Source organism: Bos javanicus, chromosome 14 (assembly GCF_032452875.1).
Source record: "Bos javanicus breed banteng chromosome 14, ARS-OSU_banteng_1.0, whole genome shotgun sequence".
Taxonomy (NCBI): domain Eukaryota; kingdom Metazoa; phylum Chordata; class Mammalia; order Artiodactyla; family Bovidae; genus Bos; species Bos javanicus.
The window spans coordinates 61,524,860-61,596,948 of record NC_083881.1 but is presented as its reverse complement, the minus strand read 5'-3'; the positions used below and the strand labels follow the sequence as shown (position 1 = coordinate 61,596,948).

The 72,089-nt window shown below is 40.1% G+C and overlaps 1 protein-coding gene across 1 annotated transcript; it reads left to right on the top strand.

Annotated features, from left to right (window-relative positions):
* The first annotated feature begins 29,529 nt into the window (after positions 1–29,529).
* Positions 29,530–71,349, top strand: ATP6V1C1 (ATPase H+ transporting V1 subunit C1). Its single transcript, XM_061439236.1, has 13 exons — positions 29,530–29,713; positions 44,760–44,926; positions 46,104–46,171; positions 52,464–52,549; positions 55,240–55,334; positions 56,874–56,965; positions 58,247–58,345; positions 60,209–60,277; positions 64,084–64,176; positions 64,268–64,361; positions 66,224–66,321; positions 69,187–69,313; positions 70,722–71,349. Exons 2-13 carry the CDS (start codon positions 44,795–44,797, stop codon positions 70,815–70,817), a joined length of 1,149 nt encoding a protein of 382 aa, XP_061295220.1. The 5' UTR covers positions 29,530–29,713; positions 44,760–44,794; the 3' UTR covers positions 70,818–71,349.
* The last annotated feature ends 740 nt before the right edge of the window (positions 71,350–72,089 follow it).

The window sequence follows — 72,089 nt, the reverse complement described above, 5'->3', positions numbered from 1 at the left end:
TTATGTTGAGCCCATCCAGATAATCCAGGATAATCCCTCATCTAAAAATCCTTAACTTAATCACACCTGCAAAATCCCTTTAGCCATATACATGGACACTCACAAGTTCCTGGACTAGGACTTAAACATTTTGGGGGAGCCATTATTCTGCCCCACAGGCTCCATCCCCCAACTTCTCCCACAAGTGATTTTTCTTTTTTCTTTTTTTGAAGATTTTTTGGCTGCGCTGAGTCTGTGTTGCTTTGTTGCTTTCTCTAGTTGTAGCAAACCAGGGCTACTCTTTGTTTCAGTGCTCGGGTTTCTCATGTTGGTGGCTTCTCTTGTTGCAGAGCGTGGGCTCTAGAGCTCGGGCTCAGTAGTTGCGGCGCCCTCAGGCTTAGTTGCTCTGCAGCATGTGGGATCTTGCCGGATCAGGAATCAAACCCATGTTCCCTGCATCTGCAGGTGGATTTGTATCCCCGGGGCTACCAGGGCAGTCCCCACAGGTGAACTGTACACTTAGCAACAGTTGATTGTGTTTGTTTTCAGACCAGTTTTTGTGCTTGTTCTTCTAACTGCCTAATTCAGTGAAAAAATTATGAAGCCAATGAAATCTGAGCATGAAAAAAACAGTTATAGTGTCTGTGGAAGACACATTAAAGTGAGTCATTTGAAAAATGTGGTCAAATTAGGTGTGGCCAGGAAATCTGTGAAAGTGAGAAAAAATATATTAAGCAACATGAAAAGGGATGGTTTATGTAAGAAAGAAGCAGAACATGTCTCAAAGGAGACCTACTTGAACAAAAGGACTAGGGTTCACATCAAAAAATTAGTCAACAAATGTGTCTTTGAAGGTTTTTATTAAACATTTAAAGTAGGTATATTTAAATTATGATATCCCCACTTCAACCAACTTTTTAGGTTATCTAACTAATCTCTCACCAGTGTTAATAAAAAGAATTTGACTAAATGTGATTCAGAGTATTAGAGATGACATTAATCATTTAGAGCTGCAAAGATTTGGGAAGAAGTTTTAATTTAAAAATGGGACTTAACACTTTGAAATTTATACAGGATTTGGATAGGTGATTGGGGATGAACAGGTGAAGGCTCATGGGATAAAGCAACATACAACTGCAGGGGTAGAAATGAGTAGGAATGGTAATTTCAAGCCATGAAATAGGATCTTGTTACCCTGAGCCTGGATCTCATTCCAGTGGTGTCAGTAACACCTGGGAGCTGGTTGGAAGCTTGGACTCTCAGGCCTGTCCCCAGATCCACTGGGTCTGAATTTTCAATTTAACAAAATCCCCAGGTAATTTATTTGCACAAGCTCTAATACTTTGGCCACCTGATGCAAAAAGCTGACTCACTGGAAAAGACACTGATGCTGAGAAAGACTGAGGGCAGGAGGAAAAGAGAGTGACAGAGGATGAGATGGTTAGATGGCATCACCAACTCAAGAGACATGAGTTTGAGCAAACTCTGGGAGACAGTGAAGGAAGAGAAGCCTGGCATGCTGCAGTCCATGGGGCTGCAAAAAGTGGGGCACAACTTAGCAACTGAATAACAGCAACCTGTGAGAAGGACTATTTTAAAGAGAGCAGGAATCTTTCTAAACTGCACTGAAGAGTAAATATGGGCCACACAAAAAAGAATGGCAACTGAGTTTATTAAGCACCTGCCGTGAGCAAGGTCATGTACCAAGGGCTTTGCAAGCCCTATCTCACTTAATTCTCAAATGTCCCAGTCTTCTAGAGTTGACCTTTATTCTCATAATGGAACAATCTTCTCTGCTCTCTGTGATCCCTCCAGTTGCAGTTGGTGTAAAGAATACATGTGTCTCAAAATCTTCAAATTATTACTTAAAGAATTCAATGTGTAAAATATTTTGACATAATATTTCTTTGTTCTCTTTATTCCCTGGGCTGCAAACTCTAACAAACTGGGATAATCTCAGACGCCTTGATAATTTCAACCAAGTGAGAAAAGAGAAGCAACTCAAAATGACTCTAGTTAGGATAGAGGTGAAAAAATAAATAAAATTACAAGAAATATATAGTTAAGTGAAATTTGGGAATGATAAATCAGATTGAGACAAATCTTGGGGAGTTGGGGGTGGATTCCGGCTACCTCCACAATGCTGCGTCCCTCAGCAGTTTATGCCCAAGGAAGCACTGAGACCGTCTTTCCTTTCCTTCCCAGACTGGAAAAGATGAGGTTCTTGCACCTTCTTGCTCCTCCCTGAGGTCGATGCCCTGCCCACACTGAACAGGGTAGAGGGAATATCAGCAGTAACCCAGGCGTTAGATGCCCTGGAGAGCCACAGACATGTGCGAGCTTCGCTCATTGGGTTGGTGTCCAGTGGACGTCCCTTTCTGATTAAACTCCGTTCCATAAGAAAAGATTCAGTGGGTCTCCACCAAGCTGTTCTCTTCCTACAATCCAGGGGTGGCAGACAGAGCATCCCTAAACCCGCCCCAGGTACCAAGAAGCAGGCTGAGTCCCAAGGCTCACTGCCACTGGGCTTAACCCCAGGGCTAACCTCACTGTGATGAGGCTGGGGAGGCGCAGTGGGGCCAGGAGGGCGGGCTGTGAGGGGCAGTCCATTCCCGCAGACTTTCTCAGTGTGCCCGTTGTATTCCAAAATCAGAAATCTGAGCATGGAAGAAGTGGGTGAGCCTTGGAGAAAGGGAAATGAGGATCCTGTGTCTCGGCAAAGAGCTGGAAGCTAAGAAAAACCAGGCTGCACATATTTACTGACCATGGGTCGATGGGATCTTTCTTTGCCAGCTACCAATAAAGGCTGAAAATGTCTTAAATCCAAGAAAATTTCCTACAAAGCAGGGGATCTTCCCTGCCTTTACTCACTATCACCTGAATCCCTTCAGGGAATATAGTGTGTATCTAATCAGCCTATTTAAAAATACTTTGAAAGTTCTATATAAGGATTAATATATAGTATTGTTTTTACATTATTTAAAAATTTATGAGACATAAAATTAATGTACAGAAATCGGTTGCACTTCTATTCACTAAAAGCAAACTATCAGAAAGAGATATTAAGAAAATAATTCTATTTATAGCTGCATCAAGAAGAATGAAATACCTAGGAATAAATTTCATCAATGAGGTAAATGACCTATACTAGGAAAACTACAAGACACTGATGAAAGAAATTGAAGATGACACAAACGGATAGAAATATATACACGCTTATGGACTGAGAGAATTAATATTGTTATGATGACTATACTATCCAAGGCAATCTATAGATTCAATGCAATTCCTATCAAAATACCAATGGCAATTTTTATAGAACTAGAACAAATAGGTCTAACATTTTTATGGGAACACAAAGCACCCCAAATAGTCAAAAACAAGCTTGAGAAGGAATAAAGCTGAAGGCATAATACTCCCTGATAAAGTTATATTACAAAGCTACAGTAATCAAAACAATATGATATTGCCACAAAAGAGGCACAGATCAATGAACAGCACAGAAAGCCCAGAAACAGAGCCACACTTGTATGGTCAATTAATCTATGACAAAGGAGACAAGAATAAACAATGGGGAAAAGATAGTCTTTTCAATAAACGGTGTTGGAAAACTGGATGGCTACATGCAAAAGAGTCAAACTGGACTACTTTCTCACACCACATACGAAAATAAGCTCAGGATGAATTAAAACTTTAAATGGAACACTTGAAACAATAACATTCCTAAAAGTAAACATAGGTGGTATAGTCCTTGACATTTATCTTGGCACTATGTATATGTATTTGGATCTGTTTCCTCAGGCAAAGGAAACAAAAGCAAAACTAAACAAATGGGACTACATCACACTAAAAAGCTCTTGCACGGTGGAGGAAACTATCAAAAAAATGAAAAGGCAGCCTACTGAATGGAAGAAGATATTTGCAAATGATATATCTGATAAGATACTAATATCCAAAATTTACAAAAGTCTCATAAAAGTCAACATCAACAAAACAAAAACAGTTTAAAAAATGAGCAGAGGGCCTGAATAGATATTTTCCCCATGAAGACATGTAGACAGCCACAGACACACGAAAGGATGTTCAGCATCACTAATCACTGGGGAAACGCAAATCAGAATCATGAAGAGGTATCACCTTACACCTATCTGAATGGCTATCATCACAAAGAGAACATATAAAGACTTCCCTGGTGGTGCAGTGGATCAAAATCCACCTGCCAATGCAGGAGACATGGTTTCTATCCCTGGCCTGGGAAGATCCCACATGCCTTGCAGCAACTAAGCCCACGCACCACAACTACTGAGCCTGCGCTCTAGAGTCCGTGAGCCACAACTACTGAGCCTATGTGCCCCAACGACGGAAGCCTATGCACCTAGAGCCCATGCTCCACAACAAGAGAAGCCGCCACGATGAGAAGCCCCAGCCCCACAAGGAAGAGTAGCCCCCACTCGCCGCCACTGGAGAAAGCCCATGTGCAGCAAGGAAGACCCAGGGCAGCCAAGAGAACAAAAAAAAGACAACAAATAACAAACACTGTCGAGGACATAGAGAAAAGGGAGTTCTTGTGCACTGTTGGAGGGAAGGTAAATTGGTGCAGTTACTATGGAAAACAGGATGGCAGTCCCTCAAAAACATAATTTGTATTAATTTATGTATTAATTGTATGGCAGAATTACCAGTCAATCCAGCAATTTCACTTCTGGGTACTTACTTGAAGAAAACACAAACACTAATATCAAAAAGTTATATGCACTCCAATTTTTGTCACAGCATTATTTACTATAGCCAAGATACAGAAGCAACCTAAGAGTCTATAGATAAATGATATATGAATGGATAAATAAGATGTGAGATATATATATATGTATATATATCTCATACATGGTGGCTTCCCTGGCAGCTCAGTCGGTAAAGAATCTGCCTGCACGGCAGGAGTCCTGGATTCAATCCCTGGGTCGGGAAAATCCCCTGGAGAAGAAAATGGCAACCCACTCCAGTATTCTTGCCTGGAAAATTCTAGGGGCAGAGGAGCCTTGCGGGCTACAGTCCATGGGGTCGCAAGAGTTGGACAGAACTTAGCAACTAAACCACCACATCATACATATATGGAATATTAGTCATAAGAAATTAGTCTTGCCATTTGCAACAAAATGGATGGATCTAGAGAATATTATACTTAGTGAAATAAATCAGACAGAGAAAGACAAATACTGCATGAGCTCACTTATATGTGGAATCTAAAAAAGCAAAACAAACAAAAAAACCCCAAAGCTAAAATAGACTCACAGATACAGAGGACAAAAGAGTGATTGCTAGAAAGGAAGGGGTTCAGAGGGTGAGTGAAATTGGTGAAAGAGATTAAAGTATAAACCTTCAGCTAAAAAAGAACACCTTCAGCTATGTAATAAATTAAGTCACAGGGATGTAATATACAGCATAAGGAATATGGTCAATAATCTTGTAATAACTTTGCATGGGAACAGATGATTACTAGACTTATGGTGATCAGTTCATAATATATGCAAATATCAGATCATTATGTTATATACCTGAAATTAACACAATATTGTATATCAATTATATTTCAATATTTTAAAATTTACCTAAGTGATATCATAGTATATATATTCTGAAACTTTCTATTCAGTGATTTGATATTATGGTTGGAGATTTGTATTGAGATCTGGTATATTTTATAAATTATATATTTCATCTGTTTTAATTAACTGTACGGTATTGTAACTATTACTATACCACAGTTTATTTATCCTCTTCTGAGGGACATTTAGTTCCAACTTTTGCTATTTCAATTTTTCACTATTAAAATTCTTTTATTTACATCTTTGTGTTTTCTTCTTGAGCACAAGTGGGAAATTTCCTCTGAGATTTATGCCTAGACATTTTGCAGTACATCTTAACTTTTTTTTCCCTAAAGAGGGAATTCAAATATCTGCCTAGTGCATGGAACAGCTGTTTGGAACAGGTAACTTCATGAATGGCATTTCCCAGGTGGCACGTGGTAAAGATCTGCCTGCCAATGCAGGAGATGCAGGAGACACGGGTTTAATTCCTGGATTGGGAGGATCGCATGCAGAAGGGCATGTGAACCCACTCCAGTATTGTTGCCTGAAAATTTTCATGGAGAGAGGAGCCTGGCGGGCTGCAGTCCATGGCGTCACAGAGAGTCGGACACACTGAGTGACTAAGGGACTGCATGCACTCATTGCAATGCATGCACGCAACCTCATAAAGATAAAAGTGTTTTGTAAATTGCTCACATTGCACAAATATACAGCATTATCTTTCACAACTTAATACACTGGTCTTTGCAATGTGGGTTACTGGAGATCTTATATTTAGAGGACTATCAGCTTTTTTCCAATGATAATATCTTTACCATCAGAGAATGAAAAATGTTAAATTACTTCTAAAATAAAATTGAGGAAATTCCCTGGTGGTTACAACTCTGTGTTCTCATTGCTGGAGGCCGGGTTCGATTCCTTGTTGGGGAACTAAAATCCTTCAAACCTTAATGTGTGACCAAAAATAAAGAAAACAAAATTGAAACATGAAGATCACACAATACTTTTAAGTCAACAAGGTCTCCAGATACGAACACATATTGTTGGAGGTCAAGTTCTCCGGAAATTGACAGTGAGATGGAATATGGGGTATAAGATGTTTACCAGGGCTTGAAATATAAGCAGAGAAGCAGGACTGGGCAGAAGGAGTTGAATTGTGATGTAGCGCCACAAAGCCTTCAACTACGTCAAGAGCCTGGACGTGCATATTGCTCATTAGTGACCTGCAACAGAGTGTCAGGGCTGGGTTTTTATTTGCCTGCCTTACTAGGTCACTAGAGAAAGGTGTGAACTCAGGCAAGGTGTCTCTCTGCAGCTGTGGCAACCCTGACAACTAGAAGCTGTTCACTGACACCTCTCCCTGCAGTGAGGTAAAGTGTCCAGCCTTTCTCGAAGGGAGGTCCTGGGTTATGCATCGTCGTGTCTACTGTAGTCCACTCCTTGTGCTATGGGATTCATTCTTCAAGGGTATTTTCTCAATAGTGGCCTCTCTTGTTAAGGCGTATTTTTGAGGGATAAATTCTGCCCCCCATCTCTGGTGTGGGTCTCCAGCTACAACTGACTCACATACCTTCCTTCCTTCACTATCTATTCTCGATCTTCCTTTCCCTTGGTCACCACCTCTTCTGGCCTTGGAGTCTTACCCAGTAGCTTGACCCAAACTCTCATCATTGAGGGGCCTGAGCCCTGCTCACCAATCCCTTCTCAGGCCAGGCTCTTGTACCTGTCCATTTACAGTCGTGATTAGGCAACGGAATGCTAAGATATATTCAAGGAGGTCATCTGAGTTCTACATCTATTTCTCCTGTCCATTGTGTAATAGTAGCCTGCTATGCTCCTTTGTCCATGGGATTCTCCAGGCAAGAATACTGGAGTGGGTTACTGTTTCCTTCTCCAGGGGATCTTCCCGACCCAGGAATCCAACCTGGGTCTCCTGCGTTGCAGGCAGATTCTTTACCGATTGAGCTATGAGGGAAGCCTAATAATAGCCTTACCCGCTCCTGATGACCAGGGTCAATTATCTCTTCCAAAATGGTGTCTTCTTGCCTGATAGTACCTGGACACAAGAAACCCAAATTGCCTGGGCAGCATCTGAAGCTTATGATTCAGTGCACTCCTGCTGGGTCCCCTAGAACAAGCAAGTGGTCTTTGGGGCCAAGGGCTTCTAACCCTGCAAAGTTTAGGGCTGTGGGGACGGGAAACACAAAGTCCCCCAGAAGCAGTCATTGAGAATGATAGTAAGTGAGGTCATCTGGACTTATTTATTTTTCCTATTGGGGTCACATAGCCATCTGAAGACTTCGGTTCAAGGTACACATATTTTTCTCTGGATGCCACATCCTCACAGAGAAAACTCTCAGAGTTGACCCTTCAGCCCTGTCTTCAGCAGGCTGTTCCAGGACCATCAGCCTGGCAGTTTCTGGGTAGTATGATCCATGGAATCCAGTCATGGCCCCTTTCCACACCTGCTTTCCTGTTGAGTCAATCTCCTGGTCTGACCGCATACTATATGGGATCTGGTGCTGGTGAGTCATACACTGTAAGTCCTCAGACAGTGGTGCTGGGTGAGACTCTGCAGGAAGGAAAGGAGAGCTTGTACCCAAACATATGGGAGCAAACTGCCCACCTTTCCAAAATGGAAGGGGCCTAATGTGGCAAACTTGCCGTTCAGGGCCAGTTGGTCTCCATGAGGAACAATGTCACATCAGGGGCTGGTGTCAGTCTCTGTTGCAGGCAAATTGGACATTGGATAGTAGCAGCTAGGTCAGTCATGGTAAGTGTTGGAAGAACAGTTAGTTCTGGCTTTGCACAGTTGCAATATACACAAACTTCCTTATCATGACTTGGTTATATCGTGTCAGTCCCCTAACAACGTGGTTCAAATTTCTTATTACAATGTATTATGTGTGTGGTGCTAAGTCAATTCAGACGTGTCCGACTCTTTGCGGCCTCATGGACTGTAGCATGCCAGACTCCTCTGTCCATGAGATTCTCCAGGCCAGAATACTCAAGCGGATTGCCATTCCCTCCTCCAGGGGATCTTCCTGACTCAGGGATCAAACCCAGGTCTCTTGCATTGCAGGCAGATTCTTTTCTGTCTGAGCCACCAGGGGAACCCATAACAGTGTATTAATCGCACATAACTGCATAGGGTACAAAGCTCCCTGTTAGCTCTTTGGTTTACGAGTCACTATGTAAACTGATGATGTGAGTCATGATCGGTAATCAATCACATTACTTCTTTCAAAGTTGGTCGGTGACTGGTCACAGCATATCTTTGTTCAGCTCACACAACATAGCCAAGCATCTAGTTGTGTTTCCTGTTTCTTTGTGAATAAATCCATGTGACAGTTTATAAGAATGAACACTAGAAAGAGGAATTGGGCAACAAAGATGAAATTGCAGCCAAAAAATCCAAAAAGGGGTAACAAACTGCAAGTGAAATTTGAATGGAATGAAGGTGTAGAGAAAGCAGTTGACTGTGGGAACTTGGACACATTGCCATTTGGAAGACCTTAGATGGGCAGCAGAGGAACTCAGTGAGGACAGAGCTAGTGACGTAACTGAGAAAGTGGTTGTAGATAAAGACGAAGATGTCACAGAGGAGGCGGACCTCCAAAAATCTCATGTTGAAGCAACTCTTGGAAAATTTTCACAGTATCGAAAGCATAAAGGATCATATATTGGAAACTGATCCAGACTTAGTAAGATACGCAATTCTCCATAGAAGCATAGACAAGACACTCTCTCCATATGAAAAATAACGTACCAAGAACACGAGAACTGTCCAAACTATTTTTTGTTAAGTTTATTTAACAAGAATTTTCAGTGTTTCTAATATTTTAAATTGTAGTGTACAAAGCAAATATTAGTTGCCCCGTTGTTCTTCATTTCCCTATAGTAAATCTGTTTTAATATTCCATCTGCAAACTAATTGAAGAACCCCAAAAAGCTAGAGAATAGGCCTAACAGCATCCATTTCATCTAAGACTGAAAAAAGTCATTTATTCATACATTTTTGGAAAAAAGCCATTCTTCTCTATTACTTAAGATGAATACTTACAAAGAGAATAGACGTTTATGTTTCCTTCTTTTGCAGTCTCCTAGTTAAAAAAAAAATCTTGAATGATTTTTTCCTTTCCAGTGTTGTTGGAAAAGCAGAATCATCCAGTAAGCCCTGTTACTAATATATAGTTAAACTGTACAAAATTAAACACATCCCACATGACTGTCAGGAGTTCCTCTGAAAAGCTGAATCATATATACAAGAGCAATCTACCTCCCCCTGCCCAGAAGAATAACAGAAACATGGAGAAGGAGAGGAAGTCTTGCTGCTAGAGACCCAGCAGGAAGGGAGCTTGGAGGCTAGCCACGACCTAGATTCCTAAGGCGCTGAAATAATAAAATGATTTCAGTCAGCCCACAAATGTTTACTTAGCATCTTCAGTGTTGTCTCTAAGGTTGCACATGGTTCCGAGGGGAAGCTGAGGTATCCATATGGAAACAAGACATAGGAAAATCCGAACTCTACCCTGTTTGCTTTAAAAGGCTTCTTCATTTTCAAGATCACCCTGGCAGATGCTGTCAGTGTGGTTCTGGGGGTGCTTCCCCCCAGCAGCCAGACCTTCTCTGCCATTGCTCTACCTGTAGCTCTTAAGAGAACCAACTTTCCCTGGTGATTCCCCACCCCCTGCGCAACCCCCAAGAGCAGCCCTTAATCAATGACTGACAGACATGGGGATACAAATGTTCCCACCTTTTTCCTCTGATGGAACAACGCTGAGCTGTGACCCAGCCCCTCTTCAAATCACCTCTGCTTTGTGTCACTTCCTTACCTGGTCCTCTTTTCTTTCCTGCCCCACTTCCTAACTCTCCTAGTGATTTTTCCTGAGAACACTCCCTAATGCATCATTTTCCAATGGATATTCCTTGTCTCAGAATCTGCTTCCAGGGAAAGCCAAAATGGAAAACCACCAATTCTGTAATAATAAGAATGATTATCATTATTTATTATTGCTATTATAATCACACGTTTTTGACCACCTTCTGATGGGCATCAGGGAAACCACAGTTAAAATCTCGGATGCACTACCAACTCGTTTGATTTCAGACATGTTTATTGAGCCTCTCTTATTTAAATTTCCTCCTTTGTAAAACATGCAAAATAACCTCTCTCTCTCTCTCTCCAGGATATGAAGTGCCTCTTTTTATATGGGTGTGGGTTGGGGGCCTGATACTCAGAGAAGCGGGGCAGGTCAGTGCTTTGGTGTCTAGTGAGGCTGCAGTCAAACGACCTGCCCACGTGCTTATCACTGATGCCGGAAACCACAGAGTGAAAAAAATTATTCCCAAACCTGGCTGATCGGTGGGACCAGAGAAATGGCATTTTTTTGGTATCTCTCATGGAACTAGGGCCTTGAGAGTTTTGTAAGCACCCGTTAACACCTTGGAGAACACAGCTAGGTCAGCTCCCAGACGGGGTGCGGGTTTTGTAAAGGACACAATGAATGAAGAGGAGAAGAAGGTGAAGGGAAGGGAGTGGAACAGGCACAAAATGGGGCATTTAAGCCTGACAGCGAGGAGGAAAGGCAGCCTGGACCCGTGGCTGAAGATGCCAGAGGAGGATGGGATGGGAGCCGGAAGGCCTGGGGCATAACTGAAATAGATGGAGCTGGATGGGAACGCAACACAGAAACACACCCAAGGTAGAGAAGCTTCCTCCGAATTTCCAATCGCTTCCTAACTGCCAGGCAATATGGTCAGAGACTTATGGCTAAAAAATTCACAACACAGCCTGTCTGTGTAGGAAGAGCCTTCCCTGGCCAGCTGCAATGACTAGAATTGCTATGATTAACCAAGTCATTTGATTAAGGCAAGATTTCTTAACCTGAACCCACATTCCAAGAACCTTGAATTCAGGGAGTGCAAGAACTTGGAGGAGGGGAAAATTGAATTTTTATTTTCACTCTTGTCTAACTGAAATTTTAATTTTGAATATAGAGAACAAAACTTAGCACTACCTAAGACTTGGTCACTGATAAAAATCATAGATCTTTTCATATAATATTACAGTTGCTGTGACTATTTCAAAACACTGTGTATACTCAACCTACTTTGAAATTAAGAATACTATTAGGACTTCCTTGATGGCACAGTGGATAAGCATTTGCCTGCCAATGAAGGGAACAGAGTTCAATCTCTGGTCTGAGAAGATTCCACATGCTGTGGAGCAACTGAGCCCGTGCACCAAACTATTGAGCCTGTGCTGGAGAGCCCATGAGCTGGGCTACTGAGGCCCACTCGCCAGAGCCTGTGCTCCACAGTAAGAGAAGCCACTGCAACGAGAAACCCAGGCAACAAAGGAAGTGTAACCTCCACTCGCCACAACCAGAGAAAGCCCGCGCAAAGCAACCACAACCCAGGACAGCCAAAAATTAAAGGAAAAAAGAACACGGCTAAACCTGCCTCTAGATCTTTTTTTCTAATGTATTAATAAAGAAGAACATGTATGTTTTATATTTCACATTTTAAAGCACAGTTTGAGAACAGTATTTCAATTGGTTTCCTTTTTATTTTATGTTCTTGAAACCATTACTCTGTTCTGAAAGGGGCTTCCCAGGCGGCGCTAGTGGTAAAGAACCTGCCTGCCAATGCAGGAGAACTAAGAGATGCCGGTTCAAACCCTGGGTGGGGAGGATCCCCTGGAAGAGGAAATGGCAACCCATTCCAGCATTCTTGCCTGGAAAATCCCATGGGTAGAGAAGCCTGGCGGGCTACATACAGTCCATGGGGTTGCAAAGAGTCAGACATGACTAAAGTGACTTACCACACTCTTCTGAAGAGGGGTCCATGGAAGGAAAAAAAAAAAATTAAGGTACTGCAAGTCACAGATAAAAGCTCTCATGAGTGATGGTTATCATTTCAACATTCATCAGATGAGCTTCATTCCCCAGTAAAGAAATGGTACAAGAGAAAAAGTGAATATTGATGAGCAAAAGAGATGAGGCAGAGATGCAGCAGAGGACGGAGCTGGGTGTTGGCCCCACATCCGGCTGTCTTCAGCATCCTGGAAGGAAGTTTTAAGAGAAAGCCAGAGGATCTGTTACCACAACAAACAGACAAATGACAACCAGCTTTCTTGCTGCCAAGTCACTTTGAATTGAGGGATGGGTCAGTCAAAATGTGGGTGTTCATTCAAAATACAGATTCTCAAACCTTGAATTGAGCATGGGGATCTGTACTTTTCTTTAAAAAAAAAAGTTTTCTTTATTTATTTGACTCTGCTGGGTGTTTGTTGCTGTGTGGACTTTTCCCTAGTTGCAGAGAGCAGGGGCTACACTCTAACTGCAGTGCACGGGCTTCTCATTGTGGTGGCTCCTCTTGTTGCAGAGCACAGGCTCTAGAGCGTTCGGGCTTCAGTAGCTGCGGTGCACAGGCTTAGTTGCCCTGTAGCATGTGGGATCTTCCTGGACTGGGGATCGAACTCATGTCTCCTGCGTTAGCAGGTGGATTCTTTACCACTGAACCAGCAAGGAAGCCCAGATCTGTACTATTTAATAATCATCCCAGGTGATCTGGGGATAAAACGTAAGTTGGGGGTCTTGCCTACATAAAAATGTTGGGACAGAAGAAAATGCTGTGACTTTCCAAGAGTAGCTCATCTGTCCTTGTCATACTAACTTATACTGAATTCCTTGAGAAATGGAGATTGCAATCCCTGTGGCTTATAATCCAGCCCCTTGCTGGGGCAGGCAGTGACTGGGGACCAGAGCTCCATCTCTAGGAATTTTAAATCCTGTGTCATTCATAAATGTGTGATGCTATATTTTTCAAAGCACCAGGTCACACTTTACTTGGATGAAATGAGCTGTTTTAAGTAGGTCTGAGTTCTAACTACTCTTCTCATCTCAGTGAAATATTTACTTATTAACAGATACTTATGTAAATTGTAACAGATACTTATGTAAATCATACTTATGTCCTAACCTTAGTGTAACTGAATGCAGTTTGGAGATTTTGAGGGAAGTGCTGAGAAATAAATCCACAGCAGGTTTCAAAGAGAGATTTCCATTGCTGATTTCCCAGAGTTGGAATGTAAGGACTGCAATGGATTCAGCTTGAAAGCCATGTATTTAACATTCCTCTGCAGTAACTGTCTCTTAAATTGCATTTTGGTTTAAGAAGCAGCAAAAACAAATACAGCATGAAGGGGGAATTTTGTTGTTTATTTTAAAGGGGATGAAAATGAATGAAGAGCTTCTAAGAGCTTTCTCTCTTTAGTCTCCCACATGATTTTGTACCTCTGGTCACATCGGAAAGTTCTTTTTTTTCCTAATGCTGTCTGAGTTCTGCATTTTGGTGCCCAGAACAAGGAAGTGTGGGATATATAAGACACACACATAATAGATACATAAAGAACAAGCGGGCTTCCCTGGTGGCTCAGTGAGTGATAAAGTCAGAGCCTGAACCAGGATAGTGGCTATAAGAACAGAAGAAAGGGGCATGTGTGAGAGAAATTACGCAAGAAGACTTGTTAGGACTTGGAGCAAGGTGAAAATCATAAAGAAAATAAAGAGGATCTCAAGGTCTTCATCTTGATAAAATTATGGTATCATTTCCAGAAGAAGAAGATGGTTTACAGACGTGAATTGGTGGATCTGACTTGGAACACATTGCTTTTGATTAGAGTGAAATATCTAGGTGAAAGTGTCTTCTAAGCAGTTGCAACATGGGAGGAGTAAATGGCTTAAACTCTAGCTGAATGGAAGAAATGGAGAATGGAGTGTTCATTCTTTGGAAAGATCTGTCTTTTGTGGGTAGAGGAGGGAAGGAACCATTGAAGGAGAGGGAGGACAAGTTGTATGAGAGAGAAGAAAAGTGATGTAATAAGCAAGTGTCAGGTAAGCCGAAAGAGGAGACAGACTGAAGCCAAGGAATGAGGGATGGTCAAAAAGGGAAAGGACAGGACTTCTCTGGCGGTCCAGTGGTTCCTCTGCACTTCCACTGCAAGAGGTGCAGGTTCAATCCCTGGTCAGGGAAGAGCCCACATGCGGCAGGGTGCGGCAGGAGAAAAAAAAAGAAGAGGACAGTGTTGGCCACCAGATATCTGTGGGGTCCACTCTCATTCTCCTTACCTTCCTGCTTCTCAATGGCTCATAAGGAGGTCATGGGGGCTTAGGAGAAAGAGGGTAGCTCTGTGGAGCGAAGACTGTAGGTCTTACACCTGTATTTTTATTCATAAATCTGATCACGGCCAGTGGCACCATCCTGGAATATAGCAAAGTCCACCATTTTGATTTTTCACATCATTGTCAATATCATCGTGAACTGACATTTTCTGAGCATCAGTGAGGATGCTTTGGCTGCAAGTTCAGAAACACATACTCAAACCAGTGTTAACAATAAATTGGAACACTGAGGTAGACAACCAACAACAAATGCATGGTTGATAGGTGGCTCAACAAAGCAAGGACCCAAGTTTTTTCCATTTCTTTTCCCTGCTATACTCAGTGGAAGCTTTTCCCTCAGGGAAGTAACAAGATAACTGTAGCAGTTCCAGCTATCACAGCAGAAGTCCATGTAACTATTTGGAGGAAAAGAGAGACCCCCCCCTTTTCTTGTTGCTTTCTTCTAACAGTGAGGAAACCTCACAGAAGCTTCCAGCCAACTTCCTCTCATGCCTCACTGGCCAGAATTAGATCACATACAAATTCACAACACGGTCATTGGTGAGGGAAATGGCATTGCCTTCAGAGGCAGGAGACCCATTTCTCACCATTTCCACTGAAACCGTTGGCTATATGGTTGGGTCCCTAAACAAAACTGCTGCTGCTGCTGCTAAGTTGCTTCAGTCGTGTCTGATTCTATGGGACCCCATAGATGGCAGCCCACCAGGCTCCCCTGTCCCTGGGATTCTCCAGGCAAGAACACGAGCGGGTTGCCATTTCCTTCTCCAATGCATGAAAGTGAAAAGTGAAAGTGAAGTCGCTCAGTCGTGTCCGACTCTTAGCGACTCCATGGATTGCAGCCTACCAGGCTCCTCCGCCCATGGGATTTTCCAGGCAAGAGTACTGGAGTGGGGTGCCACTGCCTTCTCCAAACAAAACTAGATTCTGTTAGAAAGGCAAAAGGAGTTGAATGGGGGTTACGTTATCAGCCTCTAGGAGTACATAGTACAGTGTTGGACTCATAGTAGGAACCTAAGCATATTGGTTACATAAAAATTATATAGTAGTACACCTTAAGTCTTAAATGAGTAATAGAGCCAGGCCATAGAGGTTCAGAAGGACTGCTAATGGGTTCTAGTTCAATGATTTAGTAAATACAGTATTGAAAGTGTTAGTTGCTCAGTCTGCCTGACTCTTTGCCACCACATTGTAGCCTGCCAGGATTTTCCAGTTAAGGATATTGGAGTGGCTTGCCATTTCCTTCTTCAGGGGATCTTCTCGACCCAGGGATCAAACTGGGGTCTCCTGGATTGCAGGCAGATTCCTTACTAATTGAGCTAGAGGTTCTATTAAAATGCAGATACTCGGGCCACAGCACCCAGAATTCATATTCAATGTTTTTCATGGGTCTCAGTTATTTGAATTTTCCACAAGAATCTTAGGAATTTCCAGGACAAGCTCTATTTGTGTTAGGCAGAGTAGCTCTAAGGGTGTGGTTGAGGTAGGTAGGTAAAGTTAAAAAAAAAAAAATTAATGAATCATCAAATTAAACTAGCAGTTTATTTTCTGATATTGTAAGGTGGTTGCTAGGATCCACAGTTCTTATCAAAGAGTCATATGTACAAAGGGAACTTATGCAACATTTCCCTTCTGGGCCTAAAATTGACTGATGAGGAAAAGGTGAATTATGTCTTAGCAATTAAACAGTGTTTCCAAGTTTGAAGATACCTGTTTACTTTAGAGTATAATCACAAAGAATTATCAGGGTGCATATTAATAATGAATGGAAAACATTGGGTCATGTTTATCCCTCCCCAATCCCAATTTTTCCACCCTAAATTTCTTTATAATTTATCATACCCAGCAAACTTATAGGTCCTGGGAGAGACTATTCTTTCCTCCTTGATTGAAAAATTTATGTTTATGGAAATAAAATATTCGTTTGCTATGGCTCTTATTTAACTGTCTAAAGTGAAGAAATGGAGTCTAAATTTCAACCAACAGCTTCACTCATGCTTGCTTGCATGTTGTCAATGCCATTTTCATTTATATCCCATTAATATTTATCCCTCTCTTTTAATTCACCCTCTTACTTCTGAGGTGTAGTCACTCCCTTTGCTTGGGGTGTACATGTTACATATTTTTTTTTCTTAAAGAATGCACTGGTATTGACACACCATTTTGGATTGGATATTTGTAAAGCTAGTTGGAAAATGTATATAATGATCATAATCATTACAAAATTTATATGTAGCAAGTCTAATTTCAAAATCAGGTTAGGAACTTGATTTTTTTTTTTTCCGGGATCATGAAGGTAGTGGAATCAGGAAAGAAAAACAAAGATTTGATATGCCATGGTGGAGTTGGTGGTATCATATAAACGGGATTTGATTTTTTTTAGTATTTTTTTTTAACCGGTAAGATCACCTCATATCCCTTCATACAGTATTAGCTATATCTATGTGCTCTGTAAATAAATCGATGCATTGGGTGTATTACTAATGTCAGGGATTGTTTTGATGCAATCTGGTATTTAGTGATATTTTAACTTTTTTTTCTTTTGATACTTTAACTTTTGAAGGTGAAAAGTTTTACAAGTTTTAAGTGTTTGTGTGGGTAGAAAATAGGTTATGATCATTCACTTGCTTCTTAAGACCCAGCTTGTGTTCAGCTTCTTCTTAAAGAGGGTTTTTAATGCGGACCATTTTAAAAGTCTTTATTGAATTTGTTACAATATTGCTTCTGTTGTTTATGTTCTGGTTTTTTGGCTACTGCCGCTTATGGGATCTTAGCTCTTAGATCCCTGACCAGGGATTTGAACTCTCAACCCCTGAAGTGGAAGGGGGAATCTTAACCACTGGACCATCAGTGAAGTCACATGTGCAGCTTCTGAGGCAGGTGTTTTCTGGAGTTTCAGGGCTCTGTTCTCATCTATGAGACCAACAAGCATGGGGCAGATGGGAGGCCCTCCAGCTCCCCATGCTGAGATTCATGACCGCCACCCTGTGCCTGACTGGTAACTGTTCCAGTAACTTGGCTGCAACCTTTTTGAGATTCAGTCCCCTTGTTTATGATCAAATTCTATTCATAAATAATAATGATCATTATAGCTAGCAGTTTGTGGAAAGTCACTGGATGCCAGGGACTTGCTTAAATGCATTATCTCATTTAATTCTCCTAATAAGCCCATTGAGGGGTATATAGATGAGAACACCCAGAATCATACACAATAGCGAGTGGTAGACCCAGGTCCAACGTACTCGTTACATGGAGTCCCTGCCTGATATCCAGTCCCTCTAAGACTGTACTTCACAATCCTTCTCTTTGTCCAACTCATGCTTACCCCTCACAGTCACAAAGCTTTCCAGGTCCCCAAGAGGAGCAGTTACACCAAGAATGTTTTGTCAGATGTTAATTCATATTAAAAGCATTGTGCCTCCCCACCCCAACAAAGTGATAATATGATATTAATTGTACTTTTCAAAGCCATCCCCAGCCTGCTTGAGGTTTTCTACTTTGGGATTCAGGCCTTATATCACACACGCCTTTGGGAGCTGTACAGCTCAGAAACTGAAAACCTACTGCTGAACTTAAGACCAAGAGCCAAGATATCTAAGCAGTCTAAATATCCATTGACAGAGGAATGTATAAAGAAGACGTGATTCTATTTATACAATGGAATATTACTCAGCCATAAAAAAGAATGAAATCATGCCACTTGGAGTAACATGGATGGACCTAGAGATTATCATACTAAGTGAAGTGTGAAGTAAGCCAGACAGAGAATGACAAATATCATATGACCTCACTTATATGTGGAATCCAAAAAAAAAAAAAAAAGACACAAATGAACTTACATACAATGCATCAATAGACCCACATACACAGGAAAAAAGCTTATGGTCACCAAACAGAAAAGGGAGAGGGGAGATAAATTAGAATTATGGGATTAACATATACACACTACTATACATAAAATGGCAATGGCACCCCACTCCAGTACTCTTGCCTGGAAAATCCCATGGACAGAGGAGCCTGGTGGGCTGCAGTCCATGGGGTCGCTAGGAGTCGGACACGACTGAGCGACTTCACTTTCACTTTTCACTTTCATGCATTGGAGAAGGAAATGGCAACCCGCTCCAGTGCTCTTGCCTGGAGAATCCCAGGGACGGCGGAGCCTGGTGGGCTGCCGTCTATGGGGTCGCACAGAGTCGGACACGACTGAAGCGACTTAGCAGCAGCAGCAGCATACATAAAATAAATAACTGACAAGGACCTACTATTTAGGAAGGGGACAATCCTCAAATTTTGTAATAATGTATAACGGAAAAGAATCTGAAAAAATATATACATATGTATAACTGAATCACTTTGCCATACACCTGAAACTAACACAACGCTGTAAATCAACTCTATTTCAGTAAAAATGAACACTAAAAATTACAAAAAAAAAAAAAAAAAAGCCAGGGTGCTTTTGGACTCACGGGCCCCACTGGGTGGCTCCTGGATTGCCTGTCTCTGTGCTCTGCTGAGACGGCTTGCTGTGCATTAAGCCCCCCTGATGTGCCCTCCTGACCACAGGGCAGCACTACCTGAGGGCTCTCCTTGCCTCCTCCGGACACCAGGTTCTATCAATTGGCCTACCCTCTCCTCGCACCTCAGCTCCTACCCGTTCAATTCTCCCAGCAGTCTGTTTTCTCTCCCGTTTACCCTTAGAATTGATTTACTTCTCTGGGCCTGTAGAGTATCCTCCATTTTCCTTCAATTAATAGACAAAGACTGACTGATCTGACCACGTTCTCTGCAGATACCAGCCTGACCTCTGACCGCATATGTATCTCACACAATTGTTCGAATAAATCATTAGCCCATCTTAGTTCAGCTCAACATATATTTATCAAACAGGAAGCTGTTCCACATATTCGAGGAGTTGAGTTGGTGGAGGGCAGAGGGGGTTGTCAAAAACGTGAGGGGTTTGGGATTTCACCCTGGTTTGCAAGCTAACAAGGTAGCCTGCCATATTTTCATGGATGCTGACTTAAGACACAAATCTCTTAGGTCAGTGAAAAAGGACTTTATTACTCCCCACACAGCAAGTGGCATGAGCATACTCATATGTACATCAGTTCCCCTGCCTCAGTTCCTACAGAATGGATGTGGACAGACAGAGCTGGATGCCCGAACACACAGAGGGTTCCATCACAGAGAGGATCCTGGACTTAGAGAACCCATATCTCTCAGACTAGACAGCACGAAAGCTTACCTAGACAAATGTACCAGGGAAGATCCTCTGGAGAAGGAAATGGCAACCCACTCCAGTATTCTTGCCTGGGAAATCCCATGGACAGAGGAGCCTGCCAGGATACACATGGGGTTGCAAGAGTCGGACACGACTGAGCAACTAAACCACCAATAACAGTAAAAGATGATAAGAGTGAAAATTGAATGTGGGGTTTATAGGAATTCTCTGCTATCTTTACCACCTTTCTGTCAATCTAAAACTATTCTAAAATAAATTGTTTACTTTGCCTTTGCTCTGGAGGGTGGGGGTACTATTAATATCTCTACTTTCTGACATTGTTTGTTATACAAACACTCTTGAAAAGAGAATCCAGACAAACAGCAGAAATGTGAGGAATCCATGAAGCACTGTCTTTCAGCAATACCCACCCATTGTTTCTACACCATCTTGGTTTCTGGTGAATTTTTCCCATAAATAGCCACTCCACTGGCTGCTCTGATTAACTGACAGAGACTGGGCAAAAAATCTATTCAATTTGTCTCATACAGCATCTTATTAAGGTTACTGTGATCAGGAATTTAGCATCATGAGGAGGCCTTCCTGTAGAATATACCTCAGTTATAACCCCCAGGGTCTTAGAATCAACCCATTGAACAAATCCCCCAAACTACCAGGGCCTTAGTTAAGAAAAGTCGTGGGGCTCTCTCCTTAAGTTTCTCTATTTATCTCTCCCTTTGGCCCAAGGTGTTAATATAAGCATGGCAGGATTTATTAGCAAGTCTAGAAGCAATCCTATAGACTCTGCCATGGCACAAGAGGAAGAGGTTTAAAGCAATTCTACCGTCTATAATATCCCTGACCAGTAATCTGAGTTAGGGACAAATTTTGTACTGTTTTTTTCTAATTGGATGACTTCCACTGGAGGAATAATTGGCCACAGATTGTGCATAAATAATGAGTCAGTTATCCCTTTGGGAAGCTCTTCCAGGTAATCAAAGGAAGCTTCATTGAGGGCCCTCAGTTATTTGAGGGCTATGTGATCTACTAGTGGTATTTCCTTAAATACTTGAAGGTCTCTTGTAATTGCCTTTAAGGTGCAAGTCACCATGTTTCGGGGAGGAAGCCAAGATAATGCTTGGTTTCCATGCAAGCGATAGTCCTGGGAATGCACACGGTGGCACTGGAAAGACAGGGTGGCTTACTATTGGCGGCGCCCCTCAGGTCAGACCTCCACTGTTCCAAGGACACAGGTTGGCAGTGTCACCAACACAGCCTCTCCACCAGCTGTTAAATCTTGGCCTTCTCAGATTGCTTTGAATAATCAGGTCTGGCCTTTGTTTATGGAGGAACTGTCTGATTGCAGTCAGACTAAACTCTGCTGTCTGTCCAGGTCACCAGGCGGGTGGCATTTTTCTCACCCCAAGGAATGACTGAGCAATGGCTGTGGAATGGGGTTGGGGAAGACATCTAGAGGTGTGGACAGGGATTTTGTGTGGGAGGTGTAGGAGTTGGGACATCCCTTGCTATTTCAGATAGATGTTTTGGATAAGTTAAGGCAAATGGGGGTCAAACTTCAAACTGTGTTCAGAGCCATCTGGCAGGGGATGGCAGACCCAGCCAGCAGTGATTTAAATCACCGTGCTTCCAAGAGTTTAGCAGAACCATGCTAAGATGTTTTCATTCTGAAAGAAGGCTCCAGGGACAATTCCAAAGGACTAAGGTCCTTAGGGTTCTTGCTCCCCGACCCTGGATGACCTGCTGAGGTCTAAGGTGTTATCTGCAAAGGTGGTAGGTTGCTGTTCTCCTTTCGTCATCACATATACTGTGTGTCCCATTCCAGTAGCTGTACCTTTGCCTCTCCCCAGTCATTCCCTCCTCTTACCCAGACCTTTCATCTCTGAGTCAGGCACGAGAGAGAAGGCATTTTATAAACTTATTACAGTGACTTGATGATGTTCCCACTTTGGCCCGTGAGCCACTGTAGAGAGTTGATAAGCAGTGTATTGAACCAAATGGTCACTATCCGTATGCTGTCTATCATTGTTGTTTGACAGGCTATGGAAACTTCTGCCTATCCTGGACAAATATTAGTGCCAGTCATTACAAGGGGTGGACCTGAGGCTAAGTGCCAGAAAAGTAGGAAGAGAATACTATAGCAACCATGACCGCATTTGGAATCTTTGAGATGACATGGCCTGCAACCACTTCTCAAGTTTTCCTCATTTACAGGCAATTACAATTCCATCCCTGGTGGCTCAGACAGTAAAGAATCTTCCTGCAATGCAGGAGACCTAGGTTAGATCCCTGGGTCAGAAAGATCCCCCTGGAGGAGAGCCTGGCAAATCACTCCAGTATTCTTGCCTGGAGAATCCCATGGACAGGGGAGCCTTGTGAGTAACAGTCCATGGGGTTGCAAAGAGTCAGGCACGACTGAGTGACTAACACAGGCAATTAAGCAGTAGATCATTTATTGCTCAGCAGACCATACAATCTAGCCTACAACTGATTCCTGGAAACTGTACAGTTGGGTTTACCATCAATTTCTATGGACTTCTTGCAAATTCCATTAATTGACCTATGCGATGCTCATCCTTTGTTTTCCAAAAAACTCTATCTTTGACATATCCCATCCTTGTCACCAACACTATCAAGAACTGGAAAAGGTTTGAGATTTTACCGAACAAGTTAGCCTGGCCTGTCACAATTTCATGGATGCTGGTAGTGGACATAAAACCCCTGGGTCAGAGACAGAGGATTTTTTTTTAAGTCTTATTTATTTATCTATTGACATATAGTTGATTTAAAATGCTGTGCTGGTTTCAGGTATACAACAAACTGATCCACTTATATATATATGCATATACACATATCCTTACATATATATATGCACATGTATATATTTTCAGATTCTTCCTCTTAAAGGTTATTACAAAATATCCAGTATATTTCCCTATGCTATAGAATAGGTCTTTGTCAGTTATATATTTTATGTATTGTAACATATATATATTAATCTGAATCTTCTAAAATTTATCCCTTACCCCCTCCCCCTTTGGTAACTATGTTTGTTTTTATGTCTGTGTTATCTATTTGTTTTGTATGTAAGTTCACTTGTTTTTTTTTTAGAATTTCATATATGAGCAACATAATATATTTGTCTTTGTCTAACTTATTTCATTTAGTATGGTAATCTCTAGGTCCATCCATGTGGCTGCAAATGGCGTTATTTCATTCTTTTTTATGCCTAAGTAATATTCCACTGAGTATATGTACCACATGATCTTTATCCATTCACCTGTCAATGGACATTAAGTTGCTTCCACGTCATGACTATTGTAAATAGTGCCGCTATGGACATTAGGGTGCTTGGATCTTTCCAAATTATGTTTGTTTGTTTGTTTTTCCACTCCAGGAGTGGAACTGCAGGAACATATATAGTTTGTCAAGAAATTGGGACTCTGAGAACATCCCGGGTCTAGTACTAGGGTTCTCTGCCTCAGAACTACTGACATTTTGGATCAGATGACTCTTTGTTGTGGGGCTGTCCTAGACATTGCATAATGTCTAGCAGCATCTATTACTTTTGCCCTGATTTCACTAGATACCAGTAGCATGTCATTCCCCACAGGCTGTGACAGACAAAAACATCTCCAGACATCGCCAAACATCGCCCACTGGTCTAGTGTATCTTATTATTATTCTTGGCTATGCTCTGCAGCTTGTGGGGGGATCTTACTTCCCTGACCAGGGATTGAACACAGGCCCTCATCAGTGAGAGCACAAAGTCCTAACCACTGGACCACCAGGGAATGCCTTAGCATATCCTATTCATTAACCCTGAGCATTCAACTCTAAAAATTCCAGATGTTATCAAATAATTTTCAATGCTCTACCTTCAGAGTAGGCTTAGTTCAACTACATCTTTAATGTTGATGATGAAAACAGATATGATGATGTAATGAACATATTTTACATAAATATTTTCCTATCTGTTCCCATTATCTCCATCCTTATATGGATGAAAATAGAATGAGCATTTTTAAGGCTTCTCATCTATATTGTCAAATTGCTGACCATAAAAACTGTACCAGTTTACAGAACCACTAGCAGTATAAGAGATTCTGTCTTATCATATTCTCACCAGCATTGGCTATTATGTATATATTCATATCTTTGCTAATGTAAGTTATTATTCACATTTACTTTTATATATTATTTATTTTGATAAATATTTCTATGTATGTTATCTTACTTATATCTTTGAGCACTAGTAAGAGTGTGCATTTCCCCATATGTTTTATTTCAGCCAGTGGTATTTCCTTTTATCTCAATTTTTTGTGCTTTTTGCTCATTTCCCAGTTAGGGTCTTATTATTGTTCTTATTAATTTGTCTGTGCACTTTACATAATATAAACTGGATACCATAAATTTTTACCAAAGAAAAAAACAGTTCATGAAAGCATTTGAGTTCATTAAAGGTATGAGCAGATGGCAATGGATTTACATTACAGCAATTAAAGTGATCTCAAATGGGGTCCTAAGCAGACCTATTTCACAAGTTCTTTATCATGTCGCTTTCTTTCTTCTCTGCTCCCTATGCCTTATGCATTCCTTGTGTGCCTTCACCTGCTCCTCCGGTGGTTTCCCTTCCTTTCCAATTGAGATTGGAAACTAGTTTAGACATGGCTTTTGTTTTTTTGTCTCCATGCACCCAAGCTCAGCTTATCTTCAACTCTGTTAGTTTATCTAAGTATTTTCCTAAACAAGGACACTTCCTTTTCTAAGAGGAATACAAGTGCCACCTTTCAAGATATTACAGTTGTTGTTGTTCAGTCACTTAGTCATATCCAACTCTTTGGAACCCCATAGACTCCAGCATGCCAGGCTTCCCTGTCCTTCATCATCTCCCAGAGCTTGCTCAAACCCATGTTCATTGAGTTGGTGATTCCATACAACCATCTTCTCCTCTGTCATCCCCTTCTCCTCCTGACTTCAGTTCAATTCAGTTCAGTCGCTTGGTCGCGTCCAACTCTTTGTGACCCAATGGACTGCAGCATCCCAGGCCTCCCTATCCATCACCAACTCCCAGAGTTCACTCAAACTCATGTCCATTGAGTCGGTGATGCCATCCAACTACCTCATCCTTTGTTGCGCCCTTCTCCTCCTGCCATCAGTCTTTCCCAGGATCAGGGTCTTTTATGATGAGTTAGTTCTTCACATCAGGTGGCCAAAGTACTGGAGCTTCAGCTTCAGCATCAGTCCTTCCAATGAATATTCAGGATTGATTTTCTTTAGGATTGAATGGTTTGATCTCCCTGCAGTCCAAGGAACTCTCAAGAGTCTTCTCCAACACCACAGTTCAAAAACATCAGTTCCTTGGTGCTCAGCCTTCTTTATGGTCCAACTCTCACATTCCTTCATGACTACTGGAAAAACCATAGCTTTGACTATACTGACCTTTGTCAGCAAAGTAATGTCTCTGCTTTTTAATATGCTGTCTAGGTTGGTCATAGCTTTTCTTCCTAGGAGCAAGTGTCTTTTAATTTCATGGCTGCACTCACCACCTGCAGTGATTTTGGAGTCAAAGAAAATAAAGTCTGTCACTGTTTCCACTGTTTCCCCATCTATTTGCCATGAAGTGATGAGACCAGATGCCATGATCTTAGTTTTCTGAATGTTGAGTTTTAAGCCAGCTTTTTCACTCTCTTGTGAAAAATTATTTTGATTCCTATTGTGCGATTAATTTCAGATACTTTCCCCACTTAATTTCATTGAAACATTTATCTTTTTCCCCTGAAAAAATTATGAGGAAAAAATAAATTTTCTCTATGCATTTTTTTCAGTGCTTTAAGCTTAAAAGGTGCTTTAGGTACGTGGAAATGCAGGAAAACGTGTGTCATGCCTGCTATATATACTTAGATACCTATGATGCTCCTATGCACAGTAAGGAAAAGCAAGCGTCCCCACTCTTTGTAAACACATTCCCTTTCTATCAGAAGCCATTAGAAAGCAAGCTTGCCCTGCTTATTTTAAACATGTTTGCTAGATTTTTTAATGAGATATGCTAGGTCTGATGATAAATGGAGCTCACATTTATTGAACAATGCTTTATACTGCCTCTCAAGTATAACATGATGCTTAAAACACTGCAAAGTGTCCAGACATCAGAAATAGATGCACTTGAGTTTAAAAATTAAGAAACAGGCATGAGAATTCTGCCTCAGGGCCACACACAAGCATAAAGAAACCAAAAGGTTTCAAACGCAGACCCTAATTTTCACTGCCCAAAGCAGCTGTCACTAGTCTCACTGTTGGGTATTTAAGTTTTAATTAATGAAAGTGAAATAAATTTTAAAACTCAGTTCTTCAGTCACAATAGCCACATCTCAAGTGCTCAAGAGCCACTTCAGTCTGGTGGACACAATATGGAAAGCACAGATTAACATTTTCACCACCAAAGAAAGTTGTATTGCACAGACAGAGCTAACAAAACATGGCCTTTGGGCACATGCTATGATAAATCCCTTGGAATTTCTGACGAGTTTCCAAAGCTGTGTTACAGAACCAGTTGTTGGAATTGCCTGAACAGCATCCAAAATTAGTGAAAAGCATTAGGCTGAAGATAGGTTGGTTGGTTGGTTGGTTACTTTTTATTCAGATGTATTACTAAGGCTCTAAGAAATTCTGTGGTGAATTTCTGCATGGACACAACAGCCTGTAAAGGCATAAAATAGGTCAGAAAACCTGGGTCCTATATAATACATAGTAATAACAGCAACCCTTCACAAGGCACTTCCTATGTGCCAGGCACTACACTGCATTTAAACCTTACAACACCCCTATCACGTATATATTATTGCCACCAGTTTACGGGTGAAGAAGCTGAAATTCACAGGCCTGGGGTCACCCAGCTGGTCAGCAGCAGAGCCACGACTGAAAAACAGATATGTCTATTCCCTTGTCCTAAAAAGCTCTGTGATCTCTAGCTCTTCACCTTCCCTAATATAAAAATACTGAATTAAAAAATAAAAAAGTTTTTGATTTTTTATGCATAGAGAAGATTTGCTTTTTCCTCATAATTTCTTCAAGGGAAAAAGATAAAATGTCTCAATGAAACTAAGTGGGGAAAGTATTTGAAACTAATCACACAATAGGAATCAAAATCAAAAACTGAATTAAAAAGTTCTCTAACATTTCACGCAAAGATGGGCTCGATAAAGGACAGAAATGGTATAGACCTAACAGAAGCAGAAGATATTAAGAAGAGGTGGCAAGAATACACAGAAGAACTGTACAAAAAAGATCTTCACGACCCAGATAATCACGATGGTATGATCACTCACCTAGAGCCAGACATCCTGGAATGTGAAGTCAAGTGGGCCTTAGAAAGTATCACTACGAACAAAGCTAGCGGAGGTGATGGAATTCCAGTGGAGCTATTTCAAATCCTGAAAGATGATGCTGTGAAAGTGCTGCACTCAACATGCCAGCAAATTTGGAAAACTCAGCAGTGGCCACAAGACTGGAAAATGTCAGTTTTCATTCCAATTCCAAAGAAAGGCAATGCCAAAGAATGCTCAAACTACTGCACAATTGCACTTATCTCACATGCTAGTAAAGTAACGCTCAAAATTCTCCAAGCCAGGCTTCAGCAGTACGTGAACCATGAACTTCCTGATGTTCAAGCTGGTTTTAGAAAAGGCAGAGGAACCAGAGATCAAATTGCCAACATCCACTGGATCATCAAAAAAGCAAGCAAGTTCCAGAAAAACATCTATTTCTGCTTTACTGACTATGCCAAAGCCTTTGACTGTGTGGATCACAATAAACCGTGGAAAATTCTTCAAGAGATGGGAATACCAGACCACCTGACCTGCCTCTTAAGAAATCTGTATGCAGGTCAGGAAGCAACAGTTTGAACCGGACATGAAACAACAGACTGGTTCCAAATAGGAAAAGGAGTGTGTCAAGACAGTATACTGTCACCCTGCTTTTTTAACTTATATGCAGAGTACATCATGAGAAACGCTGGGCTGGAAGAAGCACAAGCTGGAATCGAGATTGCCTGGAGAAATATCAATAACCTCAGATATGCAGATGACACCACCCTTATGGCAGAAAGTGAAGAGGAACTAAAAAGCCTCTTGATGAAATTGAAAGAGGAGAATGAAAAAGTTGGCTTAAAGCTCAGCATTCAGAAAACTAAGATCATGGCATCTGGTCCCATCACTTCATGGGAAATAGATGGGGAAACAGTGGAAACAGTGTCAGACTTTATTTTTTGGGGCTCCAAAATCACTGCAGATGGTGATTGCAGCCATGAAATTAAAAAACGCTTGCTCCTTGGAAGGAAAGTTATGACCAACCTAGATAGCATATTCAAAAGCAGAGACATTACTTTGCCAACAAAGTTCCGTCTAGTCAAGGCTGTAGTTTTTCCAGTGATCATGTATGGATGTTAAAGTTGGACTGTGAAGAAGGCTGAGCGCTGAAGAATTGATGCTTTTGAACTGTGGTGTTGGAGAACTCTTGAGAGTCCCTTGGACTGCAAAGAGATCCAACAAGTCCATTCTAAAGGAGATCAGTTCTGGGTGTTCTTTGGAAGGACTGATGCTAAAGCTGAAACTCCAGTACTTTGGCCACCTCATGAGAAGAGTTGACTCATTGGAAAATACTCTGATGCTAGGAGGGATTGGGGGCAGGAGAAAGGGACGACAGAGGATGAGATGGCTGGATAGCATCACCGACTCGATGGATATGAGTTTGGGTGAACTCCGGGAGTTGGTGATGGACAAGGAGGCCTGGCGTGCTGCAATTTCTGCGGTCGCAGAGTCGGACACGACTGAGCGACTGAACTGAACGTTTCTAAACTATGTTCTGAACCAGAATAATACCACCTACCTTCCCAAGCTAATGAAATATGAAATATCAGGAGAGCGGTTTGCTATCTTTTTCTCCCAGAGGACATGATTTCTCCTGTCCGTGCCTCTGCCCTGTAACCTTGTTTGGTTTTCATTTTTATCTACTGTGGTTCCAACTATCCGATGTTTATCACAGGCCTCACAGACGCCTGAACAAGATTACAAGCTTTCTCCTGCAAGGAGTGATTCACGTCGGTAGACAATCCTAAGATAATGAGCACAATGACGAGCGTATAGTAAATGCTCCAAGGACATTTATGGAATTAACTCGAAGTGGACTGGAAGGAAAAGGTGAATCAGAGGCTGAAGGGAACTCTTAAGGATATTACTCAGAAAACCGGGCTGTCCGAAGAAAATCCTGAGTGGAGAAGTCTGAAGGCAAATTCCAAGCCGCAGAAACATGAAAATAAGTGGGGTAACCTTAAGGATGGCAGCGATGAAATTCACAGGTGGCGGGCAGAACTCCAGACGCAGAAACCCCACCCTCCCCGGAAGAGCTCTGCCCGCTCAGACTTCTGGCTTTCCCCCGCTCCCCGGGGAGCCTCCCAGCCCCGCCCCTCTTCCGTGGGCTCGGCCGCGGCGGCTGCGCAGTGGCGCGCGCGTAGGCGGAGCGGCGCACGTAGGCGGGGCGGAGCGCGCCGTGGTCAGCTGACCGTCCCGGCTGGCACGTGACTTGCTCCGTAGGCGCCGCGGTCGAGGAAGCCGTGAGGCCGGAGCTTAGGTCGGGGAGGGGATGGAGCGCTGAGCCGTTAACGCCTGCCAGGCTGTCCGCCTCTCTGCCTGTTACTGCCGGCACGTCCTCGTTTGACACTTCCCTGGGTCAGTGAGCGATGGCTACCTCCCCTCGGAAACCCCGGCCGGGCCGAAGCTCGCGCTGTGGTCGCGGCTTGGGAAGGATGGGGGCGCGCGCGGGGGCCGAGGCTGTGGCGTTGGAGCCGCCGGCTGGGCGGCCGTGTCCAGTTTCTCGGCGCGAGTTTGTCGCCGCCGTGGGCCTGGGTTCTGTCTCTAAGGGGAATGGAAGGAGGGGAAAAGAGAAAGGGCCCTAGGGGCTGTTCTGTGGCAGAGGCAGACATAAACACTGCGGGTCTGAGGCGTTTCTCCTTGGGTTGGGGTAAGGGTCACAGCGAATCCTAGCTCCGGGGGACGAAAGGTAACAGAGTGGCCCAGATGAGGATACGGGGTGGTGTGTGTGAGGTCACAGCGAGCGGGACAGCCTCCCCTGGGCGTACGTGCTTGCGAGTAAGGTGATGGCAGTTTAGAGGGTCTAGGAGACCCTCACCGAGGACGCAGGGTCCCTGTGACAGGGGAAAAAACGGGATTCCAGAGAACTCAGTGTTTTTTTTTTGTTGTTGTTGTTTAATTAGAATGGGGGAAGAGTAGGCAAGAAACTCTGAAAAGGAACTGGAGGAGAGAGTCACACCGGCAAATTGAATCACCTGAGAAACGCAGGAGCAAAGGGGAGAAAAGATTAGATTGTGTTTGCATCCCTCACTGAGGGTTTTTGTAACTACCCCCCCCCCCCCCAAACAGCCCTGAAGTACACAGATGTTGGATCATTTGGGGGTTGGGGAGACTCCTTTGTGAAGGAGTTGTGAACTGTTTTGGCCTTCTGAACTTATCCTTTGGTACTGTCATCTACTCCCGAATACCTTTTATTGAACAACAGTCACAGGAATTACGTTTTTTGTTTTTTTTTAATTATTGTTTTTTATTGCGCTGGGTCTTCCTTGCTGTGAGCCGGCTTTCTCTAGTTGCCGCGGGGGGATACTCTCTAGCTGTGGTGTGCAGGTTTCTCGAGTTGTGTGCTTTTTTGTGAAGCACAGACTCTAGCGGGCTGGCTCAGTAGTTGTGGTTTAGTTGTCCTGAGGCATGTGGGATCTTCCTGGCCGGGGATCGAACCCATGTCCCCTGCGTTGCGAGGCAGATCCTTCACCACTGGGCTGCCCCGGAAGCCCCTTTCTTGTTTGTTTTGTTCTCACAGGTCTTTGAGAGGAAGTAGATGAAAGTGCCATTCATCGTATAGACCGGGACCTATCTAGATAGACTCTTGGACCTAGAAACAGATCAAATGATGTGTTTTAAGTCTAGCATAACTTCTACTGTCTTCTGACTGCCAATTACCTGCCCAGTACTTAACCACAATCTCTCTAGAGAGAAGGGTGAGTTTCTCCTAGTGCATTCTTACCTTTGATTCAGCACTTTCGGTGAAACTTGAGTAGGACAGCTTCAAAGGGATTCTGCAGCGGTGGTCAGTGCTTTAAAAACCGTTTTTTAGTTAGTTTGGGTGAAGCTGTTCAGTTTACAGTTCAGGTGGAGGAGATAATAAGCAGCAGGGTGGGCAAAAGGTGCTCAGCTTGTCAATCACGGTTCTCTGGCAACCAGCACGTCTCAAATGGTGCCGAAAGAGGGAACCTCGGGTTTATGTCTCAGAACTCCCGGATCTTTTTCTCTTTTGGTGTATCTTTCAGGGACTAGATAAAATCTAAAGAAACAGTACTCGGGATCTGACTAAATGCCGCGAGCTAGATGGTTCGTGTATAGAACTGGGCAGTAAATGATCACTTTTATTTTTTGATGTCAGTCTTCGGAGCCTTATTTACATTAGTTCTCTCTACCTAAAAAGAAACATTTGGGCCTCAAAAGTCTGATTCCCTGATTATTTCCACAACTTTGGAAATAATTGCATTGGCCAAAGAGCAAAGCTGGAATGCCAAAATAAACCTTTGCCAAAGGGTCTCCTTCTGGTCCACAGTCCCTAAGTGATCAGTCTTCCTTTTGAGCTTGAGTCTGCTTAGGGGTAACTACAGTTTGCACCAAATGTGTGTGTGTGTACTCAGTCCTTCAGTCGTGTCTGACTGTTTGTGACCCCATGGAAATACATACCTCTTAGTTGAATTTTGTTCTTGTACGTGTTCTGATCTGTCTGCCAGAGTAAACCTTTTTCACTCTTTGGCTGTGCAACTTTATACCTTTTCATTTACAATCTAATTCATGTTCAGCTCACATTTCACTGATATTTTAAAGACACAGTAAACCATTAGCATGGTGCTCTTGGAAAGACAGCTCAAGCGGTGAAACCAGGCAATCTAAATTCTCTTCACCAGGCAATCTAAATTTTCCTTTCGACATGAGTGATCCTTGGAACTAGAAAATTCAAACTCTGATCTTGATAATGAAGCAAATTTCTGTTCCACAGGTGTAGCAAATCTGCTGTATATTTATTGAGTTCCAAGAGGAGTCCTTAGGGCAGTGGAGGAGAGGTGCTTTGGTTCCATCATAGACCAGAAGATACAACCTTAGCTCTGTATTTGAAAATAAGATGCTAGACAAATGTAAAAATGGTATTTTATAGAAAGAGGATGATGTATCTTTTAAGATATTTTATGCAAACTATCCATGAATAGGAAGTTATTTGTAAATAAAGGTGGTTAATAGGTGGATTGACTTAACCATGACAGTTTTTTGTTGTTGTTGTTAATGGGCTAGCCTATAGTTTAGTGTTTCTTCATGGGTGCTGTTGGCATTGTGGACAGAACTGCCTCTTGTTTGGCCACCAGCCGCTAAATGATGGTAGTGACCCCCACATTGGGACAACCTAAAATGATCCCAGACATTTCGAAACTCCTGAAGGAGAGAGGTACCATTTGGTTGTGCAGCACCCTTTGCGATGGCATCCTTTATCTGTTGAACATATACCTGAGTGCTTCTTAGTGACAGGCCCTCTACTATATGTTGGGGGCATAGAGGTTAAGAGTAGTGTTTTAGTAAACTTGCATGTAAAATGTATGTAGTCACTAGCTCTGTGACCTTGGGCAAGACTTCATTAACTGCCCTCTCATCTGCAAATAAGGGTGGTGATACCATCTTCCTTGAAGGAATCAAGTATAAAAGTGCTTAGCATATTGAGTACTGATCTAACATAGCACATATTTAATAAGTGGTTGTCATTACCAGGAAACAGGATCTCAAGCTTACTTGAGTGATGAAACTTGTTTCAAGTCTTTGGCTTGTTGAATTTCAGGCTAGAATACATCGTCTTAGAGATATTAACACCTTCTGGTGAGAAACATGGTGTTGTGATTCAGTCACTATTATCAGATACCAACCTGAAAGAGAAGGGAAGTAACATTTTGGGAGACAATGAGTGTAGAGTCAGGGAGTTTCCTGGCATGGAAGGAATTGTTTGCTCCCTGGGTCAGTGTTGAGTTGCCTGTGGCAGAGAGGAAGTGTCTGGGCGCTCCGAAGGTTCTGGTGATTCCTTTCAGTAATGGTACAGTGATCTCCTTGCCTGTCTGTGGATTCAACTTGCTTTAGCAGAAATTGCAAGAGATTTTTTTTTTTTAACATTGTGTTATGTGTTGTTATCTTTCTGGCCTGTTTCTGTTTTTATGATGGCATCTATGCCTAAGTAGGAGAAGGTAATGGCACCCCACTCCAGTACTCTTGCCTGGAAAATCCAATGGACAGAGGAGCCTGGTAGGCTGCAGTCCACAGGGTCGCTAAGAGTTGAACATGACTGAGCGATTTCACTTTCACTTTTCACTTTCATGCATTGGAGAAGGAAATGGCAACCCACTCCAGTGTTCTTGCCTTGAGAATCCCAGGGACCAGGGAGTCTCGTGGGCTGCTGTCTATGGGGTTGCACAGAGTCGGATTCGACTGAAGCAGCTTAGCATTAACATGCCTAAGTAAGGCTTGGCTTTTCCAAATGTACTTCTAGCCAGATACAAAGATGTAAAAAAGATGGCTGTTTATAAAATACATCTACTAAAAGTCTTTCACATTTCAGTATATTTATGGCATGAAGTTCAGGTAATCCTTAATGTGATTATAGGCCATCTATAAGTGCTGTTTCAGTTGAAGACAAGAGAACACAAAAGTTAAGATTGATTTAAAGAAGGTGTGTATCCTAACAGTTTCAAACTTACATATAAATCACCAAAGTCTCCCTGGAGAGGTAGAATTCCTTGTTGTTATTGGAAGCTTTTATTTAAACAAATTTTATTGTGAGTAAGCCCCTCCAACAATCCCAGTTAAGATGTTTCCTTGTTGAAGGATAGAATTTAGCATTCAGAATTATTCATTCATGCAGAAGTTACCATTCAGGTAATTATTCTTACCTTTTATTTGTGTGGTATTAAAATTTCCGGGGAAGGATTAGCAGCCTTTTAAGAAGGATGGATTGGGGCTGTTTTACACTGTGATCAGTTCTGTTCGACGCTGATGTGTCACAGTTGGAAGGCTGTGTGATACTTCGTGATATCTGAGGTATTCCTCCTTGTGCAGGTTGAAATAAGCCACTTTAGTGAACAGCTTGGTATTTTCAAGGACTGTAAAAGAATGTTTTTTTTTTGCATGTAGACCCCCATCAGTCTTCACTGTGAAATTTAAATTTACTGTGAAAGGTGGTTGCATTTCAGAGACTGAGGTGTTGGTTTCTTGAAAGCAGTTAAATATTGGAGCACTTACTGGGATGCCCTGTTTTCTGTGGTTGCCCCTGTCTTTGGTCAGGCTCTTACTTTCATCCACAGAAGAAGTGCTAGTAGCTGTTTGAGTTTATTATCCTCACCTCTTGTATTATCATGATAGTTGTTACTTACTCTTCTTTTGGAGTAGGGGATTTTGGGGATTCTGTGGGATTTGAGCGCTCTTGAATCCATGACCCCTGCACTGGAAGCACAGGCGTAACCACTGGACTGTCAGGCAAGTCCCTGCTTTACTCTTTTTATTTCGCATCCTAATCACTTGTGATTGGAAAATAATCCACTGCCTTTAAATTCTTAGAAGTGGGTGATACAGTAATGAAATAAACAGGTTCTGAGCTTTGAACCAGGATTTCCTTTCTTCTTTCCTTCCCTCCATTTTGAAAAAGACTTGTTACTGTTTAAAAAAAAAAAAAGCATACTTATTGCAGTCAGACAGATAGAAGTGTTTAAGAAATGTGACTAGTGTTTCTCTTGTGCCTCCAGTGTATTCTGCTCGATTTTTTTAATCTCATCATGTGCCTTGTTTTCTTTCTGCTCCTCCTTGGAGGAGTGTATGGCAACCCACTCTAGTATTCATGCCTGGAGAATCCATGGACAGAGGAGCCTGGTGGGCCACAGTCCACAGCGTCACAAAAAGTTGGACACAACTGAAGCAACTTAACACGCACAGCCTCCCATTACCTAAAGCAATTTTTTTTTAAATAAAAAAAAAAACAAATTTGTGGCACCCTAGCTCCCAAGAGATCGAACCCCTGTCCCTGCATTGGAAGGTGGAGTCTTAACCACTGGACCTCCAGGGGAAGTCCCTAGAGTAGTCTTTTTAGCCCTGGAAAAAATTTTCAAGAAGTTTTGGGAGTGAATCAGGACTCTACACTGTGGTCACAAACCCACCTATTTATATATATGGCATTTAAAAATCCTCTGTATTCTGTCCTTCACAAATGAAATAAAATTGTGTGTTTCTTGAGCAAAGCAATAGTTTACCCAGATTTTGTTTTGTTCTGTACTTGATTTCATATGTCATTTTGCTTTTCACTTATTTTTTAAGTTCATAAGCCACCATTGAAAGCATGCGAAAAGTGAGTTGATACATTTAAAGTTTCTACATTCCATAGAACAAAAATCATTCCTGCATTATGGACCTGACAATACTGTGTGATTCTTGTTTGTGATGATGTGACATGTAGCCATCTTATTAAGGAACGGTTGCCATTTCATGTAACATTTACTGTATAATTCACTAATCATGGAAATGCTTGTTCTACTACAGTGGTTCTAAAACCTGACTCATCGTCTGATTCACTTGAAGGATTTAACAAGAAAATAAAAGGGTCCTGGGTCCTACCCAGTATAGATTGATGGAATATAGAAGCAAAAAAGGATCCTGGATGTGGGAATCCAATCCTCTCATTTTGCAAATGAAGACATTTATGCAGACGATGACATGCAGAACTGGGATTAGATTCCACGTCTTCATATTCTCAGTGCAGTGCCCTGGTGGTTGCATTGCGTTTCCTTTGGAAACTGGCGTTTGGATTCTTTATGGCTGCAGTTCCCAGTGAGATAAAAAGACCTTGATCTCATGCTTCAGGCACAGGTACATTCCAGCAAAAGAATGACTAGAGAGCTTTAAACTAGACAGTTGGCAGAGCTCATGGTGCTGAAGGGCTTATGAATACCTTATGAATCCCTGGGGCATCCGGAGGAATCCCAGGAAAATCAGATCTTAACTGGTAGGGCTAAGTTAGCCCCAGAGTAAAGATTTAGACCTAACCTAACAAAGTATTGGGCTGGCCAAAATTTTCTTTTGGGTTTTTCCTTAAGATTTTACAAGAAAACCCAGAAGAATTTTTTGGCCAGCCCATTGCCAGCCTTGAATGAAACATGCTAAAGCTTAAGTAACTTAAGACTGTCAGAACAAAGCACAACATATTTTTATTAATATTTATTTTTTTGGTCGCACCAAGTGTCTTGCAGATCTTAGTTCCCTGATTAGGGATTGAACCTGGGCCCTCAGCAGTGAGAGCAGAGTCCCAACCACTGGACCACCTGGGGATCCCGCCTTTAAAAAAAAAAAAACAAAACTTTTTTAAAGCATCAGATCAGATCAGATCAGTCGCTCAGTCGTGTCCGACTCTTTGCGACCCCACCTCGCTGTCCATCACCAACTCCTGGAGTTCACTCAGACTCATGTCCATCGAGTCAGTGATGCCATCCAGCTATCTCATACTCTGTCGTTCCCTTCTCCTCCTGCCCCCAGTCCCTCCCAGCATCAGAGTCTTTTCCAGTGAGTCAGCTCTTCGCATGAGGTGGCCAAAGCACTGGACTTTCAGCTTTAGCATCATTCCTTCCAAAGAACACCCAGGGCTGATCTCCTTCAGAATGGACTGGTTGGATCTCCTTGCAGTCCAAGGGACTCTCAAGAGTCTTCTCCAATACCACAGTTCAAAAGCATCAATTCTTTGGCGCTCAGCAACTCTCACATCCATACATGACCACAGGAAAAACCATAGCCTTGACTAGATGAACCTTTGTTGGCAAAGTAATGTCTCTACCTTTGAATATGCTATCTAGGTTGGTCATAACTTTCCTTCCAAGGAGTAAGCGTCTTTTAATTTCATGGCTGCAGTCACCATCTGCAGTGATTTTGGAGCCCAGAAAAATAAAGTCTGACACTGTTTCCACTGTTTCCCTATCTATTTCCCATGAAGTGATGGGACCGGATGCCATGATCTTCGTTTTCTGAATGTTGGGTTTTAAGCCAACTTTTTCACTCTCCGCTTTCACTTTCGTCAAGAGGCTTTTGAGTTCCTCTTCACTTTCTGCCATAAGGGTGGTGTCATCTGCATATCAGAGGTGATTGATATTTCTCCTGGTAGTCTTGATTCCAGCTTGTGTTTCTTCCAGTCCAGCGTTTCTCATGATGTACTCTGGGTATAAGTTAAATAAACAGGGTGACAATATACAGCCTTGACGAACTCCTTTTCCTATTTGGAACCAGTCTGTTGTTCCATGTCCAGTTCTAACTGTTGCTTCCTGACCTGCATACAAATTTCTCAAGAGGCAGGTCAGGTGGTCTGGTATTCCCATCTCTTTCAGAATTTTCCACAGTGTATTGTGATCCACACAGACAAAGGCTTTGGCATAGTCAATAAAGCAGAAATAGATGTTTTTCTGGAACTCTTGCTTTTTCCATGATCCAGCAGATGTTGGCAATTTGATCTCTGGTTCCTCTGCCCTTTCTAAAACCAGCTTGAACATCAGGAAGTTCACGGTTCACATATTGCTGAAGCCTGGCTTGGAGAATTTTGAGCATTACTTTACTAGCGTGTGAGATGAGTGCAATTGTGCGGTAGTCTGAGCATTCTTTGGCATTGCCTTTCTTTGGGATTGGAATGAAAACTGACATTTTCCAGTCCTGTGGCCACTGCTGAGTTTTCCAAATTTGCTGGCATATTGAGTGCAGCACTTTCACAGCATCATCTTTCAGGATTTGAAATAGCTCCCCTGGAATTGCATCACCTCCACTAGCTTTGTTCGTAGTGATGCTTTCTAAGGCCCACTTGACTTCACATTCCAGGATGTCTGGCTCTAGGTGAGTGATCACATCATCGTGATTATCTGGGTCGTGAAGATCTTTTTTGTACAGTTCTGTGTGTTCTTGCCACCTCTTCTTAATATCTTCTGCTTCTGTTAGGTCCATACCATTTCTGTCCTTTATCGAGCCCATCTTTGCATGAAATGTTCCTTTGGTATCTCTGATTTTCTTGAAGAGATCCCTAGTCTTTCCCATTCTGTGTTTTTCCTCTATTTCTTTGCATTGATTGCTGAAGAAGGCTTTCTTTTCTTGATATTCTTTGGAACTCTGCATTCAGATGTTTATATCTTTCCTTTTCTCCTTTGCTTTTTGCTTCTCTTCTTTTCACAGCTATTTGTAAGGCCTCCCCAGACAGCCATTTTGCTTTTTTGCATTTCTTTTCCATGGGAATGGTCTTGATCCCTGTCTCCTGTACAATGTCACCAACCTTATTCCATAATTCATCAGGCACCCTATCTATCAGATCTAGGCCCTTCAATCTATTTCTCACTTCCACTGTATAATCATAAGGGGTCTGATTTAGGTCATACCTGAATGGTCTAGTGGTTTTCCCTACTTTCTTCAATTTCAGTCTGAATTTGGCAGTAAGGAGTTCATGGTCTGAGCCACAGTCAGCTCCTGGTCTTGTTTTTGCTGACTGTATAGAGCTTCTCCATCTTTGACTGCAAAGAATATAATCAATCTGATTTCGGTGTTGACCATCTGGTGATGTCCATGTGTAGAGTCTTCTCTTGTGTTGTTGGAAGAGGGTGTTTGTTATGACCAGTGCATTTTCTTGGCAAAACTCTATTAGTCTTTGCCCTGCTTCATTCCGTATTCCAAGGCCAAATTTTCCTGTTACCTCAGGTGTTTCTTGACTTCCTACTTTTGCATTCCAGTCCCCTGTAATGAAAAGGACATCTCTTTTGGGTGTTAATTCTAAAAGGTCTTGTAGGTCTTCATAGAACCATTCAATTTCAGCTTCTTCAGCGTTACTGCTTGGGTTACATAGACTTGGATTACTGTGATACTGAATGGTTTGCCTTGGAAACGAACAGAGATCATTCTGTCGTTTTTGAGATTGCATCCAAGTACTGCATTTCGGACTCTCTTGTTGACCATGATGGCCACTCCATTTCTTCTGAGGGATTCCTGCCCGCAGTAGTAGATATAATGGTCATCTGAGTTAAATTCACCCATTCCAGTCCATTTCAGTTTGCTGATTCCTAGAATGTCGACATTCAGTCTTGCCATCTCTTGTTTGACCACTTCCAATTTGCCTTGATTCATGGACCAGGTTCCTATGTAGTATTGCTCTTTACAGCATCGGACCTTGCTTCTATCACCAGTCACATCCACAGCTGGGTACTGTTTTTGCTTTGGTTCCCTCCCTCCATTCTTTCTGGAGTTATTTCTCCACTGATCTCCAGTAGAATATTGGGCACCTACTGACCTGGGGAGTTCCTCTTTCAGTATCCTATCATTTTGCCTTTTCATACTGTTTTAAAGCATAACATTCTTTTAAATTTTTTAAAAATAGGTTTTATTGGAGTAGAGTTGCTTTACAGTTGTGTTAGCTTCTGCTGAATAGCAGTGAACCTGCTATATGTTTACATATATTAAAACAACATTCTTAACACAAAATCAAGTGATCAACAGTTTAATGTTGTGAATTACAGATATGCTCAGGGATTTAATAGAAAACATGAAAATAATGAAGAAAGAAGTTTTAAAAGACAGAACTTACAAGGCTGAAAAATATGAAAAATTCACTTCTTGAGATAAATAGCAGATAACTGTAAAGAAAAAGTTAACCAACAAGAAGATGTAGCAAGAAAGTTTCTAAACTGAAGTGTAGAGAGAAAAACAGTTGAAAAAAAAAAAGAATGGAAGCTCAGTGACTTGTGGGACAGTGTCAGGTGGTTTAATACACATGCCATATCTGTCTCAGGAAAGGGAAAGAAGTAAGAACCAATTTTGAAGAAAATGAATTTTGTCCTGAATTGTTGAAAACTCTAAACACAGGTTCAAGAATTTCTCTGAACTACAAGCAGGATAAATCCTTGTGACCCTGGGGTAAACGAATCATAGAAAAAGTTGATAAACTGGACATCAGAATTGAAAACTTCTGCTCAAGAGCACCATTAAGGAAAGGCAAGGCACAGAATACATGTTTTATACACACACACATCTCAAAGAAATTGCACCAAGATCATACAAAAAACTAACTCAGTAAGGTCAATGCAATTAAAAAAAAATGGACACAGTATTTGAATAGAAACTTCACAAAGAAGATATACAGCTGGCTGATGAGGTGAAAAGATCCCGAACTGTAGCCATCGTGGAAGTGAGAGCTACAGCCCACTGGAATAGCTCAAAGGAGGCTGATAGCACTAAGTGTTAGTGGACCTGCGAGACAGCTGGGACTGTGTATCTTGCTAATGGAATGCAAAGTACTTCATCTACTTTGGGAAAGTTTGATGACTTCTTATAAGGTTAAATATAGGTTAGTCATTTGACTCAGAAATTCTAGATGTTTATCCAAGATAAATGTATATGTATTTTCACAAAGGCTTTGAAAAGGAATGTTCTTTGTTGTTAGTGGCCCCAACAGGTGAATGGAACCGCAAACCATAGTACATTCATGTAATGGAACACTAAGAAGTAAACCGGAATGAACCGCACACAGGATATGGGCGATCAAAGCCGTGCTGAGCAAAGGAAGCCAGATACAAAAGAGAATGCAGTGTGGGCTTCATTTACACAGGAATTCTAGGTCAGGCCCAATGAGCCTAGAGTGCGGCAAAAAACAGATTAGCATCTGGCCAAGGTCTGCAGTGGGGCTGGGACTGACTGACCCTGTATGTGAGGGAAGGGTTTGGGAAGACAGAAATGTTCTTAACCTTGGTTTTGGTGGTGGTTACACAGGTGTGTGTGTGTGTGTCAAAAACTCATCCAGCTGTGCTCTTGTGGGTACATTTTACTGTATATAAATGATACTTCAGTGAAATTGATTTTTCTTTTAATGTAAAGGAAGTAAAGGGGACCTAACCAATTAATAAGCAAGGTACTTTATTCTCTTGTTTCATCTTCACTGTTAGGTATTCATTCAGAAATAATTCAACACGTAGTTTTTGAGGTTTTGCATACCAGCTTCTGTGCCAGGTACTAAGAATACACTTGTAGCAAAAACTATCATGCTTTCCACCTCCTCTAATGTGCAGTTTATTTGGCAGAAAGATATCAATAAAAATGTCTCTCAAGGAAATACTGAAAAGGTGCTATGAGAGCATATAACACATTCATGCTTAGCATATAAGCATGTGATACATGACACTCGTGTGATATGTGACATGATAATGCACTATAATATATATCATAATTTATGAGGCATTTTTTGTGCCTTGGTTTCTTCTTTTATAAGTACTGTCCATCCAGTATGCTAAATGAGCTAATCCATATAAACTGTTTTAACTGGGGCTGGTAGGTAGGAAGTGCGCAAGAAGTATTGGCTGCTATCTTGATGACATTTGACAATTACGGTTGTCCAGTGTTGCAGGGACTAGGTGTGCTAAGGGAACACGGAAGTAGGACCAGGTTTGGGGGAAGGGATTAGGAGTCTGACTAGAAATGTGTTTTTGGTTTTGTTTTTTGAGATATTCAGGTGAAAAAGTCTTGTAGTCGAGACTTGTTGGGTACAGCTCTGGATGCACAGAGGAGCCTAGGCTGGAGCTAACAGTTCGGGAATGTTCAGCATCTAAACTGGAATCACCTTGAGTATAAAAAAGACCACCCAGAGAGCAGCCAAATACACACGCGTAACAGAGGGACTTCAACCTTGATCTGAGTTTTGAGGAATGCCTTTTAAATCATTTTCTCTTTTGTTTAACGTGATTTGCCTATGTTAATGCCTGACTTCCATATACAAGATGAAACAAAGGGAAATAATTAGGCATAAAAACCAGTGAATTGAAGCAGTCAACAGAGGTAGAAGTGTCCAGACTTTTTGGACAGGTTTGACTCTGTTTCTGTGCAGCTCAGAGAGAAAGAGAAATGTGTTTTGTAACATGAATTTCATTTTTTTACCATCCCTTCCCCCTCGCACACACACACAGACACACACACATGTTCATCTGCAGAGATTAGTTTATTGGAACTGAGCTTAAATTGTACTTAAATTTCAAAGAGAAAAATTTTTATGTGACTTGTCTAAGTGACCAGATAACAGTGGGCATTGTTTAAAAAATAAAGAATTTGTTTAAAAACAGGGATTTTGCGGAAGACTTACTGATACTTTTCTCATGAGCAGTTCTTATATTTATCCTTAGATACTTCAGTAGCTTGTCTTTCCCATCAGGTTCCTCTTGTATAGTTAGTTCGCTTTGACCAGAGGACAGAAGAAATGAGGCCATTGCTTTGCCTAAAGTACCTAGAGGTTCTTTCTCAATCTCTCTTTTTTATATTTCTGTATTCACAACTTAAAATAACGAAAGACAAAGGCTTAGTTACTTGCAGCTTTATCAGTTTTTAATGTCTATGTTACTCTAAGGTTGTTTTCTGAAAGACTCTAAGTTAAAAAAAAGTTTAAAAACATTTAAATATTTTTCTTGGCTTTTATTTTTTTTCCTCCAATCAGATTTTTTGATTGGAGTCATTGGTATATTTCATTTTATCATAAAACAGGCATTTATAAAGTCCCTGATGTTGACAGGAATTGTATATGCTGGGCTTTCAGGGCATTAGAAAAGAAGACATGATTTTGGTCCTTCAGGATTTCCCAGTCAGGTGGAGAGGAAAAAATGTTATGAAAAAAATGAAGCAGGATAGTGTGATAACTGCATTACAGTGGCATTGATAAGATAGTAAGTAAACAAGATATTTCCTACTTGGGATACTGAGAGTAGCCTTTGAAGGCCAGAGGGGACTCTAGTTCTATTTAGAAATAACATGACATTTCATTCAACTCTAGTGAAAACTCAGTAAGTCGGGCAGATGTTTATTTATAAATGAGAAAATGTGGTCCTCTTTCTTATTTCTTGAAATCGTTTGAAAACCTGTTGGCTGAAAAAGATTTTCTAGAACTCTGAGTGGTATGATAGTGACATCTACTGTAATAGCTCCTATTGTTACAATCTTTGAAGAAACTGCAGTTTAGATAATTTAACAGTGTCATAAGCAGGACTGATGATCCCATCACCTGCCATTTTTCAAGGAGAGGAGGTTTAAAAATGTCATCAAAGACTGCTTTTCTGGCCAGGCTGAGTGCTTTGTCTGGGCCTGCCGTCACTACAAAAGCTCTGTTTAGTTTGTTGGCCATTTGAGAGAGTGTAGTTCTTAGTGCAGCTTTTTTTTTTTTCCCCAGTAATGTTGGAAAAATCATCTTAGAGTAGGATTCTTGAAAGATTGATTTAGTACCGGCATCTGTATTTTTATCAGTCTGATCGCTCTGAGAATGTTTTTTAATCTGTAAATGGAAAGGATCATATGTATCTTATAGAGGTGTTAGGAAGATTAATTGAGATGACAATGTATAAGACATTGAGAGCAGTACCTAGTATATGGTAGATGCTCTTGAAATGGAAGTTAGGAAAAAACAAGTATGTAGAATGACATCTATGATCACCTTCAATTGTGTACTGACTAGGTAGGGTTAATTACAGTGGGCTTCTATAATTAGGAAAGTCCATTGTAATTAACTATCATGCTTTACATTTTAAAGGAAATGTAAATTTGCAGAGTTCTTTCACATTCATTATTTGATTTATTATCAGGACAACTCTGTAAGACAGTTAATCTTCTAAGACTCCAAATTTCAGGAAAGGTTTCAAAACAAGTTGTGGTAGTAGAAAGTTTATGTTGGTTATAATGAAAGCATATTAAAGTAGAAATAATGATACTGTTATATTGAGTTCTTTTATATTTTGTGTTTTCGTGCTTACTTACTTATATTCCCAAGTTTGACTTTGGGCTTTGTTTTTGTGTGTGTGTGTGTGTGTGTGTGTGTGGAGAGAGAGAGAGAGAGAGAGAGAGAAAAGAGGAAGGAGGGGAAAAGGGAGGAGAGAGGTTGGGGAAGAGGATTGTGTGCTTAATGGAACTCTGGAAAGTGAGAACCACGGCCTCTTACTCAGATCCAATAGTGTTGTATGTTATGCACCCCTCCCAGGCATATTTTAAATAAAAGACTGATTTACAAGGCCGATTGGCAGTATTTTTTTGTGTGTGCAAATTTGTAAGTGGTTGATGACCATTAAGTATATGTTAGGGATTGAGATTAGTTTGACTAGGGATTAGAATTTGGCTGACCTTGTAGGATTTGCCAAACCAGATGTGGCAAATTTATTTGGTGGCTACTGTTGAAGTGCATTGATTCAGTTCTTTTTCAAAGGTCAGAGTTATGTATAGCTTTTCACTTCCTATTTAGGTTTTTTATTTTAAAAATTTAAGATAAACCCATTAATTGGTGACTCTCCAACTTCTTTGGGGGATTGAAACTGTTGGGGGCTGACATTTTTGGTAGTCTCCCTTCTTGACTAGCTCCCGTTTTAGGATGTTGGGTCATTTTTAGAAAATTGTGTACTTCATGTATTAGGTCTTTATCATCACTTTTTCCTAGTATTGTATGTAAATAAATCACCGTTTCCCATTTATATGGACTTATATCCAGGTAAGTAAATTTGAGTTTGTTCAGGATTGTATACCACTGTTGAATCAGTTTTGCAACAGGCTGTGCTTATCACTCTGAAATAATTTAGAAACAAGTGGTAGTAAATGTATTTTTACTTAGTTTTGTTTTACCTTTCAGAGTCTTAATTTTGGAAGATACATCTGGTAAACAACATGACTGAGTTCTGGCTTATATCGGCTCCTGGGGAGAAAACATGTCAGCAAACATGGGAGAAATTGCATGCGGCAACTACAAAAAACAATAACCTTGCAGTTTCTTCAAAGTTCAACATTCCTGACTTAAAGGTAAACCTGCGCTGTGCAGAGGAGTTCATTGTGAGGGAAAGGACAGCTGTCTCTGCTTACCTTTTGGTCGAAATGAGATACCCAGGTTCTTTCGAGAGAAAATTCTATGGATTGGCATAATTTACAACTTACCTTGTTCTTTCTAATTTTCAGATTTTAGATAACAAGGAAATTGAGATTTTTTTGAAGAAAACTACTAAAAGTAACATATTCCCCTAAACTTTTGTGCTTTTTTAAATTATGATTTAAATTTTAATGAGAAATCTTACGAAAATACTTGATGTGTTACTTTCACAGGGAAGATTTTTAGAAGTGAGAAATCTTAGTAATATGTATTCTTAAATATCACAGTGAATATGTTTTTCTGTTATTCATGTAATACTCACTGATATTGTAACTGTTCTACCATTGCATCTCTTTAAATTATTCTTGGTAAATCTAGTTATTTAATGTAGTTTATCTATTTAATGTTTATTAAACATCAGTAACCTAGCAGCCTCTAAGTGAAGCAGACTGCCAGTAATCAGTTGACTGAACTTTTGTAATGGATGAAAAGATCATGATATTCGACAGTTGTACACAGCACTCATTTAAGAAATAAAGTCCTTTGATACACTCCTGTAGACTATGGACATTTCTTCTAAAACTTGCTTGTTTATACATACTTGGTTTTGTGTACCAATTAAATTACAGAGAATTCTCTGGTAGTCCAGTGGTTAGGACTCCATGCTTCCACTGCAGGGGACGCAGATCAATCCGGGGTCTGGGAAATAAGTTCCTGCATGCCCTGTGGCATGGCTAGTAATAATAAAGATTTCTTTAAAAAAAGGACCAAAAAACCCAAATGGAACTAAAGATGCACAGCCCTGGATCCGTGTTTAAAAGCTGCTAATGTAAACCACAACTTCAAATGAACCCTCCCACTGGGCAAGACAAGTAGAGGCACGGGCCTGCTCTTGTGGAATCTTCACATCTAAATGGTGGTCCTCATAAATTAGAGGATTGTTTTGTACATATAAATAGCTTTGAAATGTCTTGCATTTTTTAACCACACTTGCATATTATGAAATAAAATATGGAGAACTTAAGATCTGCAGGCCTTTCAAATCAAGATGCTGTATTACCTTGTTTTTTTAAAAAAGGAGAAATCTAATAAAATGTTGTATTTCCCTTCTAGGTTGGCACACTTGATGTCCTGGTTGGTTTGTCAGATGAACTGGCTAAACTGGATGCATTTGTAGAAGGGTAACGTATTTATTTATAAGAACAGGCTAGAGCAGAATGAGAGTGCTATTATCAGGCTCCCTGGGATTGGGTTTATTATTATATGTATACATACTCTGCTTATTGGAATGAAGTTAGAGATCAGTCAACTTTAGTGCCTTTTCATCTCCCTTCTGTTATCATAAACATCCTGTTCCCATTAGCAGTTATCCCCTACCCCCACTACCCACTAATCTGCGTTCTGACACTATAGATTTGCTTTTTGTGGACATTTCGTATAAATGGAATCGGAAAATACGTGGTCTCTTGTGACTGGCTTCTTTGCCTTATAGTGTTAGTCACTCAGTTGTGTCTGACCTTCTGCAACCCCATGGACTATAGCCTGCCAGGCTCCTCTGTCCATGGGAATTCCCAGACAAGAATACTGGAGCGGGTTGCCATTCCTTTCTCCAGGGGATCTTCTGAACCCAGGGATCACACCTTGGTCTCCTGCATTGCAGGCAGATTCTTTACCATCTGAGCTTCCAGGGAAGCCCTTCTTTGCCTTAGTGTAATGTTTTCAAGGTTGTTGTAGCATGTTGTACATCCATGTTGTAGCATGTATCAACATTTAATTTCTTTTTATTACCAAATAATACTACATTGTGCAGATTATTTTATTAATCCATTCATCAGTTGATGGACATTAAGGTTGTTTCCACATTTTGGCTATTATGAATAAATGCTGCTATGAATATTTGTGTGTAAGTATTTGTATGTTCATATGTTTTCATTTCTTTTGGGTGCGTACCAAGGAGTGGAATTGCTGGGGCATACGGTAACTGTATTTTCAACATTTTGAGGACCTGTCCTGATTGTTTTTCAGAGTTGGCTGCACTCTGTTACAGTCTCACCAGCAGTGTATGAAGCTTGTGATTTCTCCACATTCTTGATGGACACTCATTAAGATCCATCTTTTTGATTATAGCAATCCTAATGGATATTAAAGAGTATTTCACTGTGTTTTTGATTTGCATTTCCCTAATGGCTAATAATGTGTTAAGCATCTTTCCATTTGTTTGTTGGCCATTTATGTTTCTTCTTTGGAGAAATGTCCGTTTGGATCCTTCACCTGTTTTTTAATTGACTTACAGTTCTTTTGATTATTGACTTGTAAGAGTTTTTTATATAGTCTGGATGCAACTCTCTTATCAGATAGGACTTGCAGATATTTTTTCCCATTCTCTGGTTTTTCTTCACTTTCTAGGTGGTGTCCTTTGAGGTACAAGATACTTAATTTTGCTGTCCAGTTTATCTTTTTTGTGGCTTATGTTCTTGTCCTTGTATCTAAGAAACCATTGCCTAATCCAGGATCACAGTTTTGTGTCTATATTTTCTTCTAAGAGTTTTCTAGTTTTAGCTGTTATATTTAGGTCGTTTTAATGGGAAATAGATGGGGAAACAGTGGAAACAGTGTCAGACTTTATTTTTGGGGGCTCCAAAATCACTGCAGATGGTGACTATAGCCATGAAATTAAAAGACGCTTACTCCTTGGAAGGAAAATTACGACCATCCTAGACAGCATATTCAAAAGCAGAGACATTACTTTGCCAACAAAGGTCCGTCTAGTCAAGGCTATGGTTTTTCCAGAGATCATGTATGGATGTGAGAGTTGGACTGTGAAGAAAACTGAGTGCCGAAGAATTGATGCTTTTGAACTGTGGTGTTGGAGAAGACTCTTGAGAGTCCCTTGGAGTGCAAGGAGATCCAACCAGTCCATTCTAAAGGAGATCAGTCCTGGGTGTTCTTTGGAAGGAATGATGCTAAAGCTGAAACTCCAGTACTTTGGCCACCTCACGTGAAGAGCTGACTCATTGGAAAAGACTCTGATGCTGGGAGGGATTGGGGGCAGGAGGAGAAGGGGACGACAGAGGATGAGATGGCTGGATGGCATCGCCAGCTCCATGGACGTGAGTTTGAGTGAACTCCAGGAGTTGGTGATGGACAGGGAGGCCTAGCGTGTTGCAATTCATGGGGTCACAAAGAGTCGGACACGACTGAGCGACTGAACTGAACTTAATTCATTTTGAGTTACTTATTGTATATGGTGTGAGGTAGAAGTCCATCTTCATTCTTTTGACTGAGTATCCAGTTGTCCTAATGCCATTTGTTGAAAAGACTATTCTGTCTCTGCAGTGAATTGTCCTGACACCCTTGCAAAAATCAGTCGAACATAAATGTAAGAGTTATTAACATTTCTGAACTCCCTTTTGTGTTCCATATTCCTGTCCTGATGCCAGTCCCACATTGCCCTCTTGACTGTAGCTTTGTAGTTAGTTTTAAAATCAGAAAGTGTGAGTTCTCCAAGTTTATTTAGTCTTTTCAGGATTGTTTTGGTTATTCTGGTTCCTTTCATTTCTATTTGGATTTTAGGAACACTGTGTCAAATTTCTGCAAAAAGTCAGCTGGAATTTCAGTGGGGATTGTGTAGAATCTGTAAATAATTTCAGGAGTGTTGCCACCCTAGCATATTAAATCTTTGGTTGGTGAACATGGGATGTTCTGCCATTTGTTGGAAGATTTATTTAGTGATGCTTTTGTGTTCAAAATTCAGTTACATTGAAAGATTTTTCTAGATTACAGGTTTAGTTACTTAGGAAATTCAGTTTCTGTGTATTTTAGCTGAAGGTGGGTATGGGATCCTTAATAACTTTCTGTATCTTGATTAATTGACAGAATCAGTCTATAATCAAATCATTTGAGTCTTGAGATACAGAGCTTTTAATACTTAGGGCTTAGGTAAATAGGTATAATTAGTTAAAAAAAAAAAAAAGAATTTTGGTGAATCTTAAGAAGTGTGTATCTGATTGACGCTTTAAAGGAACAGGCTTGAATAGAGGGGAACTTATTCTCTAAATCTGTACAGAAGGGTCTTCCCTTCTGTGTTGTTAGACTTTTCTGAATTGGTAGAACCTCAAATGCACTGGCTCTGGTAATAGAGGCTGAGATGTTTCAGAGAGATCTTTGTACATAACAACGTGTGCTAAGGAAATAAATAGACCTGAAGAGGTCCTAGGCTTCCCAAGTAGCACTGGTGGTGAAGAACACACCTGTGAATGCAGGAGATCTAAGAGACGCGAGTTTGAGCCCTGGGTGGGAAAGATCCCCTGGAGGAGCGTGTGGCAACCCACTCCAGTATTCTTACCTGGAAAATCTCCATGGACAGAGGAACCTGCAGGCTGTGGTCAATAGAGTCGCATAGAGTTAGACACGACTGCAGTAACTTAGCACGTATACATGCAAAGATGTATTCCTGAGGTGAAAGGTCAGTTAAGAACCAGTTTTACAGTCGAATTAGGCAAGAAATAATGAAAACCTCAAGTAAGAGGAGGCATTAGGCAATAAAAATGGAAAAGAGAGGATGAAAGCAGAGAGTAACAGATTTGCTTTTAAAGGGTTAATAATTCCTTGCATCCGTATAGAGCAAATGTGAAAGTAATTATTGATGATACTCTCAAAAAACTGACCAATGGTAAGAATTGTCTCTTGGTCTCTTAATGTAAGTTTTTAATTAATAAAAGAGTTTGAGGAAACTTTTTGTGGTTGCCACCTTGAGGTGATTGTCTTTTCTGCTGTCCTACCTACCTCATTACAATGTTAAGTCATGACAAAGAAAGACACTGGGAAGGGAGGCTCCTGAAAATATAATTATCAACACTTATTTGGAGCCTTATTCATCACCTCGATAGCTTTCTAGATTTTTCTTTAAATCATCAGCAGGATGTCTTGAATATAGTATAAGATTGGCGCACAAATTTTAGGAAAGTAAGTGTCACACAGATGCAGTTCTTAGGCACTGTTATGCACTGTTGTTATCTTGCACTGTTATGCAGTCGTGTCCTTATCAGTCTCCCTGAAAGATCTGAGGAATTTTAAAAATCATATGGTTCTTAGACTTTAGTAGAATTGACAGATTCTAGCTTATAGTGTTACAGTTTTTTAAGTCTGAACATTGTGGTGGAGTAAATTATAGTTTGTACTTTTTCAGTGGTCTAACCATTAGAACTGTTTTTTTTTTTTTTTTTTTTTTAAGGTGACCATATGTCATAGATACTCTTGTAGAGATGCAGAGGGAGATTTTGAATTTCTCAGTTCTGTAATGTTAAGTTGATAAATTTGATATCAGGCAGTTTTACACTCTGAACTATTTTCTGTGGTAAACCTGCACTTTTTTTTTTTTTAAGTATAGTTGATTTGCAGTGTTGTGATCATGCCCATTTTTGAATGTTCATAGCACATGGTTCTGTTTACAAGATGCTCCTCAAGTTATATGGGAATAATGGTTCATCTTTGAAGGAATGGGTGGATTTTGGAGATACAGCCAAGTGTATGTACAGATCCCAGGTTTAAGCATGTTGAGGACTTAGAGTTTACATCATTTTTTTCTGAATTTGTTGCACTTTCTTAGAATTGAGGTCATTCAGCTTAGGTTTGTCATTCACATTTTGTCCTTCTGTCGCCTTTTCCTGGCCCTTCTTGGTCCATGTTGCAGGAGTTTCTTAATTTGTCTTCCAGTTTACACTCCCTGCCATTAAACACAAAAGTCATACAAGAAATTGGCCCAAGTCCTGACCGTGTCACCTCTCTTCCTGCTGACTGCCGTCAGAGGTGATCCCCATGCAGTCTGACCCCAGCCTGCTTCCTAGCCCAACCTCCCTCTCCCCCCAGCATGACACTCCACACTGTCTGGACCCCTCCTCATTCATTGCTTTTCTTTCTCTCCAGATCTTGACTCATACGATGCCCTGTGGCAAGAATATACATTCTTCATGCCTAATCAGCCTTTCAAAAAAAACCATTCCTGTCCTTCACTGCCCTGCTCTTGATCCATTATGCTTTTTTGATTACAGTCACTGAAAATGAAATCTTTTTCCTTTATGCATCTCTGTAACCTGATCATCTCAGTTGGCACTCACCACAGATTTTTACGACCAACCTAGACAGCATATTAGAAAGCAGAGACATTAGTTTGTCAACAAAGGTCCGTCTAGTCAAGGCTGTGGTTTTTCCAGTAGTCATGTATGGATGTGAGAGTTGGACTGTGAAGAAAGCTGAGTGCTGAAGAATTAATGCTTTTGAACTGTGGTGTTGGAGAAGACTCTTGAGAGTCCCTTGGACTGCAAGGAGATCCAACCAGTCCATCCTAAAGGAGATCAGTCCTGAGTGTTCATTGGAAGGACTGATGTTGAAGCTGAAACTTCAATACTTGGGATACACAGTTGCTGATGGGAAGAGCTGACTCATTGGAAAAGACCCTGATGCTGGGAGGGATTGGGGGCAGGAGGAGAAGGGGATGACAGAGGGTGAGATGGTTGGATGGCATCACCGACTCAATGGACATGGGTTTGGGTGGACTCTGGGAGTTGGTGATGGACAGGGAGGCCTGGCGTGCTGCGGTTCATGGGGTAGCAAAGAGTCAGACATGACTGAGCGACTGAATTGAGCTGAACTTATATATCCCACCCATGGCCCATAGGTGGACAAGGAATGGTGGGGGGTGAGGGGGTGAAGAACACAGAACACAAGAATCAGGGTGACAGGTTTCTGTCACTGCTCTGCCAGGAACTGGTTTTGTGACTTCTGGAACTAAATCACTTCCTGTCTTTATACTTGGGTGTGTTTATAAAGTAAAGGGGTTGACAAGGTGATACACAGTTGCTTCAGTAGTTTGGCACCATGATTTGTTTCCTCTTTAGCACTGAGCAGGAGGTCCCATGGACAGAGGAGCCTGGTGGCCTGTAGTTCTTGGGATCACAAAAGAGTCAGACATGATTTAGCAACTAAACAACAACAAAACAAATCTCAAATAGTAGATGCTCGTCAGTAGGTAATGAATACGTAATGTAGGACTGCACTGTTGCTTGTGTTCTGTTGCCTGTCGGATCCCTTTTGTCCTGAGGGGAAGTATGCATCTGATGAGTGCAAGCTCCTGCTTCCCACTTTGTTCTTACAGGGTGGTGAGGTCTGTTGCACACTCTTTCAGCTTACCCTCGCCAACTTTCCACTACTTTCTTTCCAGACTTGATAAACGTATTGCAGGTGGTTTCCTTAAAACTACAGTTACTGAGTTGAGTTTTACATATAATAAAATCTTGGTTCAGTTTGTCCTTAACATTATTTTGGAAGTTAGGACCCATTGTTTAACATTATTATACAGATAGTGTAATGGAAACAGAGTCAAATTCATGTGTTCATGTAACATGTTCATTGTGTAGCATGGAATTTAGGTTGTTTTCCTGAAAGTGACCACTGATTTTTTTTTTTTCTCCTAAGGGTGGTTAAGAAAGTGGCTCAATATATGGCTGACGTATTGGAGGACAGTAAAGATAAAGTTCAGGAGAACCTGTTGGCCAGTGGAGGTAAGCTAATGTTTCGTGATTTGATATTGACTTCAATAAAGTGAAAGACATAAAAAAGATATAGATAAGGGTATTAAATGCCGTGGAAAGCCATTAAAATAGAATGATTATTAACAATTTGGTTATACTGCCAGTTACATTCTGTCCTCTGAAACACAACCTCTCATAAGACAGTCGTACATTATATATATTATAGTTTGTTTTTTTTTTAATATGGATCCTTCCGAAAGCAGTATCATAAAGATTTACCTTAGTTCTTTCCAGGATCTACCTGTCAGTTCCACTTAAAAGTGTGTTTCTGAGTTAGGTGTCTCAGCATTGTTCCAGGTGAATACTTGCAGTTTTCTCTAGCTTTTTGTATTTAATTGCATCCAACTACAGAAGCTTTAGAATGAAAATTATTAATCTTATTGCAGAGTAATGCCTCTTCCCCTCAAATTTCATATGGTATTTCTTTAGTACTTATAGAATAGTCTACTACTGACCTGTCTGTAGCTAGAAGTTAATTTTTACATAAAGTTTGTTCTGTGTAATAATAGCTTTATAAAGATGGTTTCAACCACATCATTGTCCTTTGTCCTTGCACTTGTTGTTTTCTCCTGAAATATCAGTTTAGCATGTGTTTCATTTTCAATTCAGTTCAGTCGCTCAGTCATATCCAACTCTTTGCGACCCCATGGACTTGCAGCACGCCAGGACTCCCTGTCCATCATCGACTTTGAGTTTACTCAAACTCATGTCCATTGAGTCGGTGATGCCATCCAACCATCTCATCCTCTGTCATCCCCTTCTCCTCCCGGCTTCAATCTTTCCCAGCATCAGGGTCTTTTTCAGTGAATCAGTTCTTCGCATCAGGTGGTCAAAGTATTGGAGTTGCAGCTTCAGCATCAGTCCTTTCAGTGAATATTCAGTACTGATTTCCTTTAGGATTGACTGGTTGGATCTTTACTGATATGTCATTAAAATAAGAAACAATCCTTTCCTCTCTTTCTGTCCTGTATAGCCTACTGTGGTAGGTCACTATAATAAATTAACACTTGTTAGGTAGAGCCCTGGGTTATCATAGGATGGTGAGCCACAGTTCAACGAATGACCACAGGGGAAAGAGAAATAGAGAAATTTATTACTCACAGGTCCTGGAGGGAGGGGAGCAATGCAGGGAAGTTAGGGCGGGGTGCAGACAGGAAGAACAGTAGGACCTGGAGCACATGCCTTTATTAGAGTCCATGGGTGGAGTGATTTGGGATTCCCAAGCCAAGTCCTGATTGGTTAATTCAAACTAAAAAGGGGAATTTTGATTAACTTGAAGAGCCCTATGCATGCTCAGTCGTGTCCGACTCTGCAACCCTATGGACTACAGTCTGCTAGGCTCCTCTGTCCATGGGATTCTCCAGGCAAGAATGCTGGAGTGAGCTGCCATGTCCTGCCCCAGGGGGTCTTATCTAAAGGGTCCACTAGCAGGGGAGGCCCTGGGCAGCAGGGGAGAGTGCTTATCACCGATTGGTATCGGAAATCGAACCAGGAACTGAGCTTACGTTTACTGTGATTGCAGGCTTGTTATCTAGGGCTGTTAGCCAGGAGGGCTATTATCTAGTGTGATTTCTAGGCTCCTGCTGGCTACTTGGCCATGTAAAATGCATGTGAAGGCAGTAGTATGGAGGTTTGGCTAAACTCTCAGTGGTCACTGTATTTTAAATTCAGTGTTTCTCTAATTTCGTTTCTTTCCGTTGCAAATTGTAGATGTTCAGTAAGTACTTAATCAATTTAAAATAATTAGTAATTTATTTTTGCTCTCTGTTAAAATAGCAACCCTGACCTGCTTACTGTTTCTGTTAATGTGTGGCTGGGGCAGAAGGACAGGAGTTAGATGTGTTAACTTAGGTGCCTTCACTGATCTCTAAGTACTTGATGAAGTAGGGAAGTCAGTCTTCTTGGTAGAATAGGGGGGTGACCATCTAGGGAACATTGCATCCAAAACTGCTTTTGAAAATACCAGATATGTTGCTGACTTGCTGGTATTCTGTCGGGAGAAGTTGAGGAGAGAAGATATTTTGATATGAATTACTTTCGCCAGTTAACTATAATTGACATTTGATTTCCCTGACCTTGATCCCATCAGGCTTGAGGGATAAAGTCATCTTGACTACTAGACTTCCAGGGAATTAGTTGTTGAGTTTCTCTTTGGCTTTGCATTTTTTATTCTTTTCATTTGAAAGTGAAAAGGTCCACGTTTTGAATATTACTGAAATACAGACTCCTAGAAACAGTCATCACATGGTTTTAACAGACAAGTTCATTTTCAGTTTGTTTGGGTAAGTTGCAAAGAAATAACATACTTTTGTCAAATTCTTATTGAGGAGACACTTTGCAGTAGTTTCTCAATCTCTGTGTCTCTCTCACCTTCCCATGTATCATGGGTATGTGCATATTTCATTTATTAAGTCATCAAGTTAGAAGGAGCATTTTAATATATATATTAAATTTTGAGTAAGGAGAAGAGAATTCAGTCAGATTACAGGTAAAAATTTTGATTAATCCATGTTACCTAATACAGTCCCACATTTATTTAACCTTCACAAGTGATGATATCTTTACTGATTTTCTTAATGCCCATTTTGGCATTACTGTATAGCAAACTATAAAAAACTCTATTGCTTCTCCTCAGTAATTAATTTCTTCCCTTATTTCAGTTGACTTGGTTACTTATATAACAAGATTTCAGTGGGACATGGCTAAATATCCAATCAAGCAGTCCCTGAAAAATATTTCTGAAATAATTGCCAAGGTAAGATAAAAAAATGACACAGGTAGGACACATTGATTTATAGTGATTCTATTTATTTTATAAGTATTTAGCTATTAAGTACTCTAATTTAGGTTTTGACAAGGCAACTTAATTATATGTGACATTCTGCAACTTTACTTAAAAAAGAAAGTTGTCGGAAAAGGATAACACTTTCACATGCACATTATCCATGTGTGTGGTTTGTTTTTTTAAGTGGTTAAGTTAAAGGTTACATCAACAGTGTTTGACTAAGAAAAGTAACTTTAAAATTACAAATTTTAAGCATAACTGAGATCACATAGAATTATAAATTGGAATTGATTAGAGATTTACAAATCATTCAGATATATGATAATGGTCACTTGAGTATGTTTATGTACAGTACTGATTCAGATTAAACTTTTTGGGTTCTCTGACGCCTTCTGACATTCAGTATTGATTCCTTACCCAGAAAAATTGCCTGTGTTCTCATACTGCGTGATTTTATGAACAGTTTCAGCAAGTCCACAGGTGTTGAAAGTCCATCCATGAACTCACTAAACTAAGAGTTCCTTTTCTGTTGCAAAGTCCTTGAGCTTGAGAGAAAAATGTAAAACTGAAACTGTAATGAGGCAATAGACAAGGACCTATTCACTGTTTGACAACATGTCTGTGACCTGGCTGGATGAACAGTACAGTTTAAATCATTCGGACAGACTTCCTTAGCTTCCACTGACTTTATTTGTACATTGTGCTCTGTGGTTAAATGTAAATAAATAGTCTATCAAGGATTTTAACTCAGGGTCAAATAATTTAATGAAAATGAGTAGTCAGATAATATAAAATGGTGTTCTTATTATGACTGAGCATTATTTTCTTTTAATCCTTATCAAGGATTTAGTCATCTTCTTCCTGATACTATTATAGATGAGGAAACAGGCTCAGAGAGGTGACATGATTTACCCCAGCGTGCCACATGGCTGATAATGGTAGAGCTAAGTTGAAATTAGTTCTTCAAGTGTTAAATCTACTGCTTTGTGTCTTCTCCTTAAATTGTTAGTAGTTTTAATCATATTTTTGAAAAATTAGCTTGTGTAACATTTATAAATAAGTTGAAGCAAAATGTTAACTTCATTGCAAAAATGTTTTGTGTAAGAATGGTGGTGTTATAAACAGCAAAACTCTGTTATGATTTCGTTCCTTTGGAAATTAACTCTTTAGACTTGTGTATTAAAACCTTCCAATTAGTCATGTCTTTAATCAATGATCTAGATTTCATTTACATGGTTTAAGAATATAGTAACAATAATAAAAATACATGTAGATAAAACATTATCTTTAGTAGAAAAGATGATATGAAAATTCCCATAGTTATTAAAAATGAAGTAGGTTATTTTTTTAATGACCTTTAAAAATAATGCCTTTAAAATAATAGAATATTATTACATCAGGAACTGGTGGTGGGTTTGTTTTTTAAAGTTTCAGCACAACTACTTTAATTGTATTAGTAGAGGCAGATTTAAGAAGATTCTCCCTATTTCTCTTCTTTCTTCTGTAAAGGGTGTCACTCAGATTGACAATGACCTGAAATCTCGAGCATCCGCATACAACAACCTGAAAGGGAATCTTCAGAATTTGGAACGAAAGAACGCGTAAGCATGTCAACTATATGTGAATAATTTAGAATTGGAGAAGCGCTGTGGCACAGGGGTCCCCAACCTCTGAAATCTAATGCCTGATAATGTGAGCTGGAGCTGATGTAGTAATACTAGAAATAAAGTGCACAATAAATGTAACAGGCTGAATCACCCTGAGCCACCCGGCCCCGCCTCCCTGGTCCATGGGAAATGGTCTTCCATGAAACTGGTCCCCAGTGCCGAAAACGTCGAGGACTGCTGTGTAGCGTATGTTGTGGATAAACTGTGGCTGGGGGTTTTAGTAAGTTCCAGTGTGTGCCGTTTCTGTAGTCAGGTGGTATTTTTTCACTTCATGGAGAAAAACTCATTATTTCAGGCTAGTCAAAACAGATGTGAGGCTGATTTATTATGCTCGTTTCATACATAATACTTCTGAGCTGGGTCCTGGTTTATCCTTTATCCATCTGATTTTTCACTGTAAAAATTATCTAAAGTTAATTGTTTTAAATTAAATCATAATTTAATTACATAGCAATTATCTGCTGCTTAAAAGAATTATATAGAAAAATCCTTTTTTATGTAATTCTCATTCTTTAATTTATCTGTTTTCCAGTGTTTCCATTTTTATGTGTCTTTATGTTTCAATTTTTTATGTTAGGTTTTCTTAAAATAGAACACTCTTCTTGTGGTTGATCTCACTGTAGTATGACTACTACAGGTGTAGTATACATTCGTATACATTCAAGGTATACATTCGTATCCCAGAGGCAGAACTGAGTCGTCCTGTCAGGGGTGCAAACAGGGCAAGTCATTTTCAGTGTGAATCTACTGGGAGACCAAGTGAAGACTTGCATTCAAAGAGTTGATTGTTGGGTTAACTAACCAAAATTGATACCCAAGGAGAGGGAGGAAAATCAAAGGTTGTGCTTAGATGATACAATTGCATAATTATGGTGAGGTAGACTTTAATTGATGCCTAATGAATAACACTTTCCCAGTTAAGACATTATATATATATAATCAAGAGAAGAACTGAGTTATAATAATTAAAACAAACACAAAGGGAGACACTAGAGGCAAATTCTGATAAAATTTTGACATTTCTTTGGGTTTAGATATGGGAAATATTCAGCTAAATTTTGGCTTCTTGATACATCAAATAAAAAATGTTAACTCAGGCTAATCCCTCTTGAGATGTATGTGTAGTATATGTAACTATACTTAGCCTGCTGTATCTTTACTTGTGTTATGGAACCACATAATTATCAGCCTAATGATCTTTTTCTTATTCCTCAGAGGGAGTTTGCTAACTCGAAGTCTAGCAGAAATTGTGAAGAAGGATGACTTTGTTCTTGACTCAGAGTATCTCGTCACGTTACTGGTCGTAGTTCCCAAGTATGTCTTTTCATTACAAAAGGTTTTTACTTATTAAAATACAAGAAAAATGTTAGTGCCTGATACTGTAATTTGAAGTTTTCCACAAAACCCGAGTGTGAATGGAATATCACCTTGTCATTTTTTCTGTCAACCAACATATACTCATATGGCACATACAGTGGAATTTAGTTCGTAACCTGGTAATAGAGATGTCAGTTATAAATTGAGATTCTAAATCAAGTTCAACTTAGTAGAGTTGACCATTAAAAAATTAAATAATGCTAAACTATTGGATTTTTAAAAAAATACTGTTTTTAGATATTTCAAAATAGGAAGTTCTTTGTTTTTCTGAAAAATCTTTATGATTGATTAGGATAAATTAACCCCTTTAAGAAGTAAAGGATTGGATTAGATCAAAGGTTAACATATCTTTTATATAAAAGGCTGAATAGTATTTTACCCTTTGCAGGCCATATGGTTTGTGATACAGCTACTCAACTCTGCCACATCAGCTTTGTGGTTGTAGCTAAAAGCAGCCATCCCCACTGTGTGCATGAAGTGATATGTCTGGTGTCAGTAAAACTTTATTTACAAAAACAGGTACAGGTTATGGCCATAGTTTAGGTTGGATAATTCTTTGAAATCTCCTCTAGATTAGGCCTTCTGTATTAATTAACATTTGGGCATAGTTAATCTTGATAAAATGAAATCTTTTGAAGGTTAGAATTCTGTATGTGTGGGTGGGTGGCGGAAAATACTGTTAATGGTTTCATTTCTGACCTGCACTGAAATCTTACCATCAGGAAATCATTGGGGGATCCAAACTGGTGTGGGAGATTTGGGGACTCTTGTCAGCATTATTCATAAAGTCTTGTTTTGCTGTGCTCTCCATTTTTATCTGGCTAGGAAACTGGGAATATAGGAAAATGATGCCTCCTGGAAAGGGGCGGGAAAGCACCTCCATTTAATTTACAGTGGCGACAGTATCATCTGATTTTTGCCTTTCCCTGCTTACTGCAGAATAAGAAAATACTGATTATTTCTGAAAAATGTCTGTGTATGTGTGTTTTTATACTATGCATGGAAATAACCGTTGTCCAGAGAAAAGATTTGTCTTATGCAACCTTTGTTTAAAATTTGTGTTTAAGACAAGAAATTTTCATAGTTTTCTGTACACTGTACTGGAAACCTAGGGTCAGACCTCGGGTACCTTGTATAGTGGCTTATTTATTATCCTGGCTACAATACTATCGATACAGTTCTTTATTTTATATTGCCACACCCACGAAAGCCAGTGGTCTCTAGAGAAGGAAGGAAGGCTGTTGCACAATGCTCTGTGGCAGCTTGGTTTACTGTCGCTTTGTTGACTCAGTGCTTCCTGGTACCCTGTGCTTCAGTAAACGTGCCTTCTCCCAGCGCTTCTGAATGGCCACTGAATAAAAGTGTTAGTGATTTCAGCATGGCTTCTCTCTCTCTCTCTTTCTCTCATTTCTCTCTCTCTTACTTCCTTATTTGCTTTCTTCTTTTCTTTTTAGTGAGGTAATATAAATTAACCCTAAAGTTTGAAAATAATTTCAAATCTCCATTTTGCTTTGCTTCTTTTCCAAACTGAGTTCTAGGGTGTGCCTCTTTTGCAGTAGTTACTAGATGTAAGAGATGGTGCGTTATGTTTCCTCCTTCACCACTCAGTGTATTTGAATTCATTCTCTGTAGGAAACTTGATTTTTCTTTTGTTAGATAGATTTGAGATATATTTACTATATATATATAGTTGAATTATATATATATATAGTTTGTCTCATAATTTTTTCTCTTTCTGGGTCTGGCAGGAAGTAGGACTTGTTTTTCTCTTCTAGTAACTTAATTGTACCTTTCCTGCAGGTTAAACCACAATGACTGGATTAAGCAGTATGAGACACTAGCTGAAATGGTAGTTCCAAGGTCTAGCAAGTAAGTAGTAGCCTTACAGCCTGCTCTCGCCCAGAATTCCTTTATAGTCTGGGTGTTGGATTAGGAAATACCTTTATCTTTTCTTTGTGGTAAATTTTATAGTTTTGGAACCATCTTTTTCACCTAATAAATGAATTATATTAACTCTAGTTATTATAATTTTAGACTTGGAAGGGCCTTTGCACAGTCTCACCAACCCACTCATGTTGATAGATGTGGAAGTTTGAGGCCACAGAGCTGAAGTGGTTTGCCCAGAGTCACATATCTCATACGTGGCATAGCTGTAACCAAAACCCAGGTCTCCTGTGTGGTACTTTTTCTGCTGTACAACCTTCTCAAGATCCTTCTTTCAGTACTTATCTCATACCTACTGTGTGTCTGTAATTCCCCATTTATCTTGTCAAGGAAGTATACCAAAATGGCTACTAGGCTACTGTGTTGGTCTGCAGATATTTACTATCACTTTCCAGTGAGCATAGATTCTACCTAGCCTGTACTTTCCTTTGGAAAAAAAAAAATTTATTAAGCATTTTTGAACTTACAGGTTAATATTCATTGTCTAATTTGATATTTACAACAGTTCTGTGAAGTAGTTTGGGCAGTTGTTACACTTTTTCTCATAGATGAAGTAAAAAATGCACAAGAGTTAAGTTGTGGCCTAAAGCATATGGCCATAAAAGTGTCAAATGGCAAAGTTAGGACTAAAAATTGAGGTCTTTTCACTGCAAGTTGTGCACTCATGACATTATAGCATGTCATCTTTTCCTGTATTCTGCCTTTCCACATGAGGTACTTGCCAAGAAAATATAAGTACAGTGTGTATGCTCCCCGAAGAATTCTTTTGTGTGTATATTCCTCAAGAGGTGTCAGCAGGATGAAAGGAAAGTCTGGGAGGTAGTAGAGAAGTGGTGGTAGTAAGGCCAGGCCCATGAAGTATTTTCTTTTCCAGTTTCATTGTGTCATATGGGAGGTAGCTTAGTATAATGGAAAGAGTCCTGGACCCAGGAATCTTGAGTTCTTTTGCTGGTTCTGCTACCAACTTGCTGTGTGACCTAGGGTAAGTCTTTTAACTTCTCTGGGCCTCATTTTCTTTGTAAAATGAGCATCACACCTTTGCTGTACACATTATGAGGTCCTTTTAAGACTCGATGAGATATATGAAGTTGGAGTTCTCTGTTAGCTCAGTGGTAAAGAATCCGCCTGCCAGTGTGGGAGACATGGGTTCAATCCCTGGTCTGGGAGGATCCCACATGCCATGGAGCAGCTGAGCTTGTCGCCACAACTACGAGCTCACACTTTGCAACTAGTGAAGCCTACATTCCTAGAGCTGGTGCTCTGCAGCAAGAGAAGCCATCTCAGTGAGAAGCCAGAGCACCACAATGAGAAGTAGCCCCCGTTTGCCGCAACTGGAGAAAAGCCCTCGCACCAGTGAAGACCTAGCACAGCCAAAAAAAATAGACAAATAATTTTGAGAAGATATGTAAAGTAGAAGGTAATATGAATCTTGCAGTTTCATAAATGTTGACTTCTTTTTTTGAGAACAAAACCACAAACCTGTGCTCATTGTGAATTTTTTTCCCATTTTTGGGGAGTGCTTTCCATTCACACTGGCCCTTCACATGGTAAACTGAAGATTGAGGTTGTGTCTTGATACTGGTTTTCCTCTGAAGCTGTTTATCCGGACGGATGACACGTTCTTAAACCTTGTTCTTTGGAGCCCATTAAAGCCACAGAGATTGGCTTGACATTTGGGGGTGGGGGAGGAGGAGAGAGAGGACCCAGTGCTCATGACATGCCCTCCTGCGCTGTGGAGAGCTGAGCCCAGGGGAGTGGCATGTGAGCCCAGGTTTACTCAGGAAGACGGACTTCAGAAATATTCCTTCAGAGATTTACATCTTTTGAAAATCACTTTAGTAGTTTAAAGGAAAAAGTTTCAGATGCTGCCAGTTGAGTATAGGCGATACCTATCTTCTGAATGACCCCCAAGTGTCCACTGACCGCCTGAGTGCCTCCAGCTCTTCCTCACTCAGTGAAAACATCTGTTCATCTGCTTAGCAGTTCTAAAGACTGATTTCAGATCACCTCCTTGAAAAGGCATTTGAGTCATTAAGAACAGGGCAGTAGCTCGGCCAGCCCTGAAGAGGATGGTTAGTTTATGTGAGGCAGACACATCTTAGTGAGTCAGTCTGAAATGCTATACACGGTTTAGGAAAGAGCTCTATGAGCTAATGCTGGATGTTTTGCTTATCCTAATAACTAACATTTTTGAGTAATTACTATGTGCTAGTTATTGTTCTAAGTGCCTTATTTTAGTAGCAACATTGTCACTTGTTGCTCTTTGGCACAATACTTGAGTGATTTGGCACAATACTTGGAAGCAGTGAAGATGAAAGTGGACTTTTGAGGGAGAATAGATTGAAAAAGACCATCTTCAAACCTAAAGAAATAATTTCACTTAAACACAAAATCTAGCTATTTGCAAAATGTTCATAAATCTTGAAAGATTGGACCATGTGAAATACTGCCGTCATCGGGTGGCTAAGTGCAAAGACGTGTATAAATGCCGCATCAGAGTTCACACAGCCAGAGAAGTGGAAGCTAGACTATTGTTCTGCTTCTTTCTGTTGGAAAAACTGTTCAAAAAGAGGTGCTTTTCACATATACTTTCACAATTACCGCTTAGCTGTTTGTCTCTACTTTTGCCTGTTCAGATAAACTAGTTGGGTCAGATCATTGGTTGACTTGGCCTTTTCTCTGTTATGGGAAGCAGCACCACAGACTTGGTGGTGCTTCACAGAAGCTTTTTTGTTCAGGGAGCTGGAGTTCTAGGTGAAGCAGAGGATGCTAGCAAGGAGGACCTAGAAAAAGATGACACTAGCCATTGTGCAGAGAAAAGTTTCATCTGTGCTTTGGAGCCGGGTTAGCAAAGATAATTTATGAAGAAAAGCAGGAAAGATGCTTCAGCAGTGAAATGGGTCAGTTGATTGGAGCAGAGCAGATGGCAGAACTGAGCCTTGGGAGAGAGGTAAGAAGAGAACAGAAGAGCTTGTAAGCTCCAGAAGCACTGCCACACACGTGGGTGACTGAAAATGCCATGAGACAGCTGAAAAGCACTGACTCTTAGTTTCGTCTTGGCTTGGTTACACGGGTGAGAATATACTGTTACTGCTTGTACACAACAGTAGAATTGAATGCAGAGAGTTTGGAGACTCAGACCTGTAGCTCACAAACGGTTATCCCCACTTGACTTCTGCCTTGGTTTTTAAATCAAGTTCTGCCTACTTGGTAGCTGCCTTGCTTTGGATTTGATGGGCACTGGGTATAAGAACTAAGTGTAATAGTCTCGAGAGGGCACAAATTAAAAGGGGAGGGCCAGGCCTCTGGGGGCAGGGCAGGAAAGAAGAGGAGAGAATTCAGATTGCAAAAGAGAAGAGGGTGTTTAGCCGGGAAGCAGGGAGAGTGGAAAACAACCAGCTGCTGGACAGTTTGTCCTTGGCTGGCCTGCTGCTGATACAGGTTGAAAATCATGGTTCTTAGGGTTTGGAAGCTTTCCTTGAGTTAATGCTTAATTTTGTTGGTTAGGAAGAAATGTACAAGGGGCCTGTTAAGACACTGTAAGTAAAAACATAAAGACTCAGTGTCCTCAGCATTTGAGGCAGTACAGCTGAAAAGCACTGAGGGGTTCAGGAAGGGCTGCCATACCTTTCTGTTTGTTCTTCCTCCTCCCCGTTTCTGAATTCTGCCCTCAATATGAATGTGAGCAATAAATATAAAGCTTTAAATGGACTTTGTCTTTCTTTCTCTAGTGTTCTCTCAGAGGACCAAGACAGTTACCTATGTAATGTCACCTTGTTTAGGAAGGCAGTTGATGACTTCAGACACAAAGCCAGGGAAAACAAGTAAGATTATTATTTTAAAAGTTTTTTAAATTTGTTAGATTACCTATACTTCCTGTGGACAATTTTGGTTTTCTTTTTTTTCCTAATTTAGATTCATTGTCCGTGACTTCCAGTATAATGAAGAGGAGATGAAAGCAGACAAAGAAGAAATGAACAGGCTTTCTACTGACAAGAAAAAGCAATTTGTATGTATTTTTAATATTTAATATTATCAGTGTTAAGCAGAAGAAAAACTGGTACTGCTTTTCTTTAAAAGAAAAAACTTTTCTGATTTTGATTTTAGTTATTTTTTTCTATTAAATAGTCAAAATGAGTTTTCTCTAAGCAAGCTGAGATCTGTGAATTGTTATCTTAAAATGTATATTTTAAAATTAATCCCTCTAAGTCTGTATCAAAAGTTAATTTTAAATACAGTGTTTTGATTAATGCTCCTGTAGTGAGGGGTCATTTTAGTTAAGTAATTATTCTCTCTTTTCAGTAGGAAATTTCATTTTCTTGAGGCAGAATTTTTTTTTTTAATGCTGTAGTCTTTTACTGAAGGAATTTGTACGTAAACCATTGGTGAGTTAGTATGTTCTAGGCACAGTGGAGAACAGGGATGGAATTGTGAGTGAAAGATAGTGTGGACTTGCCATCCTCAAGTAAAGGATTTTTGTGAAGATTAAAGAGTGTATGGAAGGGGAAACATGAAGAGTGAAAACGTGTTTCTCTTATAATGCAAGGGGAAACGAAAGCACATTCCATTTACAACTATTTCCAAGTGCTTTATAAACCCTAACATCTCAGTTGGAAGAAAACTAACCCTAATGAAGTCAAATAAAAGCAGCTGGTTGGGGGGGAGATCCAGTACCCTAAAAGAACAGATATTTTAACCAAAGACTTTCACTTTGTTGTGTTGTTATCCTTTTTGTGTAAATTGATTGCTATATCCAAATGAGCCTAGTAATATTACCCAAATAACTGTTAGCTGAATTGATCGTGTATGTCTTTTGAGTATGGAGAAATGGTAATAAGTTGTTTGAAGTTTGTTTCTTTAAAGAAGTGTTTTTATTTAGTACTAGGAATAATACTGAATAGTTTAATAAGTTCATAAAGAATTTATGCTGTCAATACATAATAGAATCATTAAGAAATTAGAACATAATGAGCAGGTTTTAGGGATCTAAGTCAACCCCCTGATTTTACAGATGAGAAAACTAATACTTAGAAATATTAAATGACTTACTACATAACTATTTTTTCTGTTTCCAAGGAAGTTGTTTGTAATTAAATTCTATTTTGAACGTATTAAATATTTAACAGTATTGGATAGTAAATTTAGATTTTTATACTTTGGTTTTCAAATCTTTAGGACACTTGTATATTCTGTATCATTTTAAATGACTTCACTATAGTATATGCCTTTTTAAGAATTCCCTGGCAGTCCTGGTGGTTAGTACTATGCACTTTCACTACAGGGACCATGAGTTTGATCCCTGATCAGGGAACTAAGATTTGCAAGCTGCACAGCATGGCCGCAAAAAAGAAAAATACACACACACACATACACACACACATACATGCCTTTTCTGTGTAGTGAATAGAGTCAATGGATATTTGTATTTACTGAGGTTACACAGTAGTAGCTAACCTTTTCATCTAATGTTAAGTATGCAAGATATGAGAATAATGAAACATTTTTAAAGTGAATTACAATGTGATTGGGGGTTCCCTGGTAGCACAGATGGTAGAGAATCTGCCTGCACTGCAGGAGACCTGGGTTTGATTCCTGGGTTGGGAAGATTCCCTGGAGAAGGGAATAGCTACCTACTCCAGTATTCTTGCCTAGAGAATCCCCATGGACAAAGGACCCTGGCGGGCTACAGTCTGTGGGGTCGCAAAGAGTTGGACATGACTGAGCGACTAAGCACACAGACACATAATGTGACTGAATTCTCCTTAAGATTCTCACTGGATAGTCACTGCTTTAAAAATACTTAATTTATCTGATTTCTAAGTGCCATTTTGAAGACCAAATTTGTGGTGATTCTTTTCTTTCTTTCTATAGGGACCACTGGTACGGTGGCTGAAAGTGAATTTCAGTGAGGCGTTTATTGCATGGATTCATGTGAAAGCTCTGAGGGTTTTTGTTGAGTCTGTTTTGAGGTAAAGAAAGCTCATTGAGAAACTTGGAACTAAAGAATGTGTAGATCCCTTGGCATTGCACCTCTTTATTGAAACGCAGTCTGCTAATAGGAAATTGATTTGGGGAAACCAAAGGGCTACTCATGAGGGAGAGATTGTCAGTATCATACTGCTTATGACGTGCATGTTGGTCTTGCCCTTGATACCGAGTTTAGAAAAAGATCATGCTGCTGTGCTCTGGTTCTTTCCATATTCTGTGCTTAAGTTAAACGTAGGTTATGAATATTAGTCAGTGTTTGTTTAAAAGACCTATCACATGAGTATACTACCCAAAGCAATTTATAGATTCAATGCAATCCCTATCAAGCTACCAACAGTATTCTTCACAGAGATAGAACAAATAATTTCACAATTTGTATGGAAATACAAAAAACCTCGAATAGCCAAAGTGATCTTGAGAAAGAAAAATGGAACTGGAGGAATCAACCTACCTGACTTCAGGCTCTACTACAAAGCCACAGTTATCAAGACAGTATGGTACTGGCACAAAGACAGAAATATAGATCAATGGAACAAAATAGAAAGCCCAGAGATAAATCCACGCACATATGGACACCTTATCTTTGACAAAGGAGGCAAGAATATACAATGGATTAAAGACAATCTCTTTAACAAGTGGTGCTGGGAAATCTGGTCAACCACTTGTAAAAGAATGAAACTAGAACACTTTCTAACACCATATACAAAAATAAACTCAAAATGGATTAAAGATCTCAACGTAAGACCAGAAACTATAAAACTCCTAGAGGAGAACATAGGCAAAACACTCTCTGACATACATCACAGCAGGATCCTCTATGACCCACCTCCCAGAATATTGGAAATAAAAGCAAAAATAAACAAATGGGACCTAATTAACCTTAAAAGCTTCTGCACATCAAAGGAAACTATTAGCAAGGTGAAAAGACAGCCTTCAGAATGGGAGAAAATAATAGCAAATGAAGCAACCGACAAACAACTAATCTCAAAAATATACAAGCAACTCCTACAGCTCAACTCTAGAAAAATAAATGACCCAATCAAAAAATGGGCCAAAGATCTAAATAGACATTTCTCCAAAGAAGACATACAGATGGCTAACAAACACATGAAAAGATGCTCAACATCACTCATTATCAGAGAAATACAAATCAAAACCACTATGAGATACCATTTCACACCAGTCAGAATGGCTGCGATCCAAAAGTCTACAAATAATAAATGTTGGAGAGGGTGTGGAGAAAAGGGAACCCTCTTACACTGTTGGTGGGAATGCAAACTAGTACAGCCACTATGGAGAACAGTGTGGAGATTCCTTAAAAAACTGGAAATAGAACTGCCTTATGATCCAGCAATCCCACTGCTGGGCATACACACTGAGGAAACCAGAAGGGAAAGAGACACGTGTACCCCAATGTTCATCGCAGCACTGTTTATAATAGCCAGGACATGGAAACAACCTAGATGTCCATCAGCAGATGAATGGATAAGAAAGCTGTGGTACATATACACAATGGAGTATTACTCAGCCATTAAAAAGAATACATTTGAATCAGTTCTAATGAGGTGGATGAAACTGGAGCCTATTATACAGAGTGAAGTAAGCCAGAAAGAAAAACACCAATACAGTATACTAACGCATATATATGGAATTTAGAAAGATGGTAACGATAACCCTGTATACGAGACAGCAAAAGAGACACTGATGTATAGAACAGGCTTATGGACTCTGTGGGAGAGGGAGAGGGTGGGAAGATTTGGGAGAATGGCATTGATTTTTCTTTATTTTTTAAAAATTATAAAAAAAAAAAACACTGAGCACTATTTACAATAGCTAGGACAAAGAAGCAACCTAGATGTCCATTGACAGATGAATGGATAAATAAGCTGTGGTGAATATACACAATGGAATATTACTCAGCCATAAAAAAAATAAAAAAAATAAAAGACCTATCACAGATTTTACATGTAGTTTGATACACAGTAACCTTATTTGAAGTCCTCATTTCATAGTAGCCTAAAATATTTTATTACTTTGAGATACTTAAAATGTCAACCATCTTGTGATGCTTTGTACACGTTGCTCATATTAGAAATAGTTCAAAATACTTATCTGCCATCATGCTATTTGTAAATTTCTTTGAATTTCCGTAGTAGATGGGTAATCTCATGCTTTTTTCCCCCCATATTCTTTATTATCATAAAGGAATCAATAGTTGACTCTCCATATTCTTGGGTTCCAAATCCATGGACTCAACTAACTGTGGATTGAAAATATTTGAACAAGAAATTCCAGAAAGTTCCAAAAAACAAAACTTCAATTTCCTGGGCACTAGCGATGATTTACATAGCATTTGCATTTTATTTACAACGAATTACATAGCATTTACATTGTATTATAAGTAACCTAGAAATGATTTAAAGTATATGGGAGGATATATGTAGATTATACGCAAATCTTACACCATTTTATTTAAGAGACTTGAACACCCTTGGGTTTTGGTGTTCACAGAGGTCCTGGAGCCATTTCCCTGCAGATACTTAGAGGCCTGTACTGTTGACATATTATCACTGTCTGCTGAGGGTGGGCATAAATTACCTTAAAAATTGAAGACTAATTAAAAGTAATTCCTAGTGGACAGTTGGCTCTCATTTTAAGGATTTCTAATGGACAGTGAGGACCAGAGAAGGTGTGAGTTTCTGAACTTGTAAAGGTGGTTATTAAAATGAGGCACCCTCTCCCCATTAACAGTGATTAAAGAAGAGTATGAGAATACTTGCTTTTAAGCAGAAAATCTCTGCATATGTTTGCTTGTGTTACATCCTGTATTTCTGCTTCCTTATAAGGTATGGCTTGCCAGTGAACTTCCAAGCAATGCTCCTTCAACCCAATAAGAAAACAATGAAGAAACTGAGAGAAGTATTATATGAATTGTATAAACATCTAGACAGCAGCGCAGCAGCTATTATTGATGTAAGTATTTATTAACCTGGTAAAATAGGAACTGGATGAATTTCAGAAAAAAATTATTGGAAGAAGATGTTACGTAATTGCTTTAAGATTCTCAATTTGTTAGTAAATAATTTACCTTGCTTACTCCATTTTATAGTAGTTGCTCCTTGGTATTTCTAAGAGCCAGTCATTGTCTTGCTGTAGATCTGATGTTTATAGCTACAGAGAGACCACACAAGCAATGATACTAGTTGTTTACAAGAATTACAGATTGCAGAGAGGAAGAAAATAAGTCATTACTGTAACTTTATCTGGTAGAAGTAGCAGTCAATAGATGGGCATTTTTAAAGAGAATTATCATTTCTCTAAAATGGTGTATGTTTATATCTTTTTTAAAACAGAAATGTATGAACATTTATGCATGCAAAAGCATACAACAATGTGTTCTTTTTGTTGTTGCTGTTTAAAATTGTAGCAGGCTTTTATATTTTTTGTTTCAAATAGCTTGCTGATATTTTTCCTCTAGTTTAGAATGGCAGTATTTCACATGTGCATTAGTTAGAACCCATAGGAGAAAAATCAAGGTTTTTTTAATGGAAGAAAAGGCAGGAAATGACTCCAAATTTTCATGGAATTGTTGATAATATGTAAAGTCTAACTGATGCAGAATTTTATACCAGTAAATTCTTATAACATGCATACATAGTAAGTGGTATCAGTAAAAATCACAGTTGGTTTATTTTTATCCATCATTTTATAAGCCTTGTATCTCATAAACTCAATACCCCAAGCCTGAGACTAAAAAAGTAATTTTATACAGTATGCATAGAAAAGGACGGTGGAGTCACGGTTAAACCCACACAGCCATTGAGGGCAGAGTACTTGAATCTGGCATTACTACTCACTTGCTCTGTTTCCCAGGGCAGGTCAGCCTTTCTGAGATTGTTTCCTTATTGCAAAATGGAGTTAACAATGTCAAACTCAGATTAAATTAGGAAAAATGTATAAACTTAGCCCAGTTCATTAAGAAGGTACAGGCATACCTCATTTCATTGTGCTTCATTTTATTGAACTTTGCAAAACTGCATTTTTTTACAAATTGAAGGTTTGTGGCAACCATGCATTGTCAGATGATGGTTCTCAGTTTTTAACAATCAAGTATTTTCAAATTAAGATAAGTACTTGTTTATTAAGACAAAAGGCCATTGCACACTTAGTAGACTATAGTAAGTGTAAACATACCATTAATACGCAATGGGAAACCAAAAAATTCCTGTGACTTGGCTTATGGTAACTCTTGCTTAATTGCGGTGGTCTGGATCAGAATCTGCTATCTCCAAGGTAGGCCTGTGAATGGTAATATTCTTTTTCTTTTTCTTTTTTCATTTCTCTAAGTACTTGGTTGAATAATCATCTGACTTTTCCGTAGGCTCCTATGGATATTCCAGGCTTAAACCTGAGTCAACAGGAATACTACCCATATGTGTACTATAAGATCGATTGCAACTTGCTGGAATTCAAGTAAAATGAGCCCTCCAGACGGCCCTGTCCTCGTGTCGTGTCGGTGTTTGCTAACAGACATAGGCTGCCGTGGGGCTGTACTTGTAACTCTCTTTCACCCCTTGCTTGCTTCTCACCTCCTCTCCTAGGCGCCTTCTCTCCTAGAGGTCCATTTCGCAACATTTTCTTTTTAAAAGGAAACTACGTCTTGTTTCTTTTTATTGATCAGGTCTGTAAATGTGTACTGAAAAAAAAATCAGAGTTTATTTATGAACTGAATGGTTTATTTAAAAAGAAGGTCTTTCCTCATCCATATTGTGGTATGCATTAATTCCATTTGTTACTATTGTGACAAAAGCCTTGTTTACAAGGGAATGGTGTAAACAGTTATGCCATTTTGTTCACTGTATTTAGTAGACATAATTGTTTAATAGTTACTGAATCGTGATGTAAAGAAATGTGACAATATTCAGGTATGTGCTTTCTGAATGTTTCAAATTACAATCTCTGAGCACTGTTGACACCCACAGGAGAGAATAAAATTACCTGTGCAAAGGTGGGTTGTGGTGTGTGTAACTTCTAAGAGTACAGTTCAGTGAGAGCTTAATAAATGGTGTCATGGCTGACTCGCTGTGCCACTTCAGGATTGTGCTATATATACCAAGAGGTGACCATCGTGGCTGACATGCATGATGATTCACGTGTGCCAAAGCTGGGTCAGAGCACCAATTGGAAGATTATTTTTGAACATGTGATGGGTATTTATATTTGCACACTAGACTTTGGGGTACCTCAAGTAGGAAGTAGGGTCAGTTTTGAATAAAGTTTAGTAGAACTCTGCTGCTTTAGTCGTCTGTTTTGTCTTAAGTCCTTATTTTATGTTTGTTTTTTAAGATTGTTAATTTTGCCCTCATCTTGACATCTATGTTATTTTTGATACAGTTTGAAAAGAGGCATGGCTAGCCTTAGAGATCTCTGGAATAAGACAGGGTAATGTCCTGAGTGAGCTTTTGAAATCAGGTTTTGTGGCAGTGTTCCCTTTATCATGGCCTCACAGGCTTGTAAATGAAAGAGGTTTTTACATTTTAAGGGCATTTCTAAACTATCATATTCCACCTAGAAAATTAGCCTCCTAAATCCGTTTGGTTTCAAAATTGTATATTGTTAAGTCAGAAGTAATGGTTAACTTCAAACAAATCCAGACTTCTATAAAGTAAAACATGAGGCCACCCCTCCAGCCCCCTCAATTTCTTCTTTGCAAGGAAGTTTTTACATCGTTTTTCTGGTTTTCTCCTAT

What these genes read in the sequence shown, in the direction of transcription:
- ATP6V1C1 (XM_061439236.1), top strand. Translation starts at nt 44,795, where the DNA reads ATGACTGAGTTCTGGCTTATATCGGCTCCTGGGGAGAAAACATGTCAG. An exon ending in TCAACATTCCTGACTTAAAG is followed by an intron (nt 44,927 to 46,103) that starts GTAAACCTGCGC and finishes TTTCCCTTCTAG; the next exon opens with GTTGGCACACTTGATGTCCT. An exon ending in CACAAAGCCAGGGAAAACAA is followed by an intron (nt 64,177 to 64,267) that starts GTAAGATTATTA and finishes TTCCTAATTTAG; the next exon opens with ATTCATTGTCCGTGACTTCC.